Raw genomic sequence first — 72,089 nt, forward strand, 5'->3', positions numbered from 1 at the left:
CTCCTCTCAGCACGACGAGCGAGGTCCCTTGAATCCAGCAACTCTGTCCAAGTTTATCCCACAGTCCAGTGACTCTTCAATCCAAGTTTGGTGGAGGTAAGTCCTTGCCTCCCCACGCCAGACTGCATTGCTGGGAACCGCGTGTTTTGCAGCTACTCCGGCTCCTGTGCACTTTCCGAGGGAATCCTTTGTGCACAGCCAAGCCTGGGTCCACGGCACTCTAACCTGCATTGCACGACCTCCTGAGTTGTCCTCCGGCGGCGTGGGACTCCTTTCTGCAACTTCGGGTGAGCACCGTTTCACTCCACTTTGTATTGCCTGTTCCGGCACTTCTCCGGGTGCTGCTTGCTTCTGAGAGGGCTCCTTGTCTTGCTGGATGCCCCGTCTGTTCCCTCACGCAATTTGCGACATCCTGGTCCCTCCTGGCCAACAGCAGCATCCAAAAACCCTAAACTGCAATCTTGCAGCTAGCAAGGCTTGCTTGCGGTCTTTTGGCGGGAAAACACTTCTGCACGACTCTTCACGACATGGGACATACATCCTCCAAAGCGAAAGTTTCTAGCCCTTGTCGTTCCTGCAGAATCCTCAGCTTCTACTTCCTAGTAGCAGCTTCTTTGCACCCACAGCTGGCATTTCCTGGGCATCTGCCCACTCTCGACTTGATCGTGACTTTTGGACTTGGTCCCCTTGTTCCACAGGTACTCCAGTCTGGAAATCCATCATTGTTGCATTGCTGGTGTTGGTCTTTCCTGCATAAATCTCCTATCACAACTTCTGTGCTCTTTGGGGAACTTTAGTGCACTTTGCACTCACTTTTCGGGGTCTTGCGGTGGGCTATTTTTCTAACCCTCACTGTTTTCTTACAGTCCCAGCGACCCTCTACAAGGTCACATAGGTTTGGGGTCCATTCGTGGTTCGCATTCCACTTTTGGAGTATATGGTTTGTGTTGCCCCTATCCCTATGTGTCCCCATTGCATCCTATTGTAACTATACATTGTTTGCACTGTTTTCTATTACTAGACTGCATATTTTTGGTATTGTGTATATATATCTTGTGTATATTTGCTATCCTCATACTGAGGGTACTCACTGAGAGTGGCATATTGTCATAAAAATAAAGGGCCATATTTATACTTTTTGACGCACAATTGCGCCAACGCAGAAGTGCGTCAAAAATTTTTACGCCGGCTAATGCCATTCCAAAGCGCCATGCGGGCGCCTTATTTATTGAATGACGTTAGCCGGCGTAGGGGATAATGGAGCTTGGGCGTCAAAAAATGGGGCAAGGCAGGTCTGAGGCAAAATATTGGCCTCAACCCGATTTGCGCCATTTTTTTTTTACTCCCAACCACCATTGAAATGATTCCTGTCTTAGCATAGACAGGAGTCATGCCCCCTTGCCCAATGGCCATGCCCAGGGGACTTATCATGTCATGGTCATTGGGCATAGTGGCATGTAGGGGGGCACAAATCAGGCCCCCCTATGTCACAAAAAAAAAAAAAAAAATGCTTACCTGAACGTACCTTAAGTTCCCTGGGATGGGTCCCTCCATCCTTGGGCGTCCTCCTGGGGTGGGCAAGGGTGGCAGGGGGTGTCCCTGGGGGCATGGAAGGGCACCTCTGGGCTCCTTCGGAGCCCACAGGTCCCTTAACGCCTGCCCTGACCAGGCGTTAAAAAATGACGCAAAAACAGCTGGATGTCATTTTTTCAGGCCCGCCCACTCCTGTGCGTCATTTTTACACGGGAGTTTAAATAAGGCGCAGATGCCTTAGAGTCATTTCTTAGAAGGGAACGCCTACCTTGCATATCATTAACGCAAGGTAGGTGTCCACGCTAAAAAATGACGCAAACTCCAAGATCTTTGGCGCTAGACGGGTCTAACGCCAAAGTATAAATATGGAGTTAGCTTTGCGTCGGATTTGCGTTAAAAAAAACGACGCAAATCCGGCGCAAACAGAGTATAAATATGCCCCAAAGTACCTTTATTTTTAGTATATCTGTGTATTGTGTTTTCTTATGATATTGTGCATATGACACTAGTGGTACTGTAGGAGCTTCTCCTAGTTCAGCCTAAGCTGCTCTGCTAAGCTACCATTATCTATCAGCCTAAGCTGCTAGACACCCTATACACTAATAAGGGATACCTGGGCCTGGTGCAAGGTGTAAGTACCCCTTGGTACTCACTACAAGCCAGTCCAGCCTCCTACAGAGGCTTTAAAAGTGCTTGCTAAACTACCTCTTGTTGGTTTTTTATGAACCTATAGATTGGAAGACAGGCATGACTGAGAGAATGAGTATTGAGAAATGATTGACCTGTTTTATTGATAAAAGGGGTACAAGATTTGGAAGGAAAAGTACAAGATAAAAGTGTTAAAGCACAGATAATAGCTGAAAGATAAAGCAAGTGTTGTCTAGTCTGTTATGCTATGGTATGCTATGAGGACTTTAAACATCACAGTCATAGTTTGCAAACTTTACAGTAAGCCCACACATGCCCAGGTTCTATATAGAGGATTACTACAGGTAATTCTGTGCCCTGTTAATGACGGTGGATACGTATCAGAAGGCCTTCGAGTGGAAAAATCATTAGCCTAAGAAAATTTGGCAACTTTAGAAATCTGCTGAAGACCATATGTTGCAGGTGGAATCAGAGCGAAAGCTTGGCGAAGTAAGCATGGGAGTATATAAATTGCATAGGACAGCCCCTTTTTCAATCCTATTATTATTCTGCAGTTTCCATGTAGCACTACTAGAGAGCAGCACTTGAACACAAATCCACAGAGAGGCTTTAAAAGTCCTTGCTGAACTACCTCTTGTTGGTTTTTTATGAACCTATAGATTGTAAGACTGGAATGACTGAGGGAATGAATATTGAGAAATTATTGGCCTGTTTTATTGATAAAAAGAGGTGCAAGATTTAGAAAGAAAACTACAAGATAAAAGTGTTGAAGCACAGATAATAGCTGAGAGATAAAGTGAGTGCTGTCTAGTCTGTTATGCTATGCTGTGCTGTAACATTAGGACTTTAAACACCCCATTCATAGGGGCATATTTCTACTCCGTTTGCGCTGAATGTGCGTCAAAATTTTTGACGCACAATCAGCGCAAACGTTGCCCCATATTTAAACCCTGACGCCCGCGGACGATAAAAATCCGCAATGTGCGTCATTTTCTGGATGCGGCAACTCGCCCTGCGTTAATGATATGCAGTGTAGGCGTTCCCGTCCAAAAAACGACGCACACGGCCGTGCGTCGTATTTATGCTTCTGGGCAAAAATGACTCTCGGGAGGGAGGCAGAGCAAAAAAATGACGCAAAGCCCGATGTGCGTCAAAATTTAACGCCTGGGTCAGGGCAGGCGTTAAAATGGGGCAAACACACCTGTATTTAATCAGAACACACAGAACAAACAACAGAGCAGCAGAGCAGCAGAGCAGCAACAGGGAGACATGGAGGTGATTTTTATCCAGCGTGCACATAGACGCAGAGCCCTGCAGCAACAACAGCAGCTACAACAACAACAGCAGGGACCCCAAAGGCAGCGCAGAAGGCAGGAGAGGATATTCCGCCCAAGAACAACCCTGCATGGCGTCAGGGAACATGACATCATACAGAGGTACCGGTTGAACTGGCAGGCCATTCAGCAGCTGCTGAGAAATATTGAACAGCAGTTGGCCCCCACTTTAGTGACACCCCATACCATCCCAACAGAAACAAAGCTGCTTGCCGTACTTCACCTGCTGGCAAGTGGCTCGTTTCAGACAACTGGTGCCCTGGTTGGCGGAATATCACAACCATCATTCTCCGCATTTCTGCCAAAAGTACTGGATGCCATCATTCGCCTGACACCCCGCCACATCTGCTTCCCTAACACACTGCAGAAGCAGCAGGAAACAAAACAGGGGTTCTACGCCATCAGTGGCTTCCCACACGTCCTTGGTGCAATCGACTGCACACACGTACGCCTTGTGCCACCTGCTGCAACAGAACACCTCTACCGCAACAGGAAGCACACACATTCCATCAACGTGCAGGCCATAGTCGATCACCAAGGATTGATCAGCAACATTGTGGCTAAATATCCTGGGAGTGTACATGACTCCTTCATCTTCCGTCACTCTACCATCAACCAACACTTCCAGGATGGACGGTATGGCAATGGAATACTTGTTGGTAAGTACAGAAATCTACTTATATACACACTGCACAGAAACCCTCTAGGACACACAACACATACACCACAACAGCAACATGTCAACAGGAACACACTGAGGTCCTCACATCACTAGCCATGTTTCTTAACTCACCATTGAACCTCTCACACATTGGAATTTATTGTACAGCTTAATTTGAAGACATTAATGAGTGTGGTTGCCTAAATGTCACCTTGCAAATTGAAAGTGTCACAATAACCTGTACATTAATACATTGCATAAGTCTAAAGGTATGGGATGTCCAGGGTACTTTCATATGAACGTGTTAACGACACTTTCAATTTTAACTCTGCATGGAACTATCATGTCACCCCCAGTGAAGACACACGGACACCTGTATCACAAGTCACAATGCTAGGGAGGACACACTCGATTGCAATTCCCAAAACATACTGCTGACAAACGGTTAGCTAACAAACACTTGCTCAGCCAAGGATAAAACACAATGCAAAAGTTTTAGCCTACCAGTATAGGTTGTCACATTAGTACACAAAAGAGTCACAGACAACACAAGACAACTACTGCCATTAAAGGTCTTTACAAGAGTGCCTCCTACATCTACATGATCCCATTCTGTGTTTTTCTTTCAGCTGATATGGGGTATGGCATCCAGCCTTGGCTAATGACACCATTTGGGAACCCGACTACTGCTGCAGAGCGGGCATACAATGACGCCCATAAGAGGACACACAGCATTGTTGAGCGGACATTTGGGATCCTCAAGTCAAGGTTCCGCTGCCTTGACATCACTGGTGGTAGCCTACTATATTCCCCAGAGATGGTCTGTAGGATCATACTCACTTGTGCCATATTGCACAACATTTGTGTAAAAAGGAACATTCCCCTCCTCGAACCAGACCCAGACATGCCTGAAGACGACGAAGAGGAGGATGCTGGCCAGCAACAGGAGGGGGAACAACCAAAAACGGCTGCTGGAGTGCGTAGGCGCCAACAGATTGTAAATAATTTCTTTTCATAATTTCTTATATCACCACTTAATGCACAATTGTAAATAAACACAGATAACAAACACCACATCATGGTTTGGCCTATTCATTTCTGCCCACCTTTAGTTTGAAATTGCTGAAGAAGAATGTCGTCTCATTGAGCAATAATGACATAACACTCATCACACAAAAAATATACACCACAAATGTCTGCACAGAGGCTATGATGTTACATGATACATTACCATCCACAGAGGCCAACAGGAGTACAAATGTGGCAATGACACATATCTGATCCAGACACCTGAGACATTCTCTCACTCAGCACAAACATGTAGCTCATTTGAAAGTCTCATTACACGTGTTCAGTGACAGGGTGGGACCATCCATGTGTAGGTGACCATGTCCTCAATGGCTTATCTCCATTTTTGCTACAAACAATGCCCAATTAGAACAAGATTAGCTGCCACTAACTCATGAGGAGACCTGGAAGTTACAGTGACAACATACACCCAGACAGTTGATAGTGGATCTACATTGGACCACACATATAAACATGTGCCATCCAATCAACCAAATATTTGCAAGCAGCCGATCACAGTAGTGTCCCAGCTGGAACCTAGCAGGAAGAATGAAACATGCCACTAAACAAGGTAATGCATGAAGGGCCACATACATCAACAACCTATTTGTCATCAGCACATGAGGAACGCCGAGATTTAGAAAAACATTTCAATGCAAAATGGTATGTCAGATTGCTCCAAATAATCAATAGGGCAAACGTCAAATGTGCAAATGGGATTATTGAATGGCAAACAGTGAATAATACCCTATGGCCTTCCATGAGCCTGCTGCTGCAGGTTTAGCATTACTGAATAAATGAAACCATTGGATAAATTAGCAAATCTGGAAGGGCAAACCCTAGGGTGCTGGGGGCCTAAGTCCACCTATACCGCCCCCCAAATATACATGAAATATGCACATGTGAAGTACACACATGCATAAGGCGCATGTGTGGCATACATGTCAAAAGTAAAACACATATAAGATACACAAATTCAAAATAAGGACATGGTTACCCCCATAAAAAGTGTAAGTGACAATTACACAACCTGTTTGGACTATAGATAATTGGATTACCGTGATAAATGTGGACACATTGTTGCGAAGGAATACATCCTGGTATCCTATTCATCATTTGAAATTAGCCATCAGCAATTACCCAAAATATGTGTACAATTATGGGTAATAACCATTTTGAGCAATCATTACTATTACACTGTGAATGCCTTCTATACATCCTATAAGGGACATGTGTCATAGCTAACCCCAAATGTGTATCACTTAGCACCGTTTGGTCATGACAAAATTCCTTTCACAATCTGACTAATTTAAGACATATTTCTCAAAATGCGTCATATTTCCACACATACAGCTTGGGCGTCATAATTTTTTGACGCACAGGAGTGCACATAATGCAGAGTCAAAAAATATAATTTAGAAATTAATATATTAATAAGCAGAATTACATGGGCACCATATTTTCGATGATGTGTCATATTTCCACGCATACAGCTTGGGCGTCATAATTTTTTGACGTACAGGAGTGCACATAATGCAGAGTCAAAAAATATCATTTAGAAATTAATATATTAATAAGCAGAATTACATGGCCACCATATTTTCGATGATGCGTCATATTTCCACGCATACAGCTTGGGCGTCATCATTTTTTGACGTACAGGAGTGCACATAATGGAGTGTCAAAAAATATCATTTAGAAATTAATATATTAATAAGCAGAATTACATGGCCACCATATTTTCGATGATGCGTCATATTTCCACACATACAGCTTGGGCGTCATCATTTTTTGACGTACAGGAGTGCACATAATGCAGAGTCAAAATAAATTTTCCTATCTGGTCATCATATTTGCCAGCGGCATAAATTTCAACTCTAGAACTGTAAAATAAGCCTCACACAAATATAAGGGAACAATGTTGAAAAAATATTTGACTCTGCATTATGTGCACTGTTATGCGTCAAAAAATATGACGCACAATCTGTATGCGTGAAAATATGACGCATAATGGAAAAATAAAAACGGCGGCCATTTTATGCAGGATGTGATGTAATAGGATATCCTGTTTACAGATTCTGTACTGTGGGTGTACTTTCACTTTCACTTTGCAGTCTCAGATTATTCTAGACTGTGTGGCTGTGTGGAAAGTGTTGTCCTGTGTTTTAGTGCTTTTGTGTCCAGTGTACCTTCTCTATTGTGCTTTTGTGATCATTGTGTTGTTGTTGAATATTGTCTGAGTCTGTTTTGTATACTTTTGTCAAGTCCAGTGTTTCTTTTATTGTCTGTGGGAGTCTGTTCTGGGTAGTTTAAATTTGAGGTTAGTTGGGCTCTTATTCTTAAGTTTCCTTTATTTTTCACTACTCTACCTTTCCCCATTTCCCCCTTTTCCTTTTTGTTCCAACTTTTTCACCTTTATAAGTGCAGAGATGTCAGGTAGGCCACGGCTTGGCAGGATGGGTGAGGAGGAATTTGGGGGTTTTTATATGGCTTGTTTGCCATTTCCTCCCACTCATGCTGGATGCTGGGGGCCGTGTGATACAGGGGTATCACACGGAGGCACGTAAAGTCCGGTGGGGGAAGGTGCGCCATCACTTGGTCCGGGTCTACGGTAGCCTGAGGAATGACCATCAACTCAAGCACCGCTGGGCTGATCTGATATCCAGGGAGCAGGATCTGCTGGACCACCTGGGAATCAGGATTGGTGGCCAGGTTGGTGAGTACAAATCAATTACATGTGAATAAGTGAAAGTTGTGTGGGGACATGTGATGATTGTTACCCAATCTGCTAGATAAGTAGCAGACTATGTGTAATGCTAGGGAAACCTACTGGGTGATTGTTGCACAATGTGTAGGAAGACAAATGCTAGCAGTCAGATAGCTCATGTTTTCTACACATACCGGATGCCTGTAGCTGTGTGTAATGTAGTGTTGCCTTTGTGTCAGACAAGCGACACGTTAATGCCTCTATTTGAACTCTACAGGTCATAATAGCCAGTGAAAAATTGATGTTGAAACATCATACCTACATATGTAGACGCCATAGCTAGACAGAAATTTGTAAACCCAATATGATGCTATAAATGAGTGGTGCCTTCAAGTCAATTAAAGTTAGCTATGTTGTCCACACATATGTCACATGTGTGTCTGGTTGGTGTGTGTTGAAAATGACTACATAGCCTGTTTGAGTTTGAGGGGTCATGCAGTCCTCAAGTAACCAGCTTTTGGATGTCTCTCTGGGATGCACATGATGAGATGAATGCACCCCGATATTGTTGGGGCATACTAATGGAGGTGTATCTTTGACACCACATGACTGTCCTGGCCACTGCATGTGTGTAGTAGGGTGTGTAACTGTAGCAGGAGACTCATCCAATGTAAATGTTGGTTAAGAATTCTTCCATGCAGTATGAGCATGTGTGAAAGTGTTTCATTACGCATGTCATATTCTCACATTGTCATTGTAACTGCAATTGTTTGTCAGTGCACGGAGTCTGAGTATATTCTTCCTTCCATGCTTTACAGGTGGACCTGCACCGTACACCGTGGGAGAGGTGGCTCATTTTGAGGACCCGACACCTACAGTGAGTGTGGCATGAGTGCTATTTTTATTGTTTGCTAGTGATGGATGATGGACTACTGTGTGTACAACAGAATTCAAGGTTTGATGCGCTGCCCATTTATTGGTATTGTTGCATTAGTGGGATTTCAAATATCACTTCAGTTTCAGTAGACCAATGCTTATCCATCTCTCAGATTTAGGGGCTGTAGGTCATTCCAGTCGGCCCGCTATGGGGAGTGGGATGAGTCATGTGGAATACACTGGTTAAGGTAAGAGTTGCTCTGGGACTTGGCTTGGACTGAGTCTGCATTTCAGACTGACATTCTCCCAGATAGCTTCTGCAAAAGGCTTGTCTTAAATATGCAGCTTCCCTAGTTGAGGATGGACTGAGTACACTGTAGGTTGGATCTTCCGGGGGCATGTACTTCCACAAGTTGAACTAGAAGTGTGTGGGACTAGAGTGCAATGGCCTAGGTGTTAATTCTACTCATGATCATGGGTGTTCTTGCTCCTCTGTGTGTGTGTTAAAATATGCCTCACTGGTAGTATGTGGTGTTGGCCTAAGTCAGTGCATTTTGACATGTGTGGACCTTGGATAGGACAAGGTTTGGCTGACTCCAATTTGTTGCTAGCCCTTCATTGGTGTTGTGTGTGGAGGCAAATACTTGTTGACCTTTCTATACACTCCTGGGTGTGCATTGAATCTGGGATTGTTGGTTGTTCTTCCCACCCCACCCTCAAAGACTGCCATGTGATTGGGAATAGGGTACCTAGGACTGTAGCAACCAGTATGTTACACATACTTGTGACCTTTTGAAACTTTGTTTAGAACCTAGGGCCATATTTATACTTTTTGACGCAAAACTGGGCTAACGCAGTTTTGCGCCAAAAAAATTAGCGCCGGCTAACGCCATTCTGAAGCGCCATGCGGGCGCCGTATTTATTCAATGACGTTAGCCGGCGTTAGCAGCCGGTGCTGTCTGGTGTGCGTTGAAAAAAACGACGTACACCAGGCAGCGCCGGCGTAGGGGGAAAATGGCGTATGGGCGTCCACAAATGGTGCAAGTCAGGCTGAGGCAAAGAAATCGCCACAACCCGATTTGCGCCATCTTTTTACGACGCCCATCCCCCATTGAAATGACCCCTGTCTTAGCAAAGACAGGAGTCATGCCCCCTTGCCCAATGGCCATGCCCAGGGGACTTCTGTCCCCTGTGCATGGTCATTGGGCATAGTGGCATGTAGGGGGGCACAAATCAGGCCCCCCTATGCCACAAAAAAAAATACAAAAAAATACTTACCTGGACTTACCTTAATGTCCCTGGGGTGGGTCCCTCCATCCTTGGGTGTCCTCCTGGGGTGGGCAAGGGTGGCAGGGGGTGTCCCTGGGGGCAGGGGAGGGCACCTCTGGGCTCATTCTGAGCCCACAGGTCCCTTAACGCCTGCCCTGACCCAGGCGCTAAAATCCGGCGCTAATGCGGGTTTTTTAGACCCGCCCACTCCCGGGCGTCATTTTTGCCCGGGAGTATAAATACGACGCATATGCATCGGAGTCATTTTTTAAGACGGGAACGTCTACCTTGCATATCATTAACGCAAGGAAGGTGTTCACGCAAAAAAATGACGCTAACTCCATGAACTTTGGCGCTAGACGCGTCTAATGCCAAAGTATAAATATGGAGTTAGTTTTGCGTCAAATTTAGGTCGAAAAAAATGACGCAAATTCGGCGCAAACGGAGTATAAATATGCCCCCTAGTGTACACATTCGGTTATGGCACATGAGTTCAATATTTGCAAAAAACATTTACAAATGGCACTGAGTGAGGGTTGTGATAGTTATCACATAGAGTGACATATGTAGTGAAGTCAGTATGCGGAAGAGGTTCAGCCATAATGTCAGCTGCATTACCCATTATTTGGATGAGAAGTTTAGGCTGATGTCACCCATCATGTTGAGACATGGATATGCTAGGTGTGAGATGTCCTTTTGTATGCAGGCTTCACATGTACTTCCTCTGAGACTTGCAATGAACTATGTTGTGACAATCGCTGTAACAAATACAGTACAAGTAATGTGCAATTGACCCATTGTGCAATTCCACCCAATGCATTTCCTATGGTAAATAGTTGCCATATCTCTTCACAGCTGCAAACATGAGTGCCGCAGAGAGACATCAGTTTGAACGGCGTGCAATGAGATACCGGCACATCCTGCAGGTGCAGTCGGGGTTCAGGAGGATGGCCCGAAAATACCAAGCCGATCGGGCCTCCGGGGCATGGTGGGCCTCACCACAGGGTGGCCCTACATTGCCCACAACAGCCACCACCACCACATCCACCAGGTCTCCCCAAGTGGCCCCAGCAACGGCGGGGACAGTTGACCCTGCCTCGTCAGCACGACCCTGACCCAGCAATTTCCAACACGCAGGACAGTCCAGTGGGCAAACAACTACTGCCACACCGTCCACCTCGGCCAGCACACAGACTGCAGCAGCCCCTCCTATTGACCCAGCGGCATTCCTGGCATTAAACCGTAAAATGGACAAATTTATTTCAAAGGTGGACAAGCTAAGCCAGGATGTGGCATATATTAAGAAAAGGGTTCGGTCCATCAGGCGGACCCTATGGAGGGCCAACCTCTAGGACTTTATTGCATGTTTTACATTTACCCCTCCCCTCTCTCCTCTTTCCTTTTTTGTACTGATAGTTGGGTTTTGGGGATTAGTGTTAGGTTAGTGTAGGTTGTTAGCTTAGTTAGTGTTAGGGAGGAGGGTGGGGGGTCCTTATTCTTTCTATTTTTCATTTTTGTGTGGGTGGGTGGGGGTCAATGTTGGGATTCCTGTTTGTTATAAAAAAAAAAATAAAAAAAAAAAAAAAATAACAAAAAAATATATGATTGTTTAGGATAGTATAGTATGTGTGTAGGTTAGTATGTGTTGTCCTGCATGTGTCCTGTCTCATAATGGTGGGTGGGGTGTTGATGTTTAGATCGATTTGTTATATGTGTAGAGTAAGTTTAGCTTAGGTTAGTTAGGGACAGTTGTGGGTTAGGAGTAGTGAGGTTAGATTAGTGTAGGTATGACTTTTCCCTTAGTTGCCTCTGGTGTGAATACATAGTAATAAACATATAGTTAACCCTTTGCATTATGCGTTAACTGCTACTTTATCATGGCCTTGACATCAGTGTAGGTGAATGTTTTTCAATGACATTTGTGTCCTATGCTACACACCACAGAAAATGGAGGTTTAACATGGCAGCTACCCCTGTGCTAACTTGGTAAGTATCCACCATTTGGGAGACCCACCATTGGTAGTTTCCATCGATCACCAAGGATTTGTGTTGATGAGTAGGTATTCTACATCACAAAGTGTGCTTCCAGACTTGGTGTTGTGGGTAATTTATTAGGTCGGACTGCAGTGTGATGTTCAGGGAGATCTTTGTAGATGAGGTGTTGTTAACACTCTTGTCTTGTTGCCTTCATTGCTGACATAGATCATGTGTGTAAAAATTCAGCATGACTTCCCTTCATGGAAGTATACTCAGAAAGGGTGATTGATGCAGTGTTTATTTGTGTTTGCTTAGATTATGCTGCATAATTTCATGTTTTAGTATTGCATGGTGCCTACATTTATCAGCCACCATTGGTTGTCTTGAATTGCTATAGATGGAGCATTATTCTGTCCAACACAGCATGATTGTGTGTGGTTTGTCCCTTCATCAGTTATTCTCCTCAGGATGGTAAGGCTATGATGCAATCCTGGCCACTGCACAGATGTATCAGACTACATGATGTCAGGACAGTTGTATTGACAAGCTACATGGTTGTCACACAGGCACTTTAGAGTTATCTACTGCACAGCTGATGTGTCAAATAACACAGAGACATATTAGGTGTGAAAGTGCTATTTATTGATAGGTGCTGTAGTGCAAAATGTCCATTGTCCATGTTTGCTGAGTCCGTTCTGGTGCATTCTTACATGGTGATCCTACAGAAGGGGTGTGGATGATGCTCCTGACATGCTGGGGTGATGTCACAGACAGTGCAGAGGGACAGGATTTGCCGAATAGTAGGAGAGAGACATTCACTGGCAATGGTGACAAGTCATACAGTGGTTAGCAGAACAGTCATTGAGTGTAGTTGTAGTGAGACTGGCATTTGACAAAACGTAGGACCTTGGTCAAAGTAGGCCATGGTGCAGGGACTAGTGCTTCCGGGTACTCTTCCGTGAGAATGTGATCTGTTCCATGTCTTCTTCTTCTGATGTGTGTGTTGCCTGATTTGTCCTTGTTGTTGTTGGTTGTGAAGGGGCAACACACACCTCAGTGTTAGAAGACGTGGAGTCAGACATCCTGGGGGCTGCTCCCTGTGAAGTTCTTAAGGGCAGTACTGCTGCAAGGAGGGCCTGCTGGTTTTTGAGAATAGCAGCCACATCACGATGGTAGGCAGCCAGGTCGGCCCTGAGGGGTTCAATGTTGCATTCGTGCACGCGTTGACTGGATTGCAGTTGTAGGTGTTGTGTCAACTGTATTACAGCTGTGCTGATTTCCTTCTGTGTTTTCGCAAGTTCCTGCAAGATAGATGTTAGGGCTTGCATAGCAGCTGCCTGATCTGCAAATGACATCATACACGAACGCACCCCCTCAAGGCTGGCTGCCATATTTTGCATCCCCACCCGCACCTCCTGGGCCAGCTCCCGCTGTACACCAACTACAGTTCTTTCAAAGCTGGTGCCAGTGTCGTCAGAGTCCACAGCTGTATTGGAGCTGGCAGGTCTTACAATTGGAGTGGTAGGTTTGTCTTCTGTGATGGCTGCTTGTTCTGTGCTCCTCCTTGTGACTGAAGGTGGGGTCTGGAGGGTTTCAAGGACCTTTTGGATGGTCTCCTGGGAAACGTTTATGGGCTCGTCATCCATGTCATCAGGGAAATCAGGGACAGGCATATCGGCAGGAGATCCATGTTCCTCTGCAATCAAACAGTGTACAATCAGTGTGTCTGTGTTGTGACAATTTTGCCGTAACATGCAAGCCTTTTGATGACTTTACTTTGTGCTCTGGTTTGGTATTGGTATCTGCTGTCCTTCATATGGGCATTGTTATAGGCCTATGGCCCACCTGTGTGTCACATGTATGATATAGAGTTATCAGACTTGTCTGCCTAATCGCCTCTAGGTGTTGCTTTGTACCAATTAGGGAATAGCCATCTTTTTGTCCTACTCGTCCCTCCGTGTATGTCAAGGGCCATATTTATACTTTTCGACGCACAACTGCGCCAACGCAGTTGTGCGTCAAAAAATCTAACGCCGGCTAACGCCATTCTGAAGCGCCATGCGGGCGCCGTATTTATTCAATGATGTTAGCTGGCGTTAGCCGGCGGGGCTGCCTGGTGTGCGTAAAAAAAAATGACGTACACCAGGCAGCGCCGGCGTAGGGGAATATGGAGCTTGGGCGTCAAAAAATGGGGCAAGTCAGGCTGAGGCAAAATTTTCGCCTCAACCCGATTTGCGCCATTTATTTTGACTCCCAACCCCCATTGAAATGACTCCTGTCTTAGCAAAGACAGGAGTCATGCCCCCTTGCCCAATGGCCATGCCCAGGGGACTTCTGTCCCCTGGGCATGGTCATTGGGCATAGTGGCATGTAGGGGGGCCCAAATCAGGCACCCCTATGCCACCCAAAAAAAAAGAAAAGTACTTACCTGAACTTACCTTATGTTCCCTGGGATGGGTCCCTCCATCCTTAGGCGTCCTAAGGCGTCCTTAGGGTGGGCAAGGGTGACAGGGGGTGTCCCTGGGGGCATGGGTGGGCACCTCTGGGCTCCTTCCGAGCCCACAGGTCCCTTAACGCCTGCCCTGACCAGGCGCTAAAAAACGACGCAAAAGCGGCTGGACGTCTTTTTTTTTGACCCGCCCACTCCCGGGCGTCAGTTTTGCCCGGGAGTGTAAATACGGCGCACATGCCTCGGAGTCAATTTTTTAGACGGGAACGCCTACCTTGCATATCATTAACGCAAAGTAGGTGTCCACACTAAAAAATTACGCAAACTCCATGGACTTTGGCGCTAGACGCGTCTAACGCCAGAGTATAAATATGGAGTTCGTTTTGCGTCGAATTTGCGTTAAAAAAAACGACGCAAATCCGCCGCAAACGGAGTATAAATATGGCCCCTATTCTTATGGTGAGACCTTTCACTGGCTGTGGGTGTTGTGATTGCCCTGGCAGCACACTTGCCTCTCAGGACCTGCCCCAAAATCTTTTTATTCACATTGACCTAATTGTAATTGTTATGTGGCATATCCTATGCATGGCAATGTTACGATGTGATATGGATGTAGACATTATTGATGTTTCCAGCTGATGTTGGGTAATGAGTGTTTAATTGGATTGCCCAGTTTATCGTATTAATGTCCTATTTGGTTCTCAGACTGTGCAGGTATGTTTCAGTGAACAGTTGCATGTGTCCCCTCCTCAATGTTGTTGTCTGGGCAGTATGACATTAGTGATGTTGCCTTGTTAGCCAGGCATGTGAGGGACCCTGACGTATGCAACATGTGTGTGTCCTTAGTGCTGTGTGGCTCCTATTGCTGTTTACTTTGGCTGATGTAAGTGTCAACTATGGGCATTGACATTTGAGTGTACTGGTGCCTTTGTCTTATTTCTGGAAATAGTTGCAGATGTCATCCTCACCCCCTAATTTAGGTATGTATGTTCCATGGGGAGGTTACTGCCATTAGCTACTATAGCTGCACAGAGATCAGAGGTGTTAGTGTCAACTGTTGTCGCAGTTACATTGCAGTTGTTGTTTTGGCTACTGGATTACTGATAGGGACCTAGTTGATGTAGGATACATTTTGACTGACGAGTGCCTGGATGTAAGTTTGACGTAGTGGCCTTCCCACCTGTCGCGGATTTCCCTTAGCTCCATTGTTGTCATGACAGGATGCCCCCATGGGACTGTTGTTGGTGCTGTGGTTTGTCGTGCCCCAGCTTCTGTCTGTGCTGGGCATGCCCCCCTGCCGTGCCCCTTTACCCATGCCACTTCATATATATGCTGACTTACATGCATTGTGTAGTAGGTATTCCCCACCCCGGTTGCAGTTATCATTATTGCATTATAATTCCCCTTGCGACTTACCCTGCATGTGCGTTGTCTCGTGGTAGTCTGCGCTGTCCTGTCCTTGAATCCCTGTGACGATCTCCTCAGGGATGACGGCTGCGACCATCTCCTCCATGTGGTCCAGGGCCTCCTGGTGTGCTGGACTCCCACCTCCAGTCTGCAGTTCTGCCTTCCTGTTCCTGGCCATTTTTTCCTTTGTCCTTCGTTTGCAGTCATGCCAGCGTTTCTTACACTCGGTGACTGTTCTGCGTTCTTCAGCCACACTGTTGATCTTGTCAACAATTTGTTGCCATATGGCCTCTCTCCTGCTGATTGGCAACTTAGAGGTGATGAACAGTTGGTGCTGGTGTTCCGTCACCTCTTTAACCAGGATTTCCTGCTCCTCTGCACTGAAGCGACACTTTCTTTTTTTTCTATATAGGTCTTGGTTCCTGTATGGATCATCCTGGCTGGTTCCTGGTCTGCTGTCATCTTCCTGGGGTCTGTTGTGGCATCTGGGATCCATTTTGGCTCTCCTCTGCTGAAAGGGCAGTGTTCGCGGGTAAATTTGACACTATTGCGTCAAACAAAACGGCGCTTTCCGGGTTGCGCTGTCGTAAATCGACCCACAGTCATTTGCATCGCGTTAACGTTGTTTTCCTTTACGACTTGACGCCGCTGTGTGCATCACAAAATAATGAATCCCACCTGTTGGTTGCGCCACCGTGCATCAATGTATAAATTTGACACCCTCACAGCGCATCGAAATAACATTAGCCAGCAGTAATTTTTTTGACACAAAACTGCACTGGCGCAGATTTGCGTCAAAAAGTATAAATATGCCCCACAGTTTGCAAACTTAACAGTAAGCCCATACATGCACAGGTTCTATACAGAGTATTACTACATGTAATTCTGTACCCTGCTAAATGAGGGCGGGTACATCAGAAGGCCTTCGAGTGGAAAAATCCTTAGCCTAACATAATTTGGCAACCTTAGAAATCTGCTGAAGACCATATGTTGCAGGTGGAATCAGAGTGAAAGCTTCGCACGGTAAGCATGGGAGTATATAATTTGCATAGGACATCCCCTTTTTCAATCCTATTATTATTCTGCAGTTTCCATGTAGCACTACTACAGGGCAGCACTATGAACACAAATCCACAGAGAGGCTTTAAAAGTCCTTGCTGAACTACCTCTTGTGGGTTTTTTATGAACCTGCAGATTGGAGGACTGGAATGACTGAGAAAATGAGTAGTGAGAAACAATTGGCCTGTTTTATTTATAAAAGGAGTACAAGGTTTGGAATAAAACTACAAGATAAGAGTGAGTTTACTGTGGTCTGGTCTAACATGTTGAGCTGTGCCAGGACTTTAAGTCTGGGACTTTATATATCCCAGTCTTAGTTTTCAGACTTTAAAGTAAGCCCACGAACACACAAGGCCTATAAAGGATTACTGCAGATAATTCTGTACCCTGCTAAATGAGGGTGGGTACTTATCAGAAGGCCTTCAAGTGGAAAAATTCTTAGCCTAAGACAATTTGGCAACTTTAGAAATCTGCTGAAGACCATATGTTGCAGGTGGAATCATAGCGAAAGCTTGGCGAAGTAAGCATGGGAGTATATAATTTGCATAGGACAGCCCCTTTTTCAATCCTATTATTTTTCTGCAGTTTCCATGTAGCACTACTAGAGAGCAGCACTTGAACACAAATCCACAGAGAGGCCTTAAAAGTCCTTGCTGAACTACCTCTTGTTTTTTTTTTATGAACCTGCAGATTGGAGGACTGGAACGACTGAGGGAATGAGTACTGAGAAACAATTGGCCTGTTTTATTTAAAAAGGGAGTACAAGATTTGGAAGGAAAACTACAAAATAAAAGTGAGTTACTGTGGTCTGGTCTGACATGTTGAACTGTGCCAGGACTTTAAGTCTAGGGGGCATATTTATACTCCGTTTGCGCCGATTGTGCTTCAAAAAATTTGACGCACAATCAGCGCAAACGTTGCCCCATATTTAAACTCTGACACCCCAGCCCGCGGACCACAAAATTCCGCTGTGTGTGTCATTTCTTGGATGCGGCAACCCGCCCTGCGTTAATGATATGCAGGGTAGGCGTTCCCGTCAAAAAAACGACGCAAAAGGCCTTGCGTCGTATTTATGCTTCCGGGCAAAAAATGACGCTCGGCCGAGAGGCTGAACCAGAAAATGACGCACAGCCCGATTTGCATCAAAATTTAACGCCTGGGTCAGGGCAGACGTTAAAATGGGGCAAACACACCTGTATTTAATCAGAACACACAGAACAAACAGCAGAGCAGCAGAGCAGCAACAGGGAGACATGGAGGTGATTCTTATCTAGCGTGCACGCAGACGCAGAGCCCAGCAGCAACAACAGCAGCTACAACAACACCAGCAGGGACCCCAAAGGCAGCGCAGAAGGCAGGAGAGGATATTCCGCCAAAGAACAACCCTTCAGGGCCTCAGGGAAAACGACATTATCCAGAGGTACCGGTTGAACTGGCAGGCCATCGAGCAGCTGCTGCGAAACATTGAACAGCATTTGGCCCCCACTTTGGTGACACCCCGCACCATACCAACAGAAACAAAGCTGCTTGCCGTACTTCACATGCTGGCAAGTGGCTCATTTCAAACAACTGGTGCCCTGGTTGGCGGAATATCCCAACCATCATTCTAAGCAGTTCTGCCCAAAGTACTGGATGCCATCATTCAACTGACACTCCGCCACATCTGCTTCCCTAACACACTGCAGAAGCAGCAGGAAACTAAACAGGGGTTCTATGCAATAAGTGGCTTCCCACACGTCCTTGGTGCAATCGACTGCACACATTTTTACGCCTTGTGCCACCTGCTGCGACTGAACACCTCTACCGCAACAGGAAGCACACACATTCCATCAATGTCCAGGCCATAGTCGATCACCAGGGATTGATCACCAACATCGTGGCTAAATATCCTGGGAGTGTACATGACTCATTCATCTTCCGTCACTCTACCATCAACCAACACTTCCAGGATGGACGGTATGGCAATGGACTACTTGTTGGTAAGTACAAAATCCTACTTATATACACACTGCACAGCAACCCTCTAGGACACACAACACATACACCACAACAGCAACATGTCAACAGGAACACACTGAGGTCCTGACATCACTAGCCATGTTTCTTAACTCACCATTGAACCTATCACACATCGGAAATTACTGTACAGCCTAATGTGAAGACGTCAATGAGTGTGGTTGCCGAAATGTCACCTTGCAAATTGTAAGTCTCACAATGACCTTTACATTAATACATTGCATAAGTCTAAAGGTATGGGATGTCCAGGGTACTTCCATATCAACGTGCTAACAACACTTATAAATTAAACTCTACATTGAACTATCTACTCACCCCAAGTGAAGACACAAGGACACCTGTATCACAAGTCACAATGTTAAGGAGGGCACACTGCACTGAAAATCACCAAACATACTGATGACAAACGGTTAGCAGACAAACACGTGCTCAGTCAAGGTAAAAACACAATGCAGATGGTATAGCCTACAAGTATAGGATGTCACATCAGTACACAAAAGAGTCACAGACAACACAAGACAACTACTGCCATGGACGGTCTTTTCAATAATGCTAGCTACATCAACATGATCCCATTCTGTTTTTTTCTTTCAGCTGATCAGGGGTATGGCATCCAGCCATGGCTAATGACACCATTTGGGAACCCGAGTACTGCTGCATAGCGGGCATACAACGACGCCCATAAGAGGACACGCAGCATTGTCGAGCGGACCTTCGGGATCCCCAAGTCAAGGTTCCGCTGCCTCGACATCACTGGTGGTAGCCTACTATATTCCCCGGAGATGGTTTGTAGGATCATCCTCACATGTGCAATATTGCACAACATTTGTGTCAAAAGGAACATTCCCCTCCTCGAACCAGACCCATACATGCCTGAAGACGAAGAAGAGGAGGATGCTGGCCTGCAACAGGAGGGGGAACAACCAAACACGGCTGCTGGAGTGCGTAGGCGCCAACAGATTGTAAATAATTTCTTTTCATAATTATCACCATCACCACTTAATGCACTATTGTAAATAAACACTGATAACAAGCACCACATTATGGTTTGGCCTATTTATTTCTGCCCACCTTTAGCTTGAAATATCAGAAGAAGAATGTCGTCTCATTGAGCAATAATGATATAACAATCAGGACACAGAAAAATACACTACAAATGTAATGGCCATCATACAATGGTCACATACACACACAATGTAAATGACAGACATCCTGTACAGTTCACCTTTGAAGGGCAATAGCTGAGGACCACACATATGACACACATACATGTAGGAAACATGGATCATCGCAGCAGATGGCACACAACAAAAAAACCATCACTCAACTAGGGGAAAACAGGCCTCATACATCAGCCAGGTCACATGCTTATGCTTCAGGAACAGGAATGTATTACCAGACTCTTGGCAACAGTAATTCCAACTACTTACTATCTTTGCAATGACTATCTGTCACTAGAGTTACACATAAGCAGAACATACACAGCACAAGTGCTACACCTATGACAAGCATCCAGCACATCACTACCCATCTACATGCCAGCCCTTTTCTAAAAACATTACACACACCTGCGGCTGGTCACGCCCCACCTGTCTGAAGAGGTCCCTGGAATGCTGATTTGTGTACACTGAGATTCCCTCATCTTCACACACACACTTACAAGAGTCATCCAGTGTGCAACACCCTTTCCTATGCCTACCATTGTCAGAGTACCATCTCACTGCATAGAACTCAGCTCATATAATACACAGCCATATAATACACTGGCTTGGAGTTTTTAAGGCCTGGTATCACCTGTAGATTGATTCTCTTGTGAAAGGTACTGTAGGGAAATTTTCAGCAAATCTCATCTGACGGGACTAGTGAGACACTGATGGAGGCCACACCAGTGATCCCCTCCATGCACACCACCCAAATGTACATGCCCTGTCCCTGCTGATGCCTCCTACAGCATAGATATTGGCATTTGGGCAATTACATCATTAAGCATTGCTACTAATGTTGCCGTGTAACACAGTATATCAGTGGTTCCCAATCTGTGCGCCGCAGCTCGCTGGTGCGCCATCAAAACTAGCCAGGGGCGCCGCACACAGTTTGGGAACCACTGAGCTATTTATAGCCCTTGGGCCAGTTCGTACAAAATAAAACTACTCAGTTGTAGCAGCTCTTTTTTAATTTTGTCCTTGAGCGCCCTCTGGTGGTTAAACACAACTAAAGGGATTCTACATTTCACAATATTTAAACAGTTATGTTATAACTACATAAAAATGAGACCTGCCCATTTTACTAGGGTTACCGTCAACCAATATTTTCCCCTTACTAAAAAACCCTATGCATGCTGTAATTAAACAACTGTTACATTTTTATTTTTTACAGTTATATATACAATTACAATACCTTCATTGGCGTCATCCCAATTCTTTTCAGGGAGAAAAATGGATGTACTCCCTAGGCCAGGCTTACATCCCTCACCCGCCAACAAAAAGTAACATAATGGGGAGCCGCAGCCAGTGGCCAATAGATCAAGGGAGCCGTGGGTCGAAAATGTTTGGGAACCACTGCTGTATATGGTTTCATGTGTCACCTTCAAAACAACACAGGACATACACAGTGTGACATGCCAACTGTCTACTGCTCCCTCTGACCAGTCCTAGTCAGAACACTGATCATGTAATTACTGAAAGAACTTGCTCCTGATTGACCCAGCATCCTGTCAGCCTGACTGGCACCTGTCCGTGGGTCACCCTAAAGGTACCTGTGGTCCACCTATGGACCACACGTGCTGTCCAAAACCTCTTGTACCTCAGACACTAATTTGTCATTAGCCTCATCAATGTGTACTCAAATACATAGTATTGCATCATCTGACTGTTATTTGTATCAGATTTGTGACAGTGCCCTTGAATAGCTAAATCATGGCCCTTCCGTTGTCTGGCCCTCATTAATGCCTAAACTACAAAGTGTGACAGTGGACCTGGACCATAGCGTTTGATGGTGTAAGTGGCCTCCGTCCGAACCAGCAACCTCAGATAATGTCCATGAAAAGTCAACACATATGAGGACCCTGACAGTTCACACGCAGAGTTACATTGTTCAAATAATAAAGATGAGTCGTGTGTGCTGAATACCAGCCATTTACTTCTGCACAGAGGCTATGATGTTTCCTGATACATTACCATCCACAGAGGCCAACTGGAGTACAAATGTTGCAATGACACATGCCGGATCCAGACACCGGAGACATTCTCTCACTCAGCACACCAAGGTTGCCCAGTTGAAAGTCTCATTACACGTCTTCAGTGACAGGGTGGGACCATCCACGTGTAGGTGACCATGTCCTCAATGACTTTTCTCAAATTTTGCTACAAACGATACTCATTAGATACACGATTAGCTGCCACAAACTCATGAGAAAACCTGGACGTTACAGTGACAACATACACCTTGACAGTTGATACTGGATCAATATTGGCCCACACACATGTACATGTACCATCCAATCAACAAAATGGTTTCAAGCAGCCGCTCACAGTAGTGTCCCAGTTGTGACCTAGCAGGAAGAATGAAACATGCCTCTAAACCAGGTAATGCATAAAGGGCCACATACATCCACAACCTATTTGCTATCATGACATAAGGAACGTTGAGATTTTGCAAAAAAATCAATGCAAAATGATATGTCAGAATTCTCCAAAGAATCAATAGGGCAAACGTCAAATGGGCAAATGGGATTACAGATTAGCAAACAGTGAATCATACCCAATTTGCTTCCATGGGCCTGCTGCTGATGGTTTAGCATTACTGAATTTGGGAAACCCTTGGATAAAGTTGCAAGTCTGGAAGAGCAAACCCTAGGGTGCTGGGGGCCTAAGTCCACCTCTGCTGCCCCCCAAATATACATTTTTTATGCACATGTGAAACACACACATGCATAAGGCGCATGTGTGCCCTACATGTCAAAAGTGAAACACATTTTAGATAAATTTACTCGTAAATAGGACTTGGTTGCCCCCAAAAAAGTTTAGGCGACAATTGCACTACCTAATTGGCCTTTATTTAATTTTGAATAGCTTGATACATGTGGACACAATTTTGCTAAGGAATACATCCTGGTATCCCATTCATATTTTGAAATTAGCAATCAGCAATTACCTACATATGTGTACAATTATGAGTAATATCCATTCTGGCCAATCATTACCATTGCACTGTGAATACCTTCTATACATCCTATAAGGGACATTTGCTATAGCTAACCCCAAAGTTTATCACTTAGCACGGTTTGGTCATGACAAAATTCATTTCTCAATTTGACAAATGAAAGACATATTTGTCATAATGTGTCATATTTCCATGCATACAGCTTGTGCGTCATAATTTTTGACGCACAGGAGTGCAGATAATGCAGAGTCAAAAATATATTTCATAAATAGATATCATAATATCCTGCATAACATGGCCTCCGTTTTTTTCCATTATGCGTCATATTTCCACGCATACAGCTTGTGCGTCATTAATTATGACGCACATGAGTGCATATAATGCAGCACGACCAGGACCCAGCAATATAAGAGCTGCAGGACAGTCCAGTGGGCTACGCTCTACACCCACACAGAGCACCTCTGCCGGCACACAGACAGCAGCAGCACCTCCAATTGACCCTGCGGCATTCCAGGCTTTGGACTGCAAAATGAACAAGTTCATTAGGAAGGTGGACAAGCTGAGCCAGGATGTGGCCTACATAAAGAAGCGGGTCAGGTCCATCAGGCGGACCCTACGGAGGGCCAACCTCTAGGACTTATATGGTCTATTTAAATGTATCCCTCCCCTCCCTCCTCTTTCCTTTTTATCATGATTAGTGGGCTTGGGGGATTAGTGTTAGGTTAGTATAGGTTGTTAGCTTAGTTAGTGTTAGGGAGGAGGGTGGGGGGTCCTTATTCTTCCTACTTTTCATTATTGAGTGTGTGGGTGGGTGGGTGGGGGGCAATGTTGGGGTTCCTGTTTGATTAGAAAAAAATATATATATTTATCTATATATATAATTAAAAATAAAAATCAAAAAAATATATGATTGTTTAGGATAGTATAGTATGTGTGTAGGTTAGTATGTGTTGTCCTGCATGTGTCCTGTCTCATAATGGTGGGTGGGGGGTTGATGTTTAGATCGATTCGTTATATGTGTAGAGTAAGTTTAGCTAAGGTTAGTTAGGGACAGTTTTGGGTTAGGAGTAGTCAGGTTAGATTAGTGTAGGTATGACTTTTCCCTTAGTTGCCTCTGGTGTGATTACTTATGAATAAATCTATAGTTAACCCTTTGCATTATGTGTTAACTGCTACTTGATCATGGCCTTGCCATCAGTGTAGTGATTGTTGTTCAATGACATTTGTGTCCTATGCTACAAACCAAAGAAAAAAGAGGTTTTAAAATGGCAGCTACCCCTGTGCTAACTTGGTAAGTATCCACCATTTGATAGAACCACCATTTGGAGTTTACATGGATCACAAAGGATTTGTGTTGATGAGTATGTTTTCTACATCACAAAGTGTGCTTCCAAACTTGGTATTGTGGGGAATTTTTTAGGTCGCACTGCAGTGTGATGTTCAGGGACATCTTTGTAGATGAGGTGTTGTTAACACTCTTGTCTTCTTGTCTTCATTACTGACATAGATCATGTGTGCAACAATTCAGCATGACTTCCCTTCTTGGAAGTATACTCAGAAAGGGTGATTGATGCTGTGTTTAGTTGTGATTGCTTAGATTAGACTGCATAATTTAATGTATTAGTATTGCATGGTGCCCACATTTATCAGCCACCATTAGTTGACTTTGATTGCTATTGATGGAGCATTATTCTGTCCAACACAGTTATTCTCCTCAGGATGGGCAGGCTATGATGCAATCCTAGCCACTGCACAGATGTATCAGACTACATGATGTCAGGACAGTTGTATTGACAAGCTACATGGTTGTCACACAGGCACTTTTGAGTTATCTACTGCACAGTTGATGTGTCAAATTACACAGAGACATATTAGGTGTGCAAGTGCTATTTATTGATAGGTGCTGTAGTGCAATATGTACATTGTCGAGGTTTGCTGAGTCCGTTCTAGTGCAATCTTACATGGTGATCCTACAGAAGGGGTGTGGATGATGCTCCTGACATGCTGGGGTGATGTTACCGACAGTGCAGAGGGACAGGATTTGCCAATTAGTAGGAGAGAGACATTCACTGGCAATGCTGACAAGTTATACAGTGGTTAGCAGAACAGTCATTGAGTATAGTTGTAGTGAGACTGGCAATTGACAAAACGTAGGACCTTGGTCAAAGTAGGCCATGGTGCAGGGACTAGTGCTTCCGGGTACTCATCCGTGTGAATGTGACCTGTTCCATGTCTTCTTCTTCTGATGTGTGTGTTGCCTGCTTTGTCCTTGTTGTTGTTGGTTGTGAAGGGGCAACACACACCTCAGTGTTAGAAGACGTGGAGTCAGACATCCCGGTGGCTGCTCCCTGTGAAGGTCTTAAGGGCAGTACTGCAGCAAGGAGGGCCTGCTGGTTTTTGAGAATAGCAGCTACATCACGATGGTAGGCAGCCAGGTCAGCCCTGAGGGTGTCATGATTGCACATATGGGTCTGGTTTGAGGAGGGGAATGTTCCTTTTTACACAAATGTTGTGCAATATGGCACAAGTGAGTATGATCCTACAGACCATCTCTGGGGAATATAGTAGGCTACTGCCAGTGTTGTCAAGGCAACGGATCCTTGACTTTATTATTCCAAAGGTCGGCTCGTGCATGTTGTCAACTGCTGATCAGGCAGCTGCAATGCAAGCCAGAAATTTTCTCTTGGAGGACATTTCAAAAACACTGAAGGAAATTGGCACAGCTGTCATCCAGTTGACACAACAACTCAAACTGCAAGCCACTCAACGTGTGCACGAATGCAACATAGAACCCCTCAGGGCCGACCTGGCTGCCTACCATCGGGATGTGGCTGCCATTCTGAAAAACCAGCAGGCCCTCCTTGCTGCAGTACTGCCCTTCCTTACTCAACAGGGATCAGCCCCCGGGATGTCTGCCTCCATGTCTTCTAACACTGAGGTGTGTGTTGCCCCTTCACAACCAACAACAACAAGGACACACCAGGCAACACACACATCAGAAGAAGAAGACATGGAACAGATAACATTCACACGCAAGAGTACCCGGAAGCCCTAGTCCCTGCACCATGCCCTACTCTGACCAAGGTCCTACGTTTTGACACATGCCAGTCTCACTACAACTAACCTCAATGACTGTTCGGCAATCCACTGTCTGACTTGTCCACCTTGCCAGTGAATGTTTCTCTCCTACCATTTGGCATTTCATGTTCCTCTGCACTGTCTGTGACATCACCCCAGCATGTCAGGAGCATCATCCACACCCCTTCTGTAGGATCACCATGTAATAATGCACCTGAAAGGAGTCAGCAAACATGGTGAATGGACATTTTGCACAACACCACTTATAAATAAATATCACTTGCATACCTAGTGTGTCTCTGTGTCATTTCAAAATTCAACTGTGCAGTAGATAACTCCAAAGTGGCTGTGTGGAAACCATGTTGATTCTCTATACTACTGTCCTGATTTCATGTATACTGAATCATCTGTGCAGTGGCCAGGATTGCATCATAGCTTTACTATACTGAGGAAAATAACTGATGAAGGGACTAAGCGCACACAATCATGCTGTGTTGGACAGAATGATGCACCATCTATAGCTATTCTACACAACTAATGGTGGCTGAGAAATGTAGGCACCATGCAATACTAAAATTTGAAATTATGCTGTAGAATGAAAGGAATGATAAACAAATTACACTGCATCAATCACCCTTACGGCGTATACTTCCATGAAGGAAAGTCATGCTGAATCAGTACACACATGATGTAGGTCAGCAATGATAGCAACAAGACAAGAGTGTGAACAAATCATCATCTATAAAGCTCTCCCTGAACTTCACGATGCTGTCCGACCTATCTATTTACCTACAATAACAAGTCTGGAAGCACTCTTTGTGAAGTAGGATACATACCAACCCCAAACCTTGATGATCAATGCACACTACCAATGGTGGCTCTCCAACATGGTGGATACTTACCAAGTTAGCACACGGGTAGCTGGCATGTTAAACCTCATAAGCCTGGGGATAGGGAGCATGGAACACAAATGTCATACTTAACATTTCTGCTACACTGATGTCAAGGCCATGAAAAGGTAGCACCTAACGCATCAGGTAAAGGGTTAACAATTTTTTTATTTAAAAGTAGTAATAAAAGAGGCAACTAAGGGAAAGGTAAACCTACACTAATCTAACCTGACTACTACTAACCCACAACTGTCCCTAACTAACCTAAGCTAAACTTACTCTACACATGTAACGAAACGATCTAAACATCAACCCCCCACCCACCATTAAGAGACAAGACACATGCAGGACAACACTTACTAACCTACACACATACTATACTATCCTAAACAAACATATATTTTTTTGTATTTTTTATTTTTTATATTTTTTTTTTATTTTTTTATTTTTTATTAAACAGGAATCCCAACATTGCCCCCCACCCACCCACCCACACAAAAATATTAGATAGAAAGTATAAGGACCACCCACCCTCTTACCTAACACTAACTAAGCTAATTACCTATACTTATCCTATAACTAACCCCCCAAACCCAACTAACAGTATGAAAAGAGGAAAGAGGGGAGAGGGGAGAGGGGAGGGGTAAAAGTTCAGGAGGGCAAAATAACTAAAGATTTGCCCTCTGTAGTGTGCGCCGGATGGAGCGCACCTTCTTTTTAACCTCCGCCATGTCCTCCGTCAGGTTGTCCACCTTTTGAATTAACCTGTCCAGTTTCCTAGACAATGCCTGGAAGGCTGCAGGGTCAATTGGAGGGTCACTGCTGGTCTGCGTGCCGGTGGAGGTGGAGATTGTCGCTGGAGTGGAGTGGCCACGGGACAGCCCTGCTCCCAACACACGGCTGGGTCCAGGTCTTGAGGAAGATGGCTGGTCCGTTGCTGGGTCCCCTTGGGCAGACCTGGTGGTTGTAGGTGGCACCGTTGGTGGAGCCTGTGGTGTGGCATACCACGCCCCGGAGGCCCGATCGGAATTGTATCTGCGGGCCATCCTCCGATACCCACACTGCACCTGCAGGATGTGCCTGTACCTCATTGCCCTGTGCTCAAAATGGTTGCGCTCTGCGGCACTCAGGTTTGCAGCTGTGAAGAGAAAAGGGAAATATTGAGCATTGAATTTACAGTGGGTTGAATCCCACAATGGCTCATTTGTCCATTACTAGAAATATATTGTATGCAGCAATTGTTACAACATAGTTCACGGAAATGCTCAGAGGAAGTACATGTGAATCATGCATCCCTAAGGTCATATCACACCTAGCATATCCATGTCTCTACATGATGGATGACATCACCCTAAACTACTCATCCAAATCATGCCTAAGGCATTTGACATTATGGCACCAGCTCTTTCGCATACTGACTTCAGTACATATGTCATTCTATGTGATTACACTCACACTCCTCACTCAATAGCATTTTTAATTAGTTGTGTGCTAAGATTGAACCCCTGGCCCAGAATCATGTGTCCACACTAGGTGTCAGATGTAGGAATTTAGGAAAATCAACTAGCAAATTGCAAAGCAGAACGGTGTCTCTGACACCGTCTGCGAGTCGCTATGGGGTCCCTAAAACCCACCTCATGAACATCAATGATGTGGGTTCCAAGTTGCCCCACCTTAGCAACATGGGCACTCACGGGGATGGTGGCCTGCTGGGACCAGCAGAACTCCATAGACGTGACTGTTTTTAAATTAAGCAAGTTATTTCTCCCCAAGTGTAGGCCGTTTACCGGAAAGAAAAATGAGCTGCAATTATTTTTAAATCACAACAATTGTACTTGGAAATTTTCACGGTAATTATTGGTCCCTTAGACCACTGGCTTTTTTGCGCAGGATTTTTTTAGTCCACTCACAAAGGCTGAAGCTTTACAATGAGGACCCCTTCCAGTCAGCAAGGTGGTTACCATCCACTTCAAGTGGATGATAACAGCTACTCACTTTGCAACCACGTACTCGGTTGAAAATGGGATTGCCTACCACTGTGATTTGCAAGTAGCTCTGGTAAAACCCTTCATTATATCAATTTAGAAAAGCATTTTACTCATATGTACATGACCACCAAAGACATTTTGGATTAGGAAACAGACGTTTGCAAATCCCACACAGATATTTATGCCATTTGCAACGTGTAGACATTTTTCTCACTCTGGCCCAAGGTACTAACTCAAGTCACAAAAGGTGTTAAGTACGTGTAACATACTGGTTGCTACAGTCCTAGGTACCCTGTTTCACAGTAACATCCCAGTCTTTGTGGGTGGTGTGGGAAGAACAACCAACAATCCCATGTTCAATGCACACCCAGGAGTGTACAGAAAGTGCAACAATTATGTGCCTTCACACACAACACCTATGAAGGGCTAGCAACACGTTGTAGTCAGCCCAACCTTGTCACATCCCAGGTCCACACATGTCAAAATGTTATGACTTAGCCCAACATAACATACTATTAGTGAGGCATGTTTAACAACACACACAGGGGAGGTAGTACACCCATTCACATGATTCAACTGAACACCTAGGGCATTGCACTCAAGTCACACACACTTCGAGTTCACCTTGTGGAAGTACATGCCCATGGAAGATCCAACCTACAGTGTACACAGTCCATCCTCAACTAGGAAGAAGCACTTGTCATCAATGCCATGTGCCTAAGCTATCTGGGAGACTGTCAGTCTGATATGCAGACTCAGTTCATGGCAAGTCCCTGACCAAGTCTAACATTGACCAGTCTATTCGAAATGAGTCATACCATTCCCAATTGCCGCCATAATTGAATGGGCTACAGCCCCTCAATCTGAGAGATGACTACGTATTGCTTTGCAGAAACATAATTCTAATTTGATATCACACTAAAAGAACAAAGCCAATGAACGGCCAGCACATCCAATCATGAATTCTCTTGAACACACAGTAATCCATCATGCGTCATTACCAAACAATGTAAATAGCACTCAGGCGACACTCATTGTAGGTATCGGGGTCGTCAAAATGGGCCACCTCTCCCACGGTGTACGGGGCTGGTCCACCTGTAAAGCATGAAACAAAGATTATACTCAGACTGGGTGAACGGACAAAAGATTTCTGTTACAATGACACTGTGTGAAAATGACATGGTAATGATAGACTTTCACACATGCTCATCCTGCATGGATCACTTTGTATTCAACATTAACATTGGATGAGTCTCCTGCTCCAGTGTCACACCATCAGGACAGTCAGGTGTCGTCCAAGTTAATCCTCCATTAGTATGCCCCAACAATAATGTTATCCATACATCTCAGCATGTGCATCCCCGACAGACATTCCAAAACTGGTTCCATGAGGACTGCATGACCACTCACAATTAAACAGGCTATTTGGACAGGGTCAACAGACAGCAAACAGACACACATGTGACATATGTGTGAACAACATGACTAACTTCATGTGACGTGACGGCAACACACATGTATAGCATCATCATGTGTTTCCAATTTTCTGTCTAGCTATGGCGTCTGCATATGTAGGTATGTTGTTTCTACATGACGTACTCACTGGCCATTATGACCAGTGGAGTACAAATGGAGCCGTTCACGTGTTGCTTTTCTGACACAAAGGCAACACTACATTACATGCAGCTACAGGCATCTGGTATGTGTTGCAAAAATGATCCATCGGACTGGTAGCATAGGTCTTCATACACATTCTGCAACAAATACACATTAGGACACATATGTATACCTTTGTAGCGCAGCATTTGAAACATTTTGGGACGCAGAGAGGGGGCGACTTAGCATAATACAAATAGATGTTGAATTTATAAAGCTGTCATTGCGTGTACATGTGTTGCAAGAATGGGGATTAATGTGTATAACCATGGGCCTAGGTTTCCCTGGCATTACACACACTCAGCTACTTATTTTGCAGATTCGCTAACAATCATCACATGTTCACACACCGATTTCTGTCATTCCCATGTAATTGTTTTTTACTCACCAACATGGCCACCAATCTGGAGTCCCAGGTGGTCCAGCAGGTCCTGTTCCCTGGTGATCAGATCTGCCCAGCGGTGCTTGAGTTGGTGTACATTCCTGAGACTCCCATAGACCCGGACCAGGTGATGGCGCACCTTCTCCCACCGGATTTTCCTGGCCTCCGTGTGATACCCCTGTATCACACGGCCCCCAGCTTCCAGCATTAGTGGGAGGAAATGGCTTACGAGCCATATGAACCCCCCCAATTCGTCTTCCCCCATCCTGGACAGGCGAGGCCTACCTGACATATTGAGAGGGATAAGAATGTACCAACAAAATATCAAATATAAAGGGGGAAATGGGGAAAGGTAGAGGTGTGAAAGAAAAAAGAGAAGTAGAAAAATAGCCCAACTAACCCCCCAAACTATGCTACCCACAACAGACTCCCACAGACAATACAAACTATCACAGGTATAGACAAAATAACACTAAACAGACTGAGACAATGTGATACAACAATAATAGATTGACAGTAAGACAAAATACAAGGCACACAGGACACTAGAGCAGTAAAACACACGACAACACCTTTCACACAACCACACAGTCTAGAGAAATCTGAGACTGCAAAGTGAAAGTGAAAGTTACCTCCCAGTACAGATTTTGTAAACAGGATATCCTATTACATCACTTCCTGCATAAAATGGCCGCCGTTTTTATTTTCCCGTTATGCGTCATATTTTCACGCATACACAGTTGTGCGTCAATTTTTTATGACGCATTACAGTGCACATGATGCGGAGTGAAAAAATATGATATGAATATTAATAATTAATACTGTACATGAAATGACCAACATATTGTGCATGTAGCGTCAATTTCACCACGCATACATCATGGGCGTCGTTTTTTTTACACGTACAGTGGTGCACATGATCTGGAGTGAAAAAATATGATATGAATATTAATAATTAATACTGTACATGAAATGACCAACATATTGTGCATGTAGCATCAATTTCACCACGCATACATCATGGGCGTCGTTTTTTTACACGTACAGTGGTGCACATGATGCGGAGTGAAAAAATATGATATGAATATTAATAATTAATACTGTACATGAAATGACCAACATATTGTGCATGTAGCGTCAATTTCACCACGCATACATCATGGGCGTCGTTTTTTTTACACGTACAGTGGTGCACATGATGCAGAGTCAAAAATATTGTGGATGTAAATAATATTTTGAAGGCGAAAGATCAAGACACTTTTGGATACATTTGTATCTGACTCTGCATTGTGTGCACTCATGTACGTGACCAAATTATGACGGCCATGCTGTATGCGTAGAATATGGAGCAAATTTATCCAAATGTCTTCATGTGTTTAGCTTTGGAAAGGTGATTTGTCATGGTCAAACGGTGCGATGTGAGACACATTTGTGTTTGTATATGACAAATGTCCGTACTTTTATGTATAGACGGCCTTCACACTGTGATGTTTGGGATACGTTAACTAATGTATTGACCATATTTGACAACATATTTGGTGTAATTGCTGATGGCTATTTTGAAATGATGTTTTTGATACCATTATGTATTCCGTCTCCAAAATGTGCCCACCTTTATGATGGGGATGCTTTTATCTGTAGTCCTAACAGGGAGTGGGAGAGTCACTTTCAGTTTTTATAGGGCTGACCATGTCCCATTATGATTTTGTGTTTCATATTTGTGTAGGACTTGTGACATGGAGGCCACACATGTGCCTTATGCATGTGTTTAGTTCACAAGTACATGATTCTTGTATGTTTTGGGGGTGGTAGAGGTGGAATTAGGCCCCCAGCACCCTAGGATTTGACCATCCAGAATAGCTACTGTATCCATGGAGTATTTTTATCATATCATGGCAAACCTGCAGCAGCGGGCGAATGTAAGGCCATATGGTATGAATGACTGTTGACCATTCATTCATCTCATTAGCCCATTTGACGTTTGCAATAATGATGATTTGGAGCTAAGTTGCATACCATTTTCATATGACTAAGTTTGCAAGACTCTCAGCGTTCACGATGGGATAATGCGAAGATTGTTTTGCTTGTCTGTGTCCCTTTCTGCATAAACTGGTTTAGTGTCATGTTACAATCTTCCTGCTAGGTTCAAACTGGGACACAACTGTGATGGTCTACTTTCAAATATTAGGTTGGTTGTATGACATATGTGTACATGTGTGTGGGAATGTGGATCCGGTATGACCTGTCTGTGTGTATGTTGTCACTGTAACTTCAAGGTCTCCTCCTGAGTTAGTGGCAGCTGATGTTGTTGCAATTGTGTATTGCTCACATCATACACTTGAGAGAAGCCATTGATGACATGTTCACGTACACATGGATGGTCCCACCCTGTCTCTGAACACGTGTGATGTGACTTTCAAATGATCTCCAATTTTGGGCTGGATGAGAGACTGTTTCAGTTGTTTGGATCCGGCATGTGTAATTGTCACATTTGTACTCTTGTTGGGCTCTGTGTATGGTAATGTAACATGTCACATCCTACCCTCTGTGCATACAGTTGTGATGTTTATTTTTGGTGTGATGAATTTTAATGGCATTCTTGATCAATGAGACGACATTCATCTTCAGCTATTTCAAACTAAAGGTGGTCAGAAATTAATAGGCCAAAGCATGATGTGGTGTTTGTTATCTGTGTTTATTTACAAGTGTGGAATACAAGTGATTATAATAACTTAAGTAAAAAAATTGTTCACAAGCTGTTGGCGCCTACGCACTCCTGCTGCGGTGTTAGGTTGTTCCCCCTCCTGTTGCAGGCCAGCATCCTCCTCATCATCATCCTCAGGCATGTCTGGGTCCGGTTCAAGGAGGGGAATGTTCCTTTTTACACAAATATTGTGTAATATGGCACAAGTGAGTATGATCTTGCAGACCATCTCTGGGGAGTATAGTAGGCTTCCGCCTGTGATGTCAAGGCAGCAGAACCTTGACTTTAGGATCCCAAAGGTCCTCTCCACAATGCTGTGTGTCCTCTTGTGGGCGTCATTGTATGCCCGCTCAGCAGCAGTATTTGGGTTCCCATATGGTGTCATTAGCCAAGGCTGGATGCCATACCCCTGATCAGCTGAAAGAGAAACACAGAATGGTATCAATTAGATATAGGAGGCACTGTTGTACGTATCTTTGATGGTAGTAGTTGTGTTGTCTGTGACTATTTTGTGTACTAATGTGACAACCTATGGTTGTTGGTGGAAACTTTGGCATTGTTTTTTTCCCTTGGCTGAGCAAGTGTTTGTTGTCTAACTGTTTGTCAGCAGGATGTATTGGTTTCTCAAGTACAGTGTGCCCTCCCTTGCATTGTGACTTGTGACACAGGTGTCCGTGTGTCCTCACTGGGGGTGTGATGATAGTTCCATGCAGAGTTGAAACATGAAAGGGTATTAGAAACGTTCATATGAACATACCCAGGCCATCCCATCCCTTAAAAGTTATGCATTGTATTAGTGTACAGGTTATTGTGAGACTTCCAATTTGCAAGGTGACATTTAGGCAACCACAGTCATGAATGTCTTCACACTAAGCTGTGGAGTAAATTCAAATGTGTGAGAGGTTCAATGGTGACTTGTGACACATGGCTAGTGATGTGAGTACCTCAGTGTGTTCCTGTCTAGGTGTTGCTATTGTGGTGTATGTGTTGTTTATCCTAGAGGGTTTCTGTGCAGTGAGTATATAAGGTGATTTTTGTCCTTACCAACAAGTAGTCCATTGCCATACCGTCCATCCTGGAAGTGTTGGTTGATGGTGGAGTGACGGAAGATGAATGCGTCATGTACACTCCCAGGATATTTAGCCACAATGTTGCTGATCAGTCCTTGGTGATCGACTATGGCCTGCACGTTGATGGAATGTGTGTGCTTCCTGTTGCGGTAGAGGTGTTCACTCGCAGCAGGTGGCACAAGGCGTACGTGTGTGCAGTCGATTGCACCAAGGACGTGCGGAAAGCCACTGATGGCGTAGAACCCCTGTTTTGTTTCCTGCTGCTTCTGCACTGTGTTAGGGAAGCAGATGTGGCGGGGTGTCAGTCCAATGATGGCATCCAGTACTTTAGGCAGGAATGCGGAGAAAGATGGTTGTGAGATTCCACCAACCAGGGCACCAGTTGTCTGAAACGAGCCACTTGCCAGCAGGTGTAGTACAGCAAGCAGCTTTGTTTCGGTTGGGATAGTGCGTGGAGTCACTAAAGTGGGGGCCAATTGCTGTTCAATATTTGTCAGCAGCTGCTGAATGGCCTGCCAGTTCAACCGGTACCTCTGGATGTTGTCTCGTTCCCTGAGGCCAGGCAGGGTTGTTCTTGGGCGGAATATCCTCTCCTGCCTTCTGCGCTGTCTTTGGGGTCCCTGCTGTTGTTGTTGTGGCTGCTGTTGTAGCTGCAGGGCTCTGCGTCTACGTGCACGTTGAAGAAAAAGCACCTCCATGTCTCCCTGTTGCTGCTCTGCTGCTCTGCTGCTCTGTTGTTTGTTCTGTGTGTTCTGATTAAGTACAGGTGTGTTTGCCCCATTTTAACGCCTGCCCTGACCCAGGCGTTAAAATTTCACGCTATTCGTGCTTTGCGCCATTTTTTTGCGCCGCCTGCCGCGCGGGAGTGATTTTTGCCCTGGAGCATAAATACCACGCACCGCTATGTGCGTCTGTTTTTGGACGGGAACGCCTACCCTGCATATCATTAACGCAGGGCGGGGTGCCGCTTCCAAAAACTGGCGCACATAGCGCCATTTTCCTGGTGCGCCGGATCGGGCGTCAAGGTTTAAATATGGGGCAACATTTGCGCTGAAAGTGCGTCAAAATTTTTGACGCACATTCGGCGCAAACGGAGTATAAATATGCCCCATGGTCTTCAGCAGATTTCTAAAGTTGCCAAATTGTCTTAGGCTAAGGATTTTTCCACTCGAAGGCCTTCTGATAAGTACCCACCCTCATTTAGCAGGGTACAGAATTACCTTTAGTAATCCTCTATATAGAACCTGGGCATGTATGGGCTTACTGTAAAGGTTGCAAACTATGACTAGGATCTTTAAAGTCTGCATAGCATAGCATAGCATAACAGAATTGACAACACTTGCTTTATCTATCAACTATTATCTGTGCTTTAACACTTTTATCTTGTACTTTTCCTTCCAAATCTTGTACCCCTTTTATCAATAAAACAGGTCAATCATTTCTCAATACTCATTCCCTCAGTCATTCCTGTCTTCCAATCTATAGGTTCATAAAAAACCAACAAGAGGTAGTTTAGCAAGCACTTTTAAAGCCTCTGTGTGGATTTGTGTTCATAGTGCTGCCCTCTAGTAGTGCTACATGGAAACTGCAGAATAATAATAGGATTGAAAAAGGGGCTGTCCTATGCAAATTATATACTCCCATGCTTACTTCGCCAAGCTTTCGCTATGATTCCACATGCAACATATGGTCTTCAGTAGATTTCTATAGTTGCCAAATTGTCTTAGGCTAAGGATTTTTCCACTCGAAGGCCTTCTGATAAGTACCCACCCTCATTTAGCAGGGTACAGAATTATCTGCAGTAATCCTTTATAGATCTAGGGTGCTCGTGAGCTTACTTTAAAGTCTGAAAACTAATACTGGGATGTATAAACTTCTAGCCTTAAAGTCCTGGCACAGCTCAACGTCTCAGACGAGACCACAGTAAATTCACTCTTATTTTGTAGTTTTCCTTCTAAATTTTTTACATCTTTTATAAATAAAACAGGCCAATCATTTCTCAGTACTCATTCCCTCAGTCATTCCAGTTCTCCAATCTGCAGGTTCATAAAAAACCAACAAGAGTTAGTTCAGCAAGGACTTTTAAAGCCTCTCTGTGGATTTGTGTTCATAGTGCTGCCCTCTAGTAGTGCTACATGGAAACTGCAGAATAATAATAGGATTGAAAAAGGGGCTGTCCTATGCAAATTATATACTCCCATGCTTACTTCGCCAAGCTTTCGCTCTGATTCCACCTGCAACATATGGTCTTCAGCAGATTTCTAAAGTTGCCAAATTGTCTTAGGCTAAGGATTTTTCCACTCGAAGGCCTTCTGATAAGTACCCACCCTTATTTAGCAGGGTACAGAATTATCTGCAGTAATCCTTTATAGACCTTGGGCGTTCGTGGGCTTATTTTAAAGTCTGAAAACTAGGACTGGGATGTATAAAGTTCTAGACTTAAAGTCCTGGCACAGCTCAACATGTCATACCAAACCACAGTAGACTCACTTTTATCTTGTATTTTTCCTTCCAAATCTTGTACTCCTTTCGTAAATAAAACAGGCCAATCGTTTCTCAGTACTCGTTTCCTCAGTCATTCCAGTTCTCCAATCTGCAGGTTCATAAAAAACCAACAAGAGGTAGTTCAGCAAGGACTTTTAAAGCCTCTCTGTGGATTTGTGTTCATAGTGCTGCCCTCTAGTAGTGCTACATGGAAACTGCAGAATAATAATAGGATTGAAAAAGGGGCTGTCCTATGCAAATTATATACTCCCATGCTTACTTCGCCAAGCTTTCGCTCTGATTCCACCTGCAACATATTGTCTTCAGCAGATTTCTAAAGTTGCCAAATTGTCTTAGGCTAAGGATTTTTCCACTCAAAGGCCTTCTGATAAGTACCCACCCTTATTTAGCAGGGTACAGAATTATCTGCAGTAATCCTTTATAGAGGTTGGGTGTTCGTGGGCTTATTTTAAAGTCTGAACACTAGGACTGGGATGTATAAAGTCCTAGACTTAAAGTCCTGGCACAGCTCAACATGTCATACCAAACCACAGTAGACTCACTTTTATCTTGTATTTTTCCTTCCAAATCTTGTACTTCTTTTGTAAATAAAACAGGCCAATAGTTCTCCAATCTGCAGGTTCATAAAAAACCAACAAGAGGTAGTTCAGCAAGGACTTTTAAAGCCTCTCTGTGGATTTGTGTTCATAGTGCTGCCCTCTAGTAGTGCTACATGGAAACTGCAGAATAATAATAGGATTGAAAAAGGGGCTGTCCTATGCAAATTATATACTCCCATGCTTACTTCGCCAAGCTTTCGCTCTGATTCCACCTGCAACATATGGTCTTCAGCAGATTTCTAAAGTTGCCAAATTGTCTTAGGCTAAGGAGTTTTCCACTCGAAGGCCTTCTGATAAGTACCCACCCTCATTTAGCAGGGTACAGAATTACCTGTAGTAATCCTCTATATAGAACCTGGGCAAGTATGGGCTTATTGTGAAGTTTGGAAACTATGACTTGGGTGTTTAAAGTCCTAATGTTATGGCATAGGATAACAGACTAGACAGCACTCACTTTATCTCTCAGCTATTATCTGTGCTTCAACACTTTTATCTTGTAGTTTTCTTTCTAAATCTTGCACCCTTTTTATCAATAAAACAGGCCAATCATTTCTCGATATTCATTCTCTCAGTCATTCCAGTCTTCCAATCTATAGGTTCATTAAAAAACCAACAAGAGGTAGTTCAGCAAGGACTTTTAAAGCCTCTCTGTGGATTTGTGTTCAAGTGCTGCTCTCTAGTAGTGCTACATGGAAACTGCAGAAAAATAATAGGATTGAAAAAGGGGCTGTCCTATGCAAATTATATATTCCCATGCTTACTTCGCCAAGCTTTTGCTCTGATTCCACCTGCAACATATGGTGTTCAGCAGATTTCTAAAGTTGCCAAATTATCTTAGGCTAAGGATTTTTCCACTCGAAGGCCTTCTGATAAGCACCCGCCCTCATTTAGCAGGGTACAGAATTACATGTAGTAATCCTCTATATAGAATCTGGGCATGTGTGGGCTTACTGTAAAGTTTGCAAACTATGACTGGAATGTTTAAAGTTCTCATAGCATAGCATAACAGACTAGACAGCACTCACTTTATTTCTCAGCTATTATCTGTGCTTCAACACTTTCATCTTGTAGTTTTTTTTCTCAATCTTGCACCCCTTTTATCAATAAAACAGGTCAATCATTTCTCAATACTCATTCCCTCAGTCATTCCCGTCTTCCAATCTATAGGTTCATAAAAAACCAACAAGAGGTAGTTTAGCAAGCACTTTTAAAGCCTCTCTGTGGATTTGTGTTCAAGTTCTGCCCTCTAGTAGTGCTACATGGAAACTGCAGAATAATAATAGGATTGAAAAAGGGGCTGTCCTATGCAAAGTATATACTCCCATGATTACTTCGCCAAGCTTTCGCTATGATTCCACCTGCAACATATGGTCTTCAGCAGATTTCTAAAGTTGCCAAATTGTCTTAGGCTTATTTAGCAGGGTACAGAATTATCTGCAGTAATCCTTTATACGCTTTGGGCGTTTGTGGGAGTTTGTGGGTTTACTTTAAAGTCTGAAAACTTAGGGTCATATTTACACTTTTTGACGCAAAACTGCGCTAACGCAGTTTTGTGTCAAAAAAATTAGCGCCGGCTAACGCCATTCTGAAGCACCATGCGGGCGCCGTATTTAATCAATGACGTTAGCCAGCGTTAGCCGCTGGCGCTGCCTGGTGTGCGTGGAAAAAAACGACGTACACCAGGCAGCGCCGGCGTAGGGGGATATGGGGCTTGGGCGTCAAGAAATGGGGCAAGTCAGGTTGAGGCAATTTTTTCGCCTCAACCCGATTTGCGCCATTTCTTTTCACTCCCAACCCCCATAGAAATGACTCCTGTATTAGCAAAGACAGGAGTCATGCCCCCATGCCCAATGGCCATGCCCAGGGGACTTCTGTACCCTGGGCATGGTCATTGGGCATAGTGGCATGTAGGGGGGCACAAATCAGGCCCCCCTATGCCACAAAAAAACCAAAAAAAAAACCACTTACCTGAACTTACCTTAATGTCCCTGGGATGGGTCCCTCCAGCCTTGGGTGTCCTCCTGGGGTGGGCAAGGGTGACAGGGGGTGTCCCTGGGGGCATGGGAGGGCACCTCTGGGCTCCTTCAGAGCCCACAGGTCCCTTAACGCCTGCCTTTTGCAGGCGCTAAAAAACGGCGCAAAAGCGGGCGTACGTCATTTTTTTTGACCCGCCCACTCCCGGGCGTGAATTTTGCCCAGGAGTATAAATCCGACGCACATGCCTCGGAGTCGATTTTTTAGACAGGAACGCCTACCTTGCATATAATTAACGCAAAGTAGATGTCCACGCTAAAAAATGACGCTAACTCCATGGACTTTGGCGCTAGACGCGTCTAACGCCAAAGTATAACTATGGAGTTAGTTTTGCATCGAAATTGCGTCAAAAAAATCGACGCAATTCCGGCACAAACGGAGTATAAATATGCCCCTAAATATGCCCCAGAGAGTCTTTAAAAGTCCTTGCTGAACTACCTCTTGTTGGTTTTTTATGAACCTGTAGATGTCCACGCTAAAAAATGACGCTAACTCCATGGACTTTGGCGCTAGACGCGTCTAACGCCAAAGTATAAATATGGAGTTAGTTTTGCGTCGAAATTGCGTTAAAAAAACGACGCAATTCCGGCGCAAACGGAGTATAAATATGCCCCTAGGACTGGGATGTATAAAGGGCCATATTTATACTTTTTGACGCAAAACTGCGCCAATGCAGTTTTGCGCCCAAAAAATTAGCGCCGGCTAACGCCATTCTGAAGCGCCATGCGGGCGCCGTATTTATTCAATGACGTTAGCCGGCGTTAGCCGGCGGCGCTGTCCGGTGTGCGTTGAAAAAAACGACGTACACCAGCCAGCGCCGGCGTAGGGGGAAAATGGCGTATGGGCGTCCACAAATGGTGCAAGTCAGGCTGAGGCAAAAAAAATCGCCACAACCCGATTTGCGCCATTTTTTTACGACGCCCATCACCCATTGAAATGACTCCTGTCTTAGCAAAGACAGGAGTCATGCCCCCTTGCCCAATGGCCATGCCCAGGGGACTTCTGTCCCCTGGGCATGGTCATTGGGCATAGTGGCATGTAGGTGGCACAAATCAGGCCCCCCATGCCACACAAAAAATTAAAAAAAATACTTACCTGGACTTACCTTAATGTCCCTGAGGTGGGTCCCTCCATCCTTGGGTGTCCTCCTGGGGTGGGCAAGGGTGGCAGGGGGTGTCCCTGGGGGCAGGGGAGGGCACCTCTGGGCTCATTCTGAGCCCACAGGTCCCTTAACGCCTGCCCTGACCCAGGCGCTAAAATCCGGCGCTAATGTGGGTTTTTTAGACCCGCCCACTCCCGGGCGTCATTTTTGCCCGGGAGTATAAATACGACGCATATGCATTGGAGTCATTTTTTAAGACGGGAACGCCTACCTTGCATATCATTAACGCAAGGAAGGTGTTCACGCAAAAAAATGACGCTAACTCCATGAACTTTGGCGCTAGACGCGTCTAACGCCAAAGTATAAATATGGAGTTCGTTTTGCGTCAAATTTGCATCGAAAAAAACGACGCAAATTCGGCGCAAACGGAGTATAAATATGCCCCAAAGTTCTAGACTTAGGGGCATATTTATACTCCATTTGCGCTGGAATTGCGTCGTTTTTTTTTACACAATTGCGACGCAAAACTAACTCCATATTTATACTTTGGCGTTAGACGCGTCTAGCTCCAAAGTCCATGGAGCTAGCGTCATTTTTTAGCGTGGACACCTACTTTACGTTAATTATATGCAAGGTAGGCGTTCCCGTCTAAATAATTGACTCCGCGGCATGTGCGCCGTATTTACACTCCCGGGCAAAATTCACGCCTGGGAGTGGGCGGGTAAAAAAAAATGACGTACGGCCGCTTTTGCGCCGTTTTTTAGCGCCTGTAAAAGGCAGGCGTTAAGGGACCTGTGGGCTCGGAAGGAGCCCAGAGGTGCCCTCCCATGCCCCCAGGGACACCCCCTGTCACCCTTGCCCACCCCAGGAGGACACCCAAGGCTGGAGGGACCCATCCCAGGGACATTAAGGTAAGTTCAGGTAAGTGTTTTTTTTTAAAAAAAATTGTGGCATAGGGGGGCCTGATTTGTGCCCCCCTACATGCCACTATGCCCAATGACCATGCCCAGGGGACAGAAGTCCCCTGGGCATGGCCATTGGGCAAGGGGGCATGACTCCTGTCTTTGCTAAGACAGGAGTCATTTCTATGGGGGTTGGGAGTCGAAAAAAATGGCGCAAATCGGGTTGAGGCGAAAAATTTGCCTCAGCCTGACTTGCCCCATTTTTTGGCGCCCAAGCTCCATATCCCCCTACGCCGGCTCTGCCTGGTGTACGTCGTTTTTTTCAACGCACAGCAGGCAGCGCCGGCGGCTAATGCCGGCTAACGTCATTGTTTAAATACTGCGCCCGCATGGCGCTTCAGAATGGCGTTAGCCGGCGCTAATTTTTTTGACGCAAAACTGAGTTAGCGCAGTTTTGCGTCAAAAAGTATAAATATGGGCCTTAAAGTCCTGGCACAGCTCAACATGTCACATGAGACCACAGTAGACTCACTTGTATCTTGTAGTTTTCTTTCTAAATTTTGCACCCCTTTTATCAATAAAACAGGTCAATTATTTCTCGATATTCATTCCCTCAGTCATTCCAGTCTTCCAATCTATAGGTTCATAAAAAACCAACAAGAGGTAGATCAGGAAGGACTTTTAAAGCCTCTCTGTGGATTTGTGTTCAAGTGCTACTCTCTAGTAGTGCTACATGGAAACTGCAGAAAAATAATAGGATTGAAAAAGGGGCTGTCCTATGCAAATTATATACTCCCATGCTTACTTCGCCAAGCTTTCGCTCTGATTCCAGCTGCAACATATGGTCTTCAGCAGATTTCTAAAGTTGCCAAATTATCTTAGGCTAAGGATTTTTCCACTCGAAGGCCTTCAGATAAGTACCCACCCTCATTTAGCAGGGTACAGAATTACCTGTAGTAATCCTCTATTTAGAACCTGGGCATGTATGGGTTTATTGTGAAGTTTGCAAACTATGGCTGTGATGTTTAAAGTCCTTGGGCCATATTTATGCTTTTTGACGCAAAGCTGCGCTGCCCCAGTTTTGCGTCAAAAATGTTTCCGCCTGCTAATGTCATTTCGATGTGCCGTGCGGGGGTCAAATTTATACTTTGACGCACAGCGGCGCAATCAACAGGTGGGAGTCATTTTTTTTTACGCACATCACGGTGTCAAGTCGTAAAAGAAAACAACGTTAACGCAACATAAATGACTGTGGATCGATTTACGACAGCGCAACCCGGAAAGCGCCTTTTTTTTTGACGCAATAGCGTCAAAAATACTCGCGAACACTGCCCTTTCAGCAGAGGAGAGCCAAAATGGATCCCAGATGCCACTACAGGCACCAGGAAGATGACAGCAGACCAGGAACCAGCCAGGATGATCCATACAAGAACCAGGACATATATAGAAAAAAAAGAAAGGGCCGTATTTATACTCTGGTTGCGCCGAATTTGCGTCGTTTTTTTCGACGCAAATTCGACGCTAAACTAACGCCAACTAACGCCATATTTATACTATGGCGTTAGACGCTTTGGGCGCCAAAGTGCCCGGAGTGTGCGTCATTTTTTAGCGTGAACCCCTTCCTTGCGTTAATGATATGCAAGGGAGGCGTTCCCGTCTTAAAAAATGACTCCCAGGCCTTTACGTGGTATTTATACTCCCGGGCAAAAATGACGCCCGGGAGTGGGCGTGGCCAAAAACGGCGCATTTGCGCCGCTTTTTAACGCCTGGGTCAGGCATGGCGTTAAGGGACAAGTGGGCTCAAAATGAGCCCAGAGTGCCCTCCCCTGCCCCCAGGGACCCCCCCTGCCACCCTTGCCCACCCCAGGAGGACACCCAAGGACGGAGGGACCCATCCCATGGACATTAAGGTAAGTTCAGGTAAGTTTTTTTATTTTTATTTTTTGTGGCATAGGGGGGCCTGATTTGTGCCCCCCTACATGCCACTATGCCCAATGACCATGCCCAGGGGACAGAAGTCCCCTGGGCATGGCCATTGGGCAAGGGGGCATGACTCCTATCTTTACAATGATAGGAGTCATGTTGATGGGGGATGGGCGTCGAAAAAAAATGGCGCAAGTCGGGTTACGACGATTTTTTCGACGTAACCTGACTTGCCCCATTTTAAGACGCCCATACGCCATTTTCCCCCTACGCCGGCGCTGTCTGGTGTACGTGGCTTTTTTCCACGCAAACCAGGCAGCGCCGGTCTGCTTGCGCCGGCTAACGCCATTCCATAAATACGGCGCCCGCATGGCGCTTCAGAATGGCGTTAGACGGCGCTAAATTTTTTGACGCTAAACTGCGTTAGCGCAGTTTAGCGTCAAAAAGTATAAATATGGGCCAAAGTGTTGCTTCAGTGCAGAGGAGCAGGAAATCCTGGTTAAAGAGGTGACGGAACACCAGCACCAACGGTTTATCACCTCTAAGTTGCCAATCAGTAGGAGAGAGGCCATATGGCAACAAATTGTTGACAAGATCAACAGTGTGGCTGAAGTACGCAGGACAGTCACCGAGTATAAGAAACGCTGGCATGACTGCAAACGTAGGACAAAGGAAAAAATGGCCAGGAACAGGAAGGCAGCACTGCAGACTGGAGGGGGGAGTCCAGCACACCAGGAGGCCCTGGACCACATGGAGGAGATGGTCGCAGCCGTCATCCCTGAGGAGATCGTCACAGGGATTCAAGGACAGGACAGTGCAAACTACCACGAGACAACGCACATGCAGGGTAAGTCGCATGGGGAATTATAATGCAATAATGTTGACTGTAAGCAGGGGGGGAAATACCTACTACACATTGCATGTAAGTCAGCATATACATGGAGTGGCATGGGTAAAGGGGCACCGCAGGGGGGCATGCCCTGCACATACAGAAGCTGGGGCACAACATAACACAACACCAGCAAGAGTCCCATGGGGGCATCCTGTCATGACAACAATGGAGCTAAGGGAAAGCCTCGACAGGAGGGAAGGCCACTACGTCAAACTTACATCCTGGCGCTCGTCAGCCAAAATATCTACTACATTAACTAGGGCCCTATCAGCAATCCACTAGCCAAAACAACAACTGCAATGTAACTGCAACAACAGTTGACACTACCACCTCTGATCTCTGTGCAGCTATAGAAGCCAATGGCAGTAACCACCCCATGGCACATACATACCTAAATTAGGGGGTAAGGATGACATCTGCAACAATCTCCTGAAACAAGACAAAGGCCCCAGTACACTCATATGTCAATGCCCATAGTTGTCACATACATCAGCCAAAGTAAACAGCAATAGGAGCGACACAGCACTAAGGACACACCCATGCTGCATATGTCAGGGTCCTTCACGTGCCTGGCTAACCAGGCAACATCACAAATGTCATACTGCTCAGACAACAGCATTGAGGAGGGGACACATGCAACTGGTCACTGAAATACACCTGCACAGTCAGAGGACCAAATGGGACATTGATACGATAAACATGGCAATCCAATTAAACACACATTACCCAACATCAGCAGGACACATTAACAATGTCTACATCCATATCACATCATAACATTGCCCTGCATAGGATATGCCACATGTCAATTACAATGAAGTCAATGTGAACAATCAGGGATTGGGGCAGGTCCTGAGAGGCAAGTGTGCTGCCAGGGCAATCAGAACAACCACAGCCAGTGAAAGGTCTCACCATAAGAATAGATATACACGGAGGGTTGAGTAGGACAAAAAGATGGCTATTCCCTATTTGGTACAAAGCAACACCTAGAGGCGATTAGGCAGACAAGTCTGATAACTCAATATCATACATGTGACACACAGGTGGTCCATAGGCCTATAACAATGCCCATATGAAGGACAGCAGATACCAATACCAAACAAGATCACAAAATAAATTCATCAAAAGGCTGGCATGTTACATCAAAATTGTCACAACACAGACACACTAAGGGCCATATTTATACTTTTTGACGCAAAACTGCACTAACGCAGTTTTGCGTCAAAGAAATTAGCGCCGGCTAACGCCATTCTGAAGAGCCATGCGGGCGCCGTATTTATTCAATGACGTTAGCCGGCGTTAGCCGCCGGCGCTGCCTGGTGTGCGTGAAAAAAAATGACGTACACCAGGCAGCGCCGGCGTAGGGGAATATGGAGCTTGGGCGCCAAAATATGGGGCAACTCAGGCTGAGGCAAAATTATCTCCCCAACCCGATTTGCTCCATTTATTTTGACTCCCAACCCCCATTGAAATGACTCCTGTCTTAGCAAAGACAGGAGTCATCCCCCTTGCCCAATGGCCATGCCCAGGGGACTTCTGTCCCCTGGGCATGGTCATTGGGCATAGTGGCATGTAGGGGGGCACAAATCAGGCCCCCCATGCTACAAAAAAAAAAACTTACCTGAACTTACCTTAAGTTCCCTGGGATGGGTCCCTCCAGCCTTGGGTGTCCTCCTGGGGTGGGCAAGGGTGACAGGGGGTGTCCCTGGGGGCATGGGAGGGCACCTCTGGGCTCCTTCAGAGCCCACAGGTCCCTTAACGCCTGCCTTGTCCAGGCGCTAAAAAACGACGCAAAAGCGGCCGTACGTCATTTTTTTTGACCCGCCCACTCCCGGGCGTGAATTTTGCCCGGGAGTGTAAATACGGCGCACATGCCTCGGAGTCACTTTTTTAGACGGGAACGCCTACCTTGCATATAATTAACGCAAAGTAGGTGTCCACGCTAAAAAATGACGCAAACTCCATGGACTTTGGCGCTAGACGCGTCTAACGGCAAAGTATAAATATGGAGTTCGTTTTGCGTCGGAATTGCGTTAAAAAAAACGACGCTATTCCGGCGCAAACAGAGTATAAATATGCCCCTAATTGTACCCTGTTTCTTTGCAGAGGAACATGGATCTCCTGCCGATATGCCTGTCCCTGATTTCCCTGATGACATGGATGAAGAGCTCATAAACATTCCCCAGGAGACCACCCAAAAGGTCCATGAAACCCTCCAGACCCCACCTTCAGTCACAAGGAGGAGCACAGAACAAGCAGCCATCACAGAAGAACCACCCACCACCCCAATTGCAAGACCTGCCAGCTCCTACACAGCTGAGGACTCTGACGACACTGGCACCAGCTTTGAAAGAACTGTAGTTGGAGTACAGCGGGAGCTGGCCAAGGAGGTGCGGGTGGGGATGCAAAATATGGCAGCCAGCCTTGAGGGGGTGCGCTCGTGCATGATGTCATCTGCAGATCAGGCAGCAGCTATGCAAGCCCTAACACCCATACTGCAAGGACTACAAGGAACTATAAAGGAATTCACCACTGCAGTAAGGGAGTTGCCACAACACTTCGCACCCCAAACTTTCCACTGCATGCACGAATGCAATCATGACTCCTTCAGGGCCGACCTGCCTGCCTACCATTGTGATGTAGCTGCTATTCTCAAAAACCAGCAGGCCCTCCTTGCTGCAGTACTGCCCTTAAGACCTTCACAGGGAGCAGCCACCGGGATGTCTGACTCCACGTCTTCTAACACTGAGGTGTGTGTTGCCCCTTCACAACCAACAACAACAAGGACAAAGCAGGCAACACACACAACAGAAGAAGAAGACATGGAACAGATCACATTCACACGGAAGAGTACCCGGAAGCACTAGTCCCTGCACCATTGCCTACTTTGACCAAGGTCCTACGTTTTGTCGATTGCCAGTCTCACTACAACTATACTCAATGACTGTTCTGCTAACCACTGTATGACTTGTCAGCATTGCCAGTGAATGTCTCTCTCCTACTAATCGGCAAATCCTGTCCCTCTGCACTGTCTGCAACATCACCCCAGCATGTCAGGAGCATCATCCACACCCCTTCTGTAGAATCACCATGTAAGAATGCACTAGAACGGACTCAGCAAACATGGACAATGTACATTTTGCACTACAGCACCTATCAATAAATAGCACTTGCACACCTAGGGCCATATTTATACTTTTTGACGCAAAACTGCGCTAACGCAATTTTGCGTAAAAAAAATTAGCGCCGGCTAACGCCATTCTGAAGCACCATGTGGGTGCCGTATTTATTCAATGACGTTAGCCGGCGTTAGCCGCCGGCGCTGCCTGGTGTGCGTGAAAAAAAATGACGTACACCAGGCAGCGCCGCCGTAGGGGAATATGGAGCTTGGGCGCCAAAAAATGGGGCAAGTCAGGCTGAGGCAAATTTTTCGCCTCAACCCGATTTGCGCAATTTTTTTCGACTCCAAACCCCCATTGAAATGACTCCTGTCTTAGCAAAGAAAGGAGTCATGCCCCCTTGCCCAATGGACATGCCCAGGGGACTTCTGTCCCCTGGGCATGGTCATTGGGCATAGTGGCATGTAGGGGGGCACAAATCAGGCCCCCCTATGCCACAAAAAAAAAGAGAAAAAAAAACTTACCTGAACTTACCTTAAGTTCCCTGGGATGGGTCCCTCCATCCTTGGGTGTCCTCCTGGGATGGGCAAGGGTGGCAGGGGGTGTCCCTGGGGGCATGGGAGGGCACCTCTGGGCTCCTTCCGAGCCCACAGGTCCCTTAACGCCTGCCTTGTCCAGGCGCTAAAAAACGGCGCAAAAGCGGCTGGACGTCATTTTTTTTGACCCGCCCACTCCCGGGCGTGAATTTTGCCCAGGAGTGTAAATATGGCGCACATGCCTCGGAGTCACTTTTTTAGACGGAAACGCCTACCTTGCATATCATTAACGCAAAGTAGGTGTCCACGCTAAAAAATGACGCAAACTCCATGGACTTTGGCGCTAGACGCGTCTAACGCCAAAGTATAAATATGGAGTTCGTTTTGCGTTGGAATTGCGTCAAAAAAAACAACGCAATTCCAGCGCAAACAGAGTATAAATATGCCCCCTAATATGTCTCTGTGTAATCTGACACATCAACTGTGCAGTAGATAACTCAAAAGTGCCTGTGTGACAACCATGTAGCTTGTCAATACAACTGTCCTGACATTATGTAGTCTGATACATCTGTGCAGTGCCCAGGATTGCATCATAGCCTGACCATCCTGAGGAGAACAACTGATGAAGGGACAAACCACACACAATCATGCTGTGTCGGACAGAATAATGCTCCATCAATAGCAATCAAAGTCAACTAATGGTGGCTGATAAATGTGGGCACCATGCAATACTAAAACATTAAGGCCCATATTTATACTTTTTGACGCAAAACTGCGCCAACGCAGTTTTGCGTCAAAAAAATTAGCGCGGCTAACGCCATTCTGAAGCGCCATGCGGGCGCCGTATTTATTGAATGACGTTAGCCGGCGTTAGCCGCCGGCGCCGTCTGGTGTGCGTTAAAAAAAACGACGTACACCAGGCAGCGCCGGCGTAGGGGGATATGGGGCTTGGGCGTCAAGAAATGGGGCAAGTCAGGTTGAGGCAATTTTTTCGCCTCAACCCGATTTGTGCCATTTTTTTTCACTCCTAACCCCCATAGAAATGACTCCTGTCTTAGCAAAGACAGGAGTCATGCCCCCTTGCCCAATGGCCATGCCCAGAGGACTTCTGTCCCCTGGGCATGGTCATTGGGCATAGTGGCATGTAGGGGGGCACAAATCAGGCCCCCCTATGCCACAAAAAAAACAAAAAAAAAACACTTACCTGAACTTACCTTAATGTCCCTGGGATGGGTCCCTCCAGCCTTGGGTGTCCTCCTGGGGTGGGCAAGGGTGACAGGGGGTGTCCCTGGGGGCATGGGAGGGCACCTCTGGGCTCCTTCAGAGCCCACAGGTCCCTTAACGCCTGCCTTTTGCAGGCGCTAAAAAACGGCGCAAAAGCGGCCGTACGTCATTTTTTTTGACTCGCCCACTCCCGGGCGTGATTTTTGCCCGGGAGTATAAATCGGACGCACATGCCTCGGAGTCGATTTTTTAGACGGGAACGCCTACCTTGCATATAATTAACGCAAAGTAGGTGTCCACGCTAAAAAATGACGCTAACTCCATGGACTTTGGCGCTAGACGCGTCTAACGCCAAAGTATAAATATGGAGTTAGTTTTGCGTCGAAATTGCGTCAAAAAAAACGACGCAATTCCGGCGCAAACGGAGTATAAATATGCCCCTGAATTATGCAGTCTAATCTAAGCAAACACAACTAAACACAGCATCAATCACCCTTTCTGAGTATACTTCCAAGAAGGGAAGTCATGCAGAATTGTTGCACACATGATCTATGTCAGTAATGAAGACAAGAAGACAAGAGTGTTAACAACACCTCATCTACAAAGATGTCCCTGAACATCACACTGCAGTCCGACCTAATAAATTCCCCACAATACCAAGGGGCATATTTATACTCTGTTTGCGCCGGAATTGCGTCGTTTTTTTTGACGCAATTCCGACGCAAAACTAACTCCATATTTATACTTTGCCGTTAGACGCGTCTAGCGCCAAAGTCCATGGAGTTTGCGTCATTTTTTAGCGTGGACACCTACTTTGCGTTAATGATATGCAAGGTAGGCGTTCCCGTCTAAAAAATTGACTCCGAGGCATGTGTGCCGTATTTACACTCCCGGGCAAAATTCACGCCCGGGAGTGGGCGGGTCAAAAAAAATGACGTCCAGCGGCTTTTGCGTCCTTTTTTAGCGCCTGGTCAGGGCAGGCGTTAAGGGACCTGTGGGCTCGGAAGGAGCCCAGAGGTGCCCTCCCATGCCCCCAGGGACCCCCCATGTCATCCTTGCCCACCCCAGGAGGACACCCAAGGCTGGAGGGACCCATCCCAGGGACATTAAGGTAAGTTCAGGTAAGTTTTTTTTTTTTTTTTTGTGGCATAGGGGGGCCTGATTTGTGCCCCCCTACATGCCACTATGCCCAATGACCATGCCCAGGGGACAGAAGTCCCCTGGGCATGGCCATTGGGCAAGGGGGCATGACTCCTGTCTTTGCAAAGACAGGAGTCATTTCAATGGGGGTTGGGAGTCGGAAAAAATGGCGCAAATCGGGTTGAGGCGAAAAATTTGCCTCAGCCTGACTTGCCCCATTTTTTGGTGCCCAAGCTCCATATCCCCCTACGCCGGCGCTGCCTGGTGTACGTCGTTTTTTTTCACGCACACCAGGCAGCGCCGGCGGCTAACGCCGGCTAACGTCATTGAATAAATACGGCGCCCGCATGGCGCTTCAGAATGGCGTTAGCCGGCGCTAATTTTTTTGACGCAAAACTGCGTTAGCGCAGTTTTGCATCAAAAAGTATAAATATGGCCCAAAGTCTGGAAGCACACTTTGTGATGTAGAAAACATACTCATCAACACAAATCCTTTGTGAGCCATGTAAACTCCAAATGGTGGTTCTATCAAATGGTGGATACTTACCAAGTTAGCACAGGGGTAGCTGCCATTTTAAACCTCTTTCTTCTTCGGTGTGTAGCATAGGACACAAATGTCATAGAACAACAATCACCTACACTGATGGCAAGGCCATGATCAAGTAGCAGTTAACACATAATGCAAAGGGTTAACTATATATTTATTCATAAGTATTCACACCAGAGGCAACTAAGGGAAAAGTCATACCTACACTAATCTAATCTGACTACTCCTAACCCACAACTGTCCCTAACTAACCTAAAATAAACTTACTCTACACATATAACGAATCGATCTAAACATCAACCCCCCACCCACCATTATGAGACAGGACACATGCAGGACAACACATACTAACCTACACACATACTATACTATCCTAAACAATCATATATATATATATATATTTTTTATAATTGTTTGTACATTTTGAAAAAAAAAAAAATAATTCTAAACAGACAGGAATCCCAACATTGACCATCACCCACCCACCCACACACTCAAAAATGAAAAATAGAAAGAATAAGAACCCCCCACCCTCCTCCCTAACACTAACTAAGCTAACAACCTATACTAACCTAACACTAATCCCCAAAACCCACCTATCAAGATAAAAAGGAAAGAGGAGAGAGGGGAGGGATAAATTAAAATAGACCATATAAGTCCTAGAGGTTGGCCCTCCGTAGGGTCCGCCTGATGGACCTGACCCGCTTCTTTATGTACGCCACATCCTGGCTCAGCTTGTCCACCTTCCGAATGAACTTGTCCATTTTGCGGTCTAAAGCCTGGAATGCCGCAGGGTCAATTGGAGGTCCTGCTGCTGTCTGTGTGCTGGCAGAGGTGCTCTGTGTGGGAGTTGTTTGTAGCCCACTGGACTGTCCTGCAGCTCTGATATTGCTGGGTCCAGGTCGTGCTGCAGAGGCAGGGACAACTGTCCCCGCCGTTGCTGGGGCCACTTGGGGAGAACTGGTGGTTGTGGTGGTGGTGGCTGTAGTGGGCAACGTTGGCCCACCCTGTGGTGAGGCCCACCATGCTCCGGAGGCCCGATCCGCCTGGTATTTTCAGGCCATCCGTCGGAACCCCGACTGCACCTGCAGGATGTGCCGGTATCTCATGGCCCACATCTCAAAATCATGCCTCTGTGCGGCACTCATGTTTGCAGCTGTGAAGAGAAATGGCAACTATTTACCATAGGAAATGCATTGGGTGGAATAGCACAATGGGTCAATTTGAAATTACTTTTACTGTAGTTGTAACAGCTCATATCACCACATAGATCATTGAAAGTCTCAGAGGAAGTACATGGGAAGCCTGCATACAAAGGGCATCTCACACCTAGCATATACATGTCTATACATGATGGGTGACATCAGCCTAAACTTCTCATCAAAATAATTAGTAATGCAGCTGACATGGCTGCACCTCCTCCGCCTATTGCCTTGACTACATATGTCAGTGTATGTGATAACAATCACAACCCTCAATATCTGCGATTTGTAATTGGATTTGCTAGTATAGAACTCATGTGCCATAACCGAGTGTGTACACTAGGTTCAAGACAAAGTTTCAAATGGTCACAAGTTTGTGTAACATACTGGTTGCTACAGTCCTAGGTACCCTATTCCCAAACACATGGCAGTCTTTGAGGGGGGGGTGGGAAGAACATCCAACAATCCCATAATCAATGCACACCCAGGAGTGTATAGAAAGCTCAACAAGTTTTTGCCTCCACACACACACAACACCAGTGAAGGGCTAGCAACAAATCGGAGTCAGCTAAACCTTGTCCTATCCAAGGTCCACACATGTCAAAATGTACTGACTTAGGCCAACATCACATACTACCAGTGAGGCATATTTTTCTACAGACACAGAGGAGCAAGAACACCCATAATCATGAGTAGAATGTACACCTAGGCCATTGCACTCTAGTCCCACACACTTCTAGTACAACTTGTGGAAGTACATGCCCCCGGAAGATCCAACCTACAGTGTACTCAGTCCATCGTTAACTAGGGAAGCAGCAGATTTCAGACAAGCCATTTGCAGAAGCTATCTGGGAGAATGTCAGTCTGAAATGCAGACTCAGTCCGAGACAAGTCCCAGAGCAACTCTTACATTAACCAGTGTATTCCACATGACTCACCCCATTCCCCATAGCGGGCCCTACTGGAATGGCCTACAGACCCAAAATCTGAGAAATGGATAAGCATAGGTCAACTCAAAATGAAGTGATAACTGAAAACCCACTAATGGAACAATACTAATGAATGGGCAGCGCATCAAACCTTGAATTCTGTTGAACACACAGTAGTCCATCATGCATCACCAGCAAACATTAAAAATAGCACACATGTACACTCACTGTAGGTGTCGGGGTCCTCAAAATGAGCCACCCCTCCCACTGTGTACGGTGCAGGTCCACCTGTAAAGCATGGAAGGAAGAATATACTCAGAATCCGTGCACTGACAAACAATTGCAATTACAAAGACAATGTGAGAATATGACATGAGTAATGAAACCCTTTCACACATGCTCATACTGCATGGAATTATTCATGAGCAACATTTACATTGGATGAGTCTCCTGCTACTGTTACACACCCTACTACACACATGCAGTGGCCTGAACAGTCATGTGGTGGCAAAGATGCACCTCCATTAGTATGCACCAACAATATAGGGGTGCATTCATCTCATCATGTGCATCCAAGAGAGACATCCAAAAGCTGGTTACTTGAGGACTGCATGACCTCTCAAACTCAAACAGCCTATGTGGTTAGTTTCCATACACACCAACCAGACACACATGTGACATATGTGTGGACAACATTGCTAACTTCAATTGACGTGAAGGCAGCACTCATTTATAGCATCATGTAGGGTTTACAAATCTCAGTCTAGCTATGGCGTCTACATATGTAGGTATGATGTTTCAACATCAATTTTTCACTGGCTATTGTGACCTGTAGAGTCCTAGGGGCATATTTATACTCTGTTTGCACCGAATTAATGTCATTTTTTTTTACTCTAATTCGGTGCAAAACTAACTCCATATTTATACTTTGGTGCTAGACCCCTCTAGCACCAAATTTATGGAGTTAAAGTCATTTTTTGAAAGTGGAGACCTACTTTGCCTTAATGAGATGCAAGGTAGGCATTCCCGTGCAAAAAAAGACACTATGGGGCATATTTATACTCTGTTTGCGCCGGAATTGCGTCGTTTTTTTTACGCAATTCCGACGCAAAACTAACTCCATATTTATACTTTGGCATTAGACGCGTCTAGCGCCAAAGTCCATGGAGTTTGCGTAATTTTTTAGCGTGGACACCTACTTTGCGTTAATGATATGCAAGGTAGGCGTTCCCGTCTAAAAAATTGACTCCGAGGCATGTGCGCCGTATTTACACTCCCGGGCAAAACTCACGCCCGGGAGTGGGTGGGTAAAAAAAAATGACGTCCAGCCGCTTTTGCGCCGTTTTTTAGCGCCTGGACAAGGCAGGCGTTAAGGGACCTGTGGGCTCGGAAGGAGCCCAGAGGTGCCCTCCCATGCCCCCAGGGACACCCCCTGCCACCCTTGCCCACCCCAGGAGGACACCCAAGGATGGAGGGACCCATCCCAGGGATATTAAGGTAAGTTCAGGTAAGTATTTTATTTTTATTTTTTTGTGGCATGGGGGGCCTGATTTGTGCCCCCCTACATGCCACTATGCCCAATGACCATGCCCAGGGGACATAAGTCCCCTGGGCATGGCCATTGGGCAAGGGGGCATGACTCCTGTCTTTGCTAAGACAGGAGTCATTTCTATGGGGGTTGGGAGTCGGAAAAAATGGCGCAAATCGGGTTGAGGCGAAAAAATTGCCTCAACCTGACTTGCCCCATTTCTTGATGCCCAAGCCCCATATCCCCCTACGCCAGCGCTGCCTGGTGTACATCGTCTTCATTGGTCCATTATATTTGTTTGAGGCTTATTTTACAGTTCTAGAGTTGAAAATTAAGCCGCTGGAAAATATGATATCTAAATATGAAAAATATTTTTGACTCTGCATTATCTGCAATCCTGTGCGTCACAAATTATGATGCACAAGCTGTATGCGTGGAAATATGACGCATTATTGAAAAAAATGGAGGCCATGTTATGCAGGATATTATATCTATTTTTGAAAATATTTTTTGACTCTGCATTATCTGCACTCCTGTGCGTCAAAAATTATGATGCACAAGCTGTATGCGTGGAAATATGACGCATTATGACAAATATGTCTTTCATTTGTCAATTTGAGAAATGAATTTTGTCATGACCAAACGGTGCTAAGTGATACACATTTGGGGTTAGCTATGGAAAATGTCCCTTATAGGATGTATAGAAGGTATTCACAGTGCAATAGTAATGATTGGTCAGAATGGATATTACTCATAATTGTACACATATGTGGGTAATTGCTGATGGCTATTTTCAAAATATGAATGGGATACCAGGATGTATTCCTTAGCAAAAATGTGTCCACATTTATCACTGTAATCAAAACTATATAAAGGCCAAATAGGTAGTAGTGCAATTGTCGCCTACACTTTTTAAGGGGGTAACCATGTACTAATTAAGAGTTAATGTATCTTAAATGTGTTTTACTTTTGACATGTGTGTGCTTCACATGTGCATAAATAATGTATATTTGGGGGGAAGTAGAGGTGGACTTAGGCCCCCAGCACCCTAGGGTTTGCTCTTCCAGACTTGCAAATTTATCCAAGGGTTTCCCAAATTCAGTGATGCTAAACCTTCATCAGCAGGCTCATGGAAGCAAAGAGGGTATGATTCACTGTTTGCCATTCTGTAATCCCATTTTCCCATTTTACGTTTGCCCTATTGATTCTTTGGAGAAATCTGACATACCATTTTGCATTGATATATTTTGCAAAATCTCAACGTTCCTCATCTCATGATAGCAAATAGGTTGTTGATGTATGTGGCCCTTTATGCATTACCTGGTTTAGTGGCATGTTTCATTCTTCCTGCTAGGTTACAACTGGGACACTACTGTGATCGGCTGCTTGCAAATATTTTGTTGATTGAATGGTACATGTACATGTGTGTGGTCCAATATTGATCCAGTATCAACTGTCAGGGTTTATGTTGTCACTGTAACTTCCAGGTCTCCTCATGAGTTAGTGGCAGCTAATCTTGTTTCTATTGGGTATTGTTTGTAGCAAAATTTGAGAGAAGCCATTGAGGACATGGTCGCCTACACATGGATGGTCCCACCCTGTCACTGAAAACGTGTAATGAGACATTCAACTGGGCAACCTTGGTGTGCTGAGTGAGAGAATGTCTCAGGTGTCTGGATCCGGCATGTGTCATTGCAACATTTGTACTCCAGTTGGCCTCTCTGGATGGTAATGTATAAGGAAACATCATAGCCTCTGTTCAGAAGTAAATGGCTGGTATTCAACACACACGACTCATCTTTATCATTTGAACAATGTTACTCAGCGTTTGAACAGTCAGGGTCCTCATATGTGTTGACTTTTCATGGACATTATCTGAGGTTGCTGGTTTTGATGGAGGCCATTTACACCATCATACACTATGGTCCTGGTCCACTGTCACACTTTGTAGTTTAGGCATTAATGAGGGCCAGACAACAGAAGGGCCAAGATTTGGCTATACAAGGGCACTGTCACAAATCGGATGCAAATAACAGTCAGATGATGCAATACTATGGGGCATATTTATACTCTGTTTGCGCCGGAATTGCGTCGTTTTTTTTTACGCAATTCCGACGCAAAACTAACTCCATATTTATACTTTGGCGTTAGACGCGTCTAGCGCCAAAGTCCATGGAGTTTGCGTTATTTTTTAGCGTGGACACCTACTTTGCGTTAATGATATGCAAGGTAGGCGTTCCCGTCTAAAAAATTTACTTCGAGGCATGTGTGCCGTATTTACACTCCCGGGCAAAACTCACGCCCGGGAGTGGGTGGGTAAAAAAAAATGACGTCCAGCCGCTTTTGCGCCGTTTTTTAGCGCCTGGACAAGGCAGGCGTTAAGGGACCTGTGGGCTCGGAAGGAGCCCAGAGGTGCCCTCCCATGCCCCCAGGGACACCCCCTGCCACCCTTGCCCACCCCAGGAGGACACCCAAGGATGGAGGGACCCATCCCAGGGATATTAAGGTAAGTTCAGGTAAGTATTTTATTTTTATTTTTTTGTGGCATGGGGGGCCTGATTTGTGCCCCCCTACATGCCACTATGCCCAATGACCATGCCCAGGGGACATAAGTCCCCTGGGCATGGCCATTGGGCAAGGGGGCATGACTCCTGTCTTTGCTAAGACAGGAGTCATTTCAATGGGGGTTGGGAGTTGAAAAAAATGGGGCAAATCGGGCTGAGGCGAAAAATTTGCCTCAGCCTGACTTGCCCCATTTTTTGGGGCCCAAGCTCCATATTCCCCTACGCCGGCGCTGCCTGGTGTACGTCATTTTTTTTCACGCACACCAGGCAGCGCCGGCGGCTGACGCCGGCTAACGTCATTGAATAAATACGGTGCCCGCATGGCGCTTCAGAATGGCGTTAGCCGGCGCTAATTTTTTAGACGCAAAACTGTGTTAGCGCAGTTTTACGTCAAAAAGTATAAATATGGCCCTATGTATTTGAGTATACATTGATGAGGCTAATGACAAATTAGTGTCTGAGGTACAAGAGGTTTTGGACAGCACGTGTAGTCCATAGGTGGACCCCAGGTATCTGTAGAGTGACCCACGGACAGGTGCCAGTCAGGCTGACAGGATGCTGGGTCAATCAGGACCAAGTTCTTTCAGTAATTACATGATCAAGTGTTCTGACTAGGACTGGTCAGAGGAAGCAGTAGACAGTTGAGATGTCACACTGTGTATGTCCTGTGTTGTTTTGAAGGTGACACATGAACCCTGATTAAGTTTTCTACGGCAACATTAGTGTCAAAGCTTAATGATGTCATAGCTGAAATTCAAACATGTATGCAGTAGGAGGCCTCAGCAGGGACAGGGCATGTACATTTGGGTGGTGTGCATGGAGGGGATCACTGGTGTGTCCTCCATCAGTGGCTTACTAGTCCTGTCAGATGGGATTTGCTGATAAATAGCCTACAGTACCTTTCACAGAAGAATCAATCTACAGGTGATACGAGGCCTTATAAACTCTAAGCCAGTGTATTATATGAGCTGAGTTCCATGCAGTGAGATGGTACTATGACAATGGTAGGATAGGAAAGGGTGTGGCACACTGGATGACTCTTGTGAGTGTGTGTGTGTAGATGAGGGAATCTCAGTGTACACAAATTGGCATTCCAGGGACCTCTTCAGACAGGTGGGGTGTGAGCAGCTGCAAGTGTGTGTAATGTATTTAGAAAAGGGCTGACATGTAGATTTGATGTGATGTGCTGGATGCTTGTCATAGGTGTAGAACTTGTGCTGTGTATGTTCTGCTTATGTGTAACTCTAGTGACAGATAGTCATTGCAATGATAGTAAGTAGTTGGAATTACTGTTGGCAAGAGTCTAGTACTACATTCCTGTTCCTGAAGCATTAGCATGTGAACTGCCTGATGTATGAGGCCTGTTTTCCACTAGTTGAGTGATGGTGTTTTAGTTGTGTGCCATCTGCTACGATGATCCATGTTTACTACATGTATGTGAGTCATATGTGTGGTCCTCAGCTATTGCCCTTCAAAGGTGAACTTTACAGGATGTCTGTCATTTACATTGTGTGTGTATTTGACCATTGTATTGTGGCCATTACATTTGTGGTGTATTTATTTGTGTCATGATTGTTATATCATTATTGCTCAATGAGACGACATTCTTCTTCAGATATTTCAAGCTAAAGGTGGGCAGAAATGAATAGGCCAAACCATGATGTGGTGGTTGTTATCAGTGTTTATTTACAATAGTGCATTAAGTGGTGATGGTGATAATTATGAAAAGAAATTATTTACAATGTGTTGGTGCCTACGCACTCCAGCAGCCGTGTTTGGTTGTTCCCCCTCCTGTTGCAGGTCAGCATCCTCCTCTTCTTCGTCTTCAGGCATGTATGGGTCTGGTTCGAGGAGGGGAATGTTCCTTTTTACACAAATGTTGTGCAATATTGCACATGTGATTATGATCCTACAGACCATCTCGGGGAAATATAGTAGGCTACCCCAGTGATGTCAAGGCAGCGGAACCTTGACTTGAGGATCCCAAAGGTCCGCTCAACAATGCTGCGTGTCCTCTTATGGGCGTCGTTTTATGCCCGCTCTGCAGCAGTACTCGGGTTCCCAAATGGTGTCATTAGCCATGGCTGGATGCCATACCCCTGATCAGCTGAAAGAAAAACACAGAATGGGATCATGTAGATGTAGCTGGCACTATTGAAAAGACCTTTAATGGCAGTAGTTGTCTTGTGTTGTGTGTGACTCTTTTGTGTACTAATGTGACATCCTATACTTGTAGGCTATGCCATCTGCATTGTGTTGTTTCCTTGGCTGAGCAAGTGTTTGTCTGCTAACCGTTTGTCAGCAGTATGTTTTGGGATTTTCAGTACAGTGTGCCCTCCCTAGCATTGTGACTTGTGATACAGGTGTCCGTGTGTCTTCACTGAGGGTGAGATGATAGTTCCATGCACATTTAAATTTGGAAGTGTTGTTAACACGTTCATATCAAAGTACCCTGTACATCCCATACCTTGAAACTTATGCAATGTATTAATGTAAAGGTCATTGTGACACTTAAAATGTGCAAGGTGACATTTTGGCAACCACACTCATTAATGTCTTCACATTAGGCTGTACAGTAAATTCCAATGTGTGACAGGTTCAATGGTGAGTTAAGAAACATGGCTAGTGATGTCAGGACCTCAGTGTGTTCCTGTCTAGATGTTGCTGTTGTGGTGTATGTGTTGTGTGTCCTAGAGGGTTGCTGTGCAGTGTGTATATAAGTAGGTTTCTGTACTTACCAACAAGTAGTCCATTGCCATACCGTCCATCCTGGAAGTGTTGGTTGATGGTGCTGTGACGGAAGATGAATGAGTCATGGACACTCCCAGGATATTTTGCCACAATGTTGGTGATCAATCCCTGGTGATCTACTATGGCCTGCACGTTGATTGAATGTGTGTGCTTCCTGTTGCAGTAGAGGTGTTCTGTTGCAGCAGGTGGCACAAGGCGTACGTGTGTGCAGTCGATTGCACCAAGGACGTGTGGGAAGCCACTGATTGCGTAGAACCCCTGTTTAGTTTCCTGCTGCTTCTGCAGTGTGTTAGGGAAGCAGATGTGGAGGGGTGTCAGGCGAATGATGGCATCCAGTACTTTTGGCAGAAATGCGGAGAATGATGGTTGTGATATTCCGCCAACCAGGGCACCAGTTGTTTGAAATGAGCCACTTGCCAGCAGGTGAAGTACGGCAAGCAGCTTTGTTTCTGTTGGGATGGTGCAGGGTGTCACTAAAGTGGGGGCCAACTGCGGTTCAATGTTGCGCAGCAACTGCTGAATGGCCTGCCAGTTCAACCGGTACCTCTGTATGATGTCGTGTTCCCTGAGGCCATGCAGGGTTGTTCCTGGGCGGAATATCCTCTCCTGCCTTCTGCGCTGCCTTTGGGGTCCCTGCTGGTGTTGTTGTAGCTGCTGTTGTTGCTGCTGGGCTCTGCGTCTACGTGCACGCTGGATAAAAATCACCTCCATGTCTCCCTGTTGCTGCTCTGCTGCTCTGCTGTTTGTTCTGTGTGTTCTGATTAAATACAGGTGTGTTTGCCCCATTTTAACGCCTGCCCTGACCCAGGCGTTAAGGGGCATATTTATACTCCATTTGCGCCGGAATTGCGTCGTTTTTTTTTACGCAATTTCGACGCAAAACGAACTCCATATTTATACTTTGGCGTTAGACGCGTCTAGCGCCAAAGTCCATGGAGTTAGCGTCATTTTTTAGCGTGGACACCTACTTTGCGTTAATTATATGCAAGGTAGGCGTTCCCGTCTAAAAAATCGACTCCGAGGCATGTGCGTCGGATTTATACTCCCAGGCAAAAATCACGCCCGGGAGTGGGCGGGTCAAAAAAAATGACATACGGCCGCTTTTGCGCCATTTTTTAGCGCCTGCAAAAGGCAGGCGTTAAGGGACCTGTGGGCTCTGAAGGAGCCCAGAGGTGCCCTCCCATGCCCCCAGGGACACCCCCTGTCACCCTTGCCCACCCCAGGAGGACACCCAAGGCTGGAGGGACCCATCCCAGGGACATTAAGGTAAGTTCAGGTAAGTGTTTTTAAAAAAAAAAAATTGTGGCACAGGGGGGCCTGATTTGTGCCCCCCTACGTGCCCCTATGCCCAATGACCATGCCCAGGGGACAGAAGTCCCCTGGGCATGGCCATTGGGCAAGGGGGCATGACTCCTGTCTTTGCTAAGACAGGAGTCATTTCTATGGGGGTTGGGAGTGAAAGAAAATGGCGCAAATCGGGTTGAGGCGAAAAAATTGCCTCAACCTGACTTGCCCCATTTCTTGACGCCCAAGCCCCATGTTCCCCTACGCCGGCGCTGCCTGGTGTACGTCGTTTTTTTTAACGCACACCAGGCAGCGCCGGCGGCTAACGCCGGCTAACGTCATTCAATAAATACGGCGCCCGCATGGCACTTCAGAATGGCGTTAGCCGGCGCTAATTTTTTTGATGCAAAACTGCGTTAGCGCAGTTTGGCGTCAAAAAGTATAAATATGGGCCTAAATTTTGACGCACATCGGGCTGTGCGTAATTTTTTTGCTACGCCTCCCGGCCGAGAGTCATTTTTGCCCGGAAGCATAAATACGACGCACGGCCGTTTGTGTTGTTTTTTGGACGGGAACGCCTACCCTGCATCTCCTTAACGCAGGGCGGGTTGTCGCATCCAAGAAATGACGCACATGGCGGAATTTTGTCGTCCGCGGGCTCGGGCGTCAGAGTTTAGATATTGGGCAACATTTGCACTGATTGTGCGTCTAATTTTTGGACGCACAATCGGCGCAAACGGAGTATAAATATGCCCCCTAATGTTGTAGCATAACATAGAATAACACACTACAAAGCACTCACTTTATCTCTCAGCTATTATCTGTGCTTTAACACTTTTATCTTGTAGTTTTCCTTCCAAATCTTGTACCCCTTTTATCAATAAAACAGGTCAATCATTTCTCAATACTCATTCCCTCAGTCATTCCTGTCTTCCAATCTATAGGTTCATAAAAAACCAACAAGAGGTAGTTCAGCAAGCACTTTTAAAGCCTCTCTGTGGATTTGTGTTCAAGTGCTGCCCTCTAGTAGTGCTACATGGAAACTGCAGAATAATAATAGGATTGAAAAAGGGGCTTTCCTCTGCAAATTATATACTCCCATGCTTACTTCGCCAAGCTTTCGCTCTGATTCCACCTGCAACATATGGGGGGTCATTCCAACCCTGGCGGTCGGTGTTAAAGCGGCGGCCAACCCGCCAACAGGCAGGCGGTCAAAAAAATTGAATTCTGACCCTGGCGGGAACCGCCAACACAGCCCGCCACTTTAACACTCCGACCGCCACGGCGGGGCAAACAAACAGCGCAGCGGTAACCGCCAACAGACAGGCGGCAGACAATGTACCGCCCACCCTATCACGACCCACCAATCCGCCACCTTTTCCGGGGCGGGAGCCCCGCCGATAAAAACACGGCGGAAACAGATCACGAACGGGAAAATGCTCACCTCTATACACTCCACGAGGAATCTGGACAGCATGGAACCCGAATTAAACATCCTACCAGCGATTGTCTACCTGCTCCTCTACCAGGAGCACGAACGCCGCCGCAGGAGACAACGGTGAGTACTGCACCTACGACACAGGGGAGGGGGGAGGAGAAAAGATTACGGGCACACACATACGCGACACCCCCCCCCCCAAATCCTCACACACCAATGCAGAGCAACAAGTCAGATTTACACCCCCAAACCCCTCGGAATAATTCAAAGACAAAATAAAAGGATCATTAAAATAGAAGTATATTAAAGCATATTTGAACTTAAGTGAAATATGAGATTATTAAAACAAATAAATCACAACATGAAGAATATGAACATAGTCCAAAAGTCCGGCACATATTGGCTACATGCCATTGTCCGTGGGCCAATGTGCAGAAACACATGGGCAAAGCCCACACACAAGACCCGATTCCATTGGAGAGAACACTGCTGGGGCATCAGATAATAAAACCACAGGCACCTCAGGGGGAAGGGAAGGGGGGGCACCTCAGCCACATGAGTCCACGACGCCAGATCCACGAGGGGCCTCCATGCCCACTGTACCATCCTGGGGAGTGCAAAGCCACAGTCTCACAAGTCTTTTCAGTGGGTGGATTGCCCACTGTACCATCCTGGGGAGTGCAAAGCCACAGTCTCTCAAGTCTCTACAGTGGGTGGATTGCCCACTGTACCATCCTGGGGAGTGCAAAGCCACAGTCCATCTGGTGGATTACAGAATCCACTGGTTATAGAGGAGGCATGGTGCCCAGAGTGCTTCATGAAGCCCTGCACGACACAGGTCCGGCCCTGCCAATGGGCCAGCGGTGCTTGAGATGAAGGGCCCAGCGGAGCGGTGCTTGAGAGGAAGGGCCCAGCGGAGCGGTGCAGAGATGGCGGGGCCCAGCGGAGCGGTGCTTGAGATGAAGGGCCCAGCGGAGCGGTGGTTGAGAGGAAGGGCCCAGTGGAGCGGTGCTTGATATGAAGGGCCCAGCGGAGCGGTGCTTGAGAGGAAGGGCCCAGCGGAGCGGTGCTTGAGATGAAGGGCCCAGCGGAGCGGTGCTTGAGAGGAAGGGCCCAGCGGAGCTTGAGAGGAAGGGCCCAGCAGAGCGGTGCTTGAGAGGAAGGGCCCAGCGGAGCGGTGCTTGACAGGAAGGGCCCAGCGGAGCGGTGCTTGAGATGAAGGGCCCAGCGGAGCGGTGCAGAGACGGCGGGGCCCAGCGGAGCGGTGCTTGAGATGAAGGGCCCAGCGGAGCGGTGCTTGAGAGGAAGGGCCCAGCGGAGCGGTGCTTGAGAGGAAGGGCCCAGCGGAGCGGTGCAGAGACGGCGGGGCCCAGCGGAGCGGTGCTTGAGATGAAGGGCCCAGCGGAGCGGTGCTTGAGAGGAAGGGCCCAGCGGAGCGGTGCTTGAGAGGAAGGGCCCAGCGGAGTGGTGCTTGAGAGGAAGGGCCCAGCGGAGCGGTGCTTGACAGGAAGGGCCCAGCGGAGCGGTGCTTGAGAGGAAGGGCCCAGCGGAGCGGTGCTTGAGAGGAAGGGCCCAGCGGAGCGGTGCAGAGACGGCGGGGCCCAGCGGAGCGGTGCTTGAGATGAAGGGCCCAGCGGAGCGGTGCTTGAGAGGAAGGGCCCAGCGGAGCGGTGCAGAGACGGCGGGGCCCAGCGTAGAGGTGCTTGAGATGAAGGGCCCAGCGGAGCGGTGCTTGAGAGGAAGGGCCCAGCGGAGCGGTGCTTGAGAGGAAGGGCCCAGCGGAGCGGTGCAGAGACGGCGGGGCCCAGTGGAGCGGTGCTTGAGATGAAGGGCCCAGCGGAGCGGTGCTTGAGAGGAAGGGCCCAGCGGAGCGGTGCTTGAGAGGAAGGGCCCAACGGAGCGGTGCAGAGACGGCGGGGCCCAGCGGAGCGGTGCTTGACAGGAAGGGCCCAGCGGAGCGGTGCTTGAGATGAAGGGCCCAGCGGAGCGGTGCTTGAGATGAAGGGCCCAGCGGAGCGGTGCTTGAGAGGAAGGGCCCAAAGGAGCGGTGCTTGAGAGGAAGGGCCCAGCAGAGCGGTGCAGAGACGGCGGGTTCCAGCGGAGCGGTGCTTGAGATGAAGGGCCCAGCGGAGCGGTGCTTGAGAGGAAGGGCCCAGCGGAGCGGTGCAGAGACGGCGGAGCCCAGCGGAGCGGTGCTTGAGATGAAGGGCCCAGCGGAGCGGTGCTTGAGAGGAAGGGCCCAGCGGAGCGGTGTTTGAGAGGAAGGGCCCAGCGGAGCGGTGCAGAGACGGCGGGGCCCAGCGGAGCGGTGCTTGACAGGAAGGGCCCAGCGGAGCGGTGCTTGAGATGAAGGGCCCAGCGGAGCGGTGCTTGAGATGAAGGGCCCAGCGGAGCGGTGCTTGAGAGGAAGGGCCCAGCGGAGCGGTGCTTGAGAGGAAGGGCCCAGCGGAGCGGTGCAGAGATGCGGGGCCCAGCGGAGCGGTGCTTGAGATGAAGGGCCCAGCCGAGCGGTGCAGAGACGGCGGGGCCCAGCGGGGCGGTGCTTGAGATGAAGGGCCCAGCGGAGTGGTGCTTGAGAGGAAGGGCCCAGCGGAGCGGTGCTTGAGATGAAGGGCCCAGTGGAGCGGTGCAGAGACGGCGGGGCCCAGCGGAGCGGTGCTTCTCACAGCGGGGCCCTGTTCAGCGGTTCTTCTCACGACGGGGCCCTGTTCAGCGGTTCTTCTCACGGCGGGGCCCTGTTCAGCGGTGATTTTCACGGCGGGGCCCTGTTCAGCGGTGCTTCTCACGGCGGGGCCCTGTTCAGCGGTTCTTCTCACGGCGGGGCCCTGTTCAGCGGTTCTTCTCACGGCGGGGCCCTGTTCAGCGGTTCTTCTCACGGCGGGGCCCTGTTCAGCGGTTCTTCTCACGGCGGGGCCCTGTTCAGCGGTTCTTCTCACGGCGGGTCCCTGTTCAGCGGTCCTTCTCACGGCGGAGCCCTGTTCAGCGGTGCTTCTCACGGCGGGGCCCTGTTCAGCGGTGCTTGTCTTGTGTTCCTAGGGAACCAGATCTGGGCAATCATTCCCGCTCAGTCGCCATCCGACCTATCGCTTGCGGGCCCTCCTGTGCTGGACTCCTGGGCCCGTGGGTGTCCTCCGTCACACCCCAAATGGGGCTGGTGGGGCCCTCCTGGGCAGCGCGCCTGCTGCCGGACTTCTTCGCCCTGCTGCCCTTGCCCTCCTTGGACGAATCTCTGGGGCCCTTGCCTCCCTTGGAAGTATCTCTGGGGCCCTTGCCCTCCTTGGACGAATCTCTGGGGCCCTTGCCTCCCTTGGAAGTATCTCTGGGGCCCTTGCCCTCCTTGGAAGTATCTCTGGGGCCCTTGCCCTCCTTGGAAGAATCTCTGGGGCCCTTGCCTCCCTTGGTGGATGGGCCAGGTGACGGTGCAAGGCTGGTGTCCTTGGGGGCAGCCGTCTCAGGCCTGTGGCGCCGGCCCTTCACTTTTTTGCTTCTTTTCCCAGGGGGTGGGCTGGCTGTCCCCTTGCTGCTGGCCGATGTTCCTGCCCTAGGAGCTGGTGGACTCCAATAGCCCTGAAAGATGGTCCTAGTAGGTGCAGGGCTTGTGGTGGCTGAGGTGCTGGTTGGACTCTTACGAGATGGAGGGGGTGGGTCAGTTGTTGGAAAGAGGTCAAGGTTGGAAAGGAAAATTGTTAGAAATGGGGTCTTTGGTTGACAGTCAGGTTACCCCCTGTTCAAACAAGGACCCTCACTCTAGTTAGGATAAAAGAGAATCACCCTCAGCTAACCCCTGCTTACCCCCTTGGTAGCTTGGCAGAGCAGTAGGCTTAACCTCAGAGTGCTGGGCGTAAAGTATTTGTACCAACACACACAGTAACTTAATGAAAACACTACAAAAATTTAGAAAGACAGGGACGGGTAGTTGTAGTGGGTATGGGAGTGGAGGAAGAGGATGTGGTTGTAGGAGAGTCAAGTGTGCTGTCTTTGGGTGCAGGTGCTTGTGACGGAGGCTGTCGTGAGGTGGATGGCTGTTGGGTGGGTGGCTGCCTGCGTTTGTGTGGTTTGGAAGAGGGGGTGACAGACACACTGGGAGAGGACACAGGGGACGTGTAAATGGTAGTGGGGGTGGTGACTGCACGTGTGCGGACTGTTCTGGTGGGTGTGGTGGTGATGGACGTACTGGCTGATGGTGGTGTGCATGCAGGTGTGAGTGGAGACGTCACAGGGAGGGAGGAGGGAGACGAGGAGGAGGGGGACACAGTGGAGGCAGTGGGTGTTGCTGTGTCTGCATGTGGATGTTGCTTGGGTGAATGCTTGTGTGATCTGTGGTGTTTATGTCTGGATGAGCTGCCCTTGGGTTTTGATGTGTGTGCAGGCTGGTCTGTAGGTGTGTCTGGGATAGGCAGAGGAAGAGGGGAGTGGGACTGGGTTGAGGAAGTTGGAGGGGGGAGGCTAGACACTGGGACAATTGCTGCCGTCAGTGCTGAGGCCAGAGCGTTGAACGATCGCTGATGGGCAGCCTGACCCGAATGAATGCCCTCCAGGTATGCATTGCTCCGATGCACCTCCCTTTCCACCCCCTGGATGGCATTCAAAAGGGTAGACAGCCCAACAATGAGCGTCCGGAGGAGGTCAATGACCTCCTCACTGAGGGCAGCAGGGGTAACTGGGGCAGGACCTGAGGTGCCAGGGGCGAAGGAGATGGCCGGCTTCCTGGCCGAGCTGGAACGGGGCGAAAGCTGAGGGGCTGCTGGGAGGGCGGAGCTGGTGCGCTGGGTGGCGGCTGTACCTGTTTCTGCGGTGGGCACGGATGGTGCCGCCACCAAAAGGGAGCTCCCTTCCGAGGACGTGTCGGTGTCGCTGACGTCTCCACGGGTCCCCGTTGTGGAACCCCCTCGCCCTCCGTCTCACTGGTTAAGTCCCAGTCGGTTGCAGGGCCCTCCGGGCCCATGTGAGATGCAGCTCCCTCGTGCGCTGATGCCACTTCTCCTCCGCCTGATGATGCTAATGCACACATGAGCAGGAACACCAAAAAAAAGGGGGGAGAGAAGAAAGAAAGACACGTTGAGTGCATGCATTGGCGGCACCGTTGGCGGAGAGGACAGACACAGAAGCCCCCTGCACTACGCCGCGCACTCGGGGTACACCACTCAATTATTGTGACTAGGCCTACAAGTCTATGGACGACAAATGCACACATAGGTGAGCCCGGGCCATGGATAGCTGTACTTAGCACCCTACAGAGGTGGGGGGCGGGGGCACAGGGCCATGTCTAACGGAGGGGCCTAGCCTACAGAAACCGCCCTGGCCTAGAGATAGCCACAGCCCTCCTCCCCAACCCAGACGCCTCCACTGTGCGCTAATATAGCAGAATGTGCTGATACTCACCCCCTTGTGTCTGCTGTGATGTCCTCACGCGCCCATCCAAATCGGGGTAGGCCACCGCCAGGATCGGGACATCAGGGGGGTCAATTGACGACTGGCACCCCTCCTACGTTGGGAGGCCATCCCCAGCAGAGCCTCAGCGGTCTTTCTGCTCCCGCGGCGGATGTCCTCCCACCTCTTGCGGCAGTGGGTGCCCCGTATGTTGTGGACCCCCAGGGCCCGGACGTCCTTGGCGATGGCACGCCAAATGTCGATCTTCTGATGGGCGCTGACCTATGTGACATGGACAGGGTGGAAAAAGAAATATCATCACTTTTCTGCATGGTCGATGTGAGTGGCCACCCCTCTCCAACCTTGCCATGTGGCACATGCTCTCATCTGTCGTGCGCTGCTCTCCTCATACGCTCCCCTCCCCACCATCTTACATCCACCCCACTCAACACAGGCATAGACCACACTACGTGCTCCCAGTGTACTTACCTGTTGGTCTGGAGGACCGTAGAGTAGCGCATACTGGGGGAGGACCCCATCAACGAGTTTATCCAATTCCTCAGATGTGAAGGCAGTGGCCCTTTCCCCAGTCGCAGCAGCCATTGTCTCTTCCAGACCGAGTTCACAGCAGCACTTGCAGTATAGGTCCTCTCCTGTGGATGATCAGGTCTCGAGTGATTAAGCAGTTAGAAAATGGCGGTCACGCCCGCGGCGGTGCGTACCGCGACCGCCGGCGCACATCGTCATTGGCTCCTGAGACCCATAGGGTTCAATGTTAACCAATGCTGCTTTGCGCCGCGGTCTTCGACCGCCTACTGCCACGGTGTGCCACGCCAGCACATTGACCTCACATCCCATTGTCACACTTCACAGGTCAGGCAGCCGCCATTTCAAGGGCCCACATGGCAGAATTTCTACGGCGTCACACAGGCCTAGGCCTTGCATTGCCACTCATACAAGCCATTCAATGCATAGCGAATCGTGTACTGTGCAAGCTGTGGTTACGTACCTGTGGGTTGCTTGACTCTGTGCTCCATGTTGTCCTTCCTAGGCAACGTCCGCTGGGACTTGCGAGGAGATGGAGGAATCCTCCCGTGTACAGACCGCTGGTGGGCCTGTCGACAATGGACGAAAGACATGTCATACTTACATACAGACTTGACCGAGCCACTATACAGGAACTGTGTGCCCAGCTGGAGCCAGACCTGATATCCCCCATTCGCCAACCCACAGGGATTCCCCCTCTGGTGCAGGTTCTGTCAGTACTCCATTTTTTGGCAAGTGGATCATTACAAACAACAGTGGCCATATCATCAGGGATGTTTCAGCCTATGTTTTCTAAGGTTTTGTCCAGAGTGTTGTCTGCCCTGATGAAACACATGCGGAGCTACATTGTTTTCCCTGAGGTGGCCGATTTGGCTACAGTGAAGGGTGATTTCTATGCCCTTGAACATATCCCCAACATCATTGGTGCCATTGATGGGACCCATGTGGCCTTGGTTCCCCCCAGTGGCAGTGAGCAGGTGTACAGGAACAGAAAAAGTTATCATTCTATGAATGTCCAGGTGGTCTGTTTGGCTGACCAGTACATCTCCCATGTAAATGCCAAGTTCCCTGGGTCAGTGCATGACGCGTACATCATGCGAAATAGCAGCATCCCTTACGTGATGGAACAGCTACAGAGACACCGTGTGTGGCTAATAGGTGACTCTGGTTACCCCAACCTGTCGTGGCTACTTACCCCAGTGAGGAATCCCAGGACAAGGGCAGAGGAACGCTACAATGAGGCCCATGGGCGAACTAGGAGGATTATAGAAAGAACCTTCGGCCTCCTGAAGGCCAGGTTTAGGTGCCTGCATATGACAGGGGGATCCCTAATGTACTCACCAAAGAAGGTGTGCCATATCATCGTGGCCTGCTGTATGCTTCACAACCTGGCTTTGCGACGCCAGGTGCCTTTCCTGCAGGAGGATGGTCCAGATGGTGGTGTTGTAGCAGCTGTGGAGCCTGTGGAGAGTGAAGAGGAGGAGGACGACGGGGACGACACAGACAACAGGGGCACAGTGATACAACAGTATTTTCAGTAGCACACAGGTACGAATCAACCACGCCATTTTACATTTACTTAAAGTCTCCTGCCTCTCTACTGTCTGAGTTCCCCCCCAGTTCCTGTTAACTGAGTTGTGACTTTCCCTACCGTTTTCAGAGCTGTGGGCCCCACTGCGTGACCTCTGCTTTGTTTGCCCATGAGCTACAGCTGTGTGACAGTGGTATGTTGTCATCACAATGTAACTGAACATTTTGGCACCGTTATGTCTAATACATTTGTTCAAATTACAAGCAGACTCCAGATTTTTTTAGTGCAAAAAGTGATTTAATTCAAGTGCTAAATTTATGGAACATGATTGTAAAACGGGGATGGGTGATGGTGGAGTAATGTCCATGGCAGAGTCCAGTTCTCAGTCGCACAGGTGCATTGTCCATATGCCTGTGGAAGGATGGAGCAGGGGCAGTTCAAGGTTGGACAGGGGGACAATGTGGGACAGTGGGTTGACATCAGGGGGTATCGTTTGCTGGCGGGGGTCTTGCAATCCTACTCTGTCTTCTTGTGAGATCTCAGGTTCCGCTTGCGGGGTGGTTCTTCTTCTGCAGGAGGTGGGCTTCTGGTGGCCTGTCGTTGTGTGGGGGCCTCCTGTCCACTAGCGCCGGCAGAGGTGGTAGGCTGTTCCTGGTCCAGGCTAGTGACAGGGGCCCTTTGTGGTGCCACATGGTCCCGCAATGTGGTGACTATCTGGGTTAGGGCCACGACGATGGTCCCCATTGCGGAACTAATGTTCCTCAGTTCCTCTCTAAACCCCATGTACTGTTGCTCCTGCATGACCTGGATCTCCTGGAACCTGGCCAGTACCGTAGCCATCGTCTCCTGGGAGCGTTGGTATGCTCCCATGATGGAGGAGAGGGCCTCTTGGAGAGTCGGTTCCCTGGGCCTGTCCCCCATCTGTCGCACAGCAGCCCTCCCAGTTCCCCTGTTTCCCTGGGCCTCTGTCCCCTGGACGGTGTGCCCACTACCACTGCCCCCAGGTCCCTGTTGTTGTTGGGGTGGTGGGTCAACCTGGGTGCCCTGTAGTGGTGGACACACCGCTGATTGACGTGTCCTGGAGACAGAGGCATGGGCCCGCTGGGTGGGAGCTGTGCTGGTGTTCCCAGAGGGGGTTAGGTCTGGTGTAGCCTGTGGCTGTCTGTGGGGAACCGACTGTCCCGAGGTCCCCGATGGGCCGGGCTGGTCATCAGGCTCCAGGGAGACAGAGCTGCTGTCATCACTGGGGGCCTCTTCTGGGGGTGGGATGGACATCTCTGGACCCTCCATGGCGGTGTGGTGGCGTTCGGGTCCTGCAGGGGTATAAGAGTATGGTTATTGCTTCTGTGTGTGGCATTTCGTTTAATGGGTGGGTGGCCGTGTCCCCCAGTGCTGGCATTCCCTTGTGGGGGCTTTTGTGATGGTGGCTTGTGGGGGTGATGGGTGTGTGCAGTGGGCATGCTTTGGGGATGGGTGTCCATGCTTTGGGG

The sequence above is a fragment of the Pleurodeles waltl genome, chromosome 4_2 (assembly GCF_031143425.1).
Source record: "Pleurodeles waltl isolate 20211129_DDA chromosome 4_2, aPleWal1.hap1.20221129, whole genome shotgun sequence".
Taxonomy (NCBI): Eukaryota; Metazoa; Chordata; class Amphibia; order Caudata; family Salamandridae; genus Pleurodeles; species Pleurodeles waltl.